The sequence below is a fragment of the Olea europaea genome, chromosome 14 (genome assembly GCF_002742605.1).
Source record: "Olea europaea var. sylvestris chromosome 14, O_europaea_v1, whole genome shotgun sequence".
Lineage (NCBI taxonomy): Eukaryota > Viridiplantae > Streptophyta > Magnoliopsida > Lamiales > Oleaceae > Olea > Olea europaea.
Window position 1 is genome coordinate 5,540,785 of NC_036250.1, and position 64,799 is coordinate 5,605,583.

Genomic DNA, 64,799 nt, shown 5'->3' on the forward strand with positions numbered 1-64,799 from the left:
AGCATTATAAATGGAAGAATTTTATCCATTTTTCCATTAGTCAACCAACAAATCAAAAATTAAAAAGAGCAAAATAATCCTTCCATTATGTATTTATATGTGAACCTGATGAATCAAGAATCAGCTGGTTTTAAGTACAGAGTTAAATATTTTTGTAGATGAGATTTAAAGTTGTTACAATGATCTCATTCTTTCAAAAATAAAAAATAAATACATTTTTAAACAATAATTTGACATCATTTCAACTGCACATTCTTCAATAAAATAATATTACACGTTAATCCAAAATTTTTCCTCATTTTTTAATCACACATTCTCCATCAATCTACTATTTAAAAATATATCATTTCAAATAATGTGGCTCAAACACACTCAAATTTGGAACAAGTCTGCTGGAAAATGTATACTACCAATTAAAACCTGTGCAGCTCAACCAAAAACCCTCCCACATATTGCCAGACACCTTTCGGCCAGTGTATCGCGCTTGAAGGATAAGGTCCTCAAAAGAGCAGCTTGTACATTCTAATCTCACACAGAAAACCGATAAATACTTCTGCTGAAACAAGACTTTCGTTATAAACACTGTCAGAGATGTCTAAGGCCAAACATCATATTGTCTTGACAACAGCTGCAAGCATGTTACCTGAGGATATAATACAGAAAAGATTGAGCAAAAATACTAAAAGAAAGATATCAGCTGGGATCCCAAACCTAATATAACTGTACACTTGGATCCCCAACCAATTTTTCTTAGCACTTGGGTCCTCACTGACAATTTCTAACTTCAACATTTAAAAGGTCACATGACATGGAATGCACATGGAACACTGTTTGAGAGGTAAATGGTTAAAAATAAAAATCTTAATTTCAATGATAAAAAAAATAGATACAAAAAAAGAAAAGAAAAGAGCAAATCCTACACATCCAGCTGGCCCCCCTCTGGTTCCACCCACCCTCTCCTTTCATACCATTAGGGATACTTGATGTCTCTCTACTTGCCACCCCCAAATTGGAAGGCAGTTTGGGGGTGAGAGAATTTTATTTTATTTTATTTTTCTCCTTTCCTCTTCTGTCTGTATCATTTTTTTGTTTTACTTGTAAATCAGGGAATGATTCTCTTTTTAACTAAAATCTTTTGTTGTCATTATGGATAAGCTTACAAAGTCGTTTTTGCTTTAGTTGCAAAAAAGCGTAGGAGAGATATATAAATGGAGGTCTCTTGGTAATTGTCACTTACTTATAATGGACAAAGCTGAAGAGAATAAATTATTTGTACTTCGAGGCGAGAAAAATTGCCAGAGACTAATCTGATTGAATGTGATCACGTAAGAGCACAATGGCCATCAAACTATAATTTCCGAAGGGCAGAATGCGTAAAGCAAATAAAAATAATTTCAAGATTCATTTGTTAGGAGAAAAAAGACATCCAGCCAGACACCTTATGTTAATTTAGTCACTGCCCAAAGCTAAACACGTTGTATCATAAACAAAAGTGAATAGTATGCAGAAATTTACATGGCTTTCAGTATTGTCAACAGAATATATGTATATTAAAACAAACACTTAGTCATCACAAAAGCAATTCTAATTCAGAAATTCAAGTACAAGATATACTTGCACAAGATGAATTGATGATGGACCAGTGAAAGCTGCAACTTTTTGAGCACGCTGGCCCTCAGACTTGTAGAGCCCCTTCATATCTTTTTTCATTTGCCGTGACTCACGTCGTTCTGCTTTCACAGCACTCTGCAAAAGAATAGTCCACATATCGTCATAATTTATGGCTTATACATGACCAGCAGGGATTATCCCTAAAGAGATGAAAAATGGAAATAAGCCCCCACCCTTCCACCCTCCGTCAGGAAAAAGAAGGAAGAAAAGAAAAAGAAGAGACACACAAGCCTTCGACAGCTGAAAGAATAAAACAAACATTTTTTCAAACAAGAGAGAAGGACGTCATTTTAGATTTCTGGTTCATGATCACCATCACAAGAAAAGAGAAGTTACAGAAGGTAAAGTGTGAATAGGATAGTGCAAAAATAATCCAAAATGGTCCAACTGTATCAAACATTCAATATTTATTAGTAGACAGGTAAAATAGTATGACAAAAGAAACATCATTCTCCACCTTTCTTTCTTTCTTTCTTTTCCTCCTTACTCTCTAGACTGCGCGATCTACTCTTCAGCTGTTCTGTTCTTGAATTATTTGGATCTTTCTTATCTTTCACCTTTTCTGCATCATGCTTCTCTCTTTGGGGTAAAAAGTCCACAGGAAGCTTTTCTCTTCCCTGTAGGACTATCATTTGGCTGACTGCACCTTGAGCTCCAGATATGGTTTCGGCTAATTTCTTCTTCCTCCTTCCTCCGGGAGCTTCAATTTTAGCAGGGTGGTTGTGAAGATTTGAATGTGTAGAGACAATAGTTTCACAGTCCCATTTTTCTGATTCCCCGCTACTTCCCTCCACAAGCGCAGCCTCTTGATCCGGGTTCTCATTTTCATACTTTACAGCATACTCCTTGCACTGGCGGATCACGTCTGCAGCAGCCTCTGGAGATTCAATATCTTCTGCTTCCTCAAGAGCCGATTCAATATCTTCTGCTTCCTCAAGAGCCAAACCTTCTATAGGACAGTCTCTAAAGGCATGACCGATCTTTTCTGCAAGGGATTCTTGACATTCATTTTCTTCATCTGTGTAACCACTGTATTCTTCTTCAGGGTCAGTGCCGTATTCCTGAATTTCTAGCTGCAAGAATAACGTTGTGAAAGAGACTCAGAAGTTATTTATCAAATGGCAAAATACCAACAGTAAAATGAGCATGAGCTGCAGGCTCGAATTAATAGTTTGAGGATGTTACAATTAGACCAAGACTGGGGCTTCCTTTAGCTGCCTATGCAGTAGAAAACTCTGAGTTCGATGATGAATAGCCATAGTGAGTTCATCAAAGCAGTACAAGCAGAGGAAGCATGTGCCTTGGGAAGAATTATTTGATTAATTATTGATAATAGTGTAGGAACAAGGATCGTTTTCGAAACAACAAAAAAATCGCAAAGGACTAAGATCAAAAATGTAAATCTGAACTTAAAGCAGTAAGAACACAGAACGATTTTTCGGCCGAAGCCCCGAGGTTCAGCGATTGGTTAGATCGCCTAATCCCCGTTGAGCATCCACAAGGGAATAAGCTCGAATCCACTAAATCAAACGGCCAAATACAGCAAATGTGTCAAGAACACACAGGAACACAAAGTTCCAATCACAGCACCACAAATCTCTCAGTACATAACCGAACTCACACAAGAGTTCAAAAATTAACTCTCACTCAAAGATCTACAAACAGATCACAAGAGAAAATCTACAAATTACAGAGAGAACACGAAGGGTAAAGGAGACGGCTGTGAGAGAGAGAGAAAAATTGAAAAGTGTGTTGCACCATCTCTCAAACCCTAGTAACAATAATAATTGATTCACGCAAATCAGATCCAACGGTCCACATTGCACCACGTGTCACAGATCAGGAGTAAGTTGCTATTTCAATTCACAAAACACGCTTTTATCATTTAACAACTAATTCCAGATCCTTCTCACTGTTGGGCTTGAACCGGGTCAGGTAAGTTGGGCTAAACCATCACACTGATAAAAACAGCAACCCAATAACACTAACAAATAGTAAAAAAATAAATAAATAAATAAAAACTTACCAAGTCAAATCGCTCATCTAAAAGACAATGAGCTCTAGGCTTCTCACTACCCAAGCCTGAAAATTCAGCCTCATTTTCTGGTGCACCAGATGCATGCAAATCACCATTTCCTATATGGCCAACCTTGGACCCTCCTATCAAACTCAACTGCTTATCGAGTAGAAAATCAAGTGGACATTCCACGAAATTTGCTCTCATGATGAAATCCTCTTCCAGGTCCTCCACATCGGATCCAAATTTCGATGAATCACTGTCATCCAGCATTGCAGCCACTTCAGGATCCACCACTTTCTGTAATCTTGCCCCAACAGTCCTCGATGCAACATTATACAGTAACTTCTTATCGGAATCATTATTCACCCTACAAACTTCCACTCTTGAAGCATCATAGGCCTACCAGGAATAATGTATAGATTTACAACGACATCTGAAATTAAATTAAAAGTCTAAGCAATTTCAAATACATAATTATAGCTCAATTAATCATCACTGATATAACGACTTTCCATCCAAGATGGGAAGGAAACGAAGAACTAATTCCAATACTGATTAATAAATTAAGCTAATTCAAAAGGCAAAACTGAAAAATAAATTAAGCTAATTTTACCACATTACTGTTTAATACAATATTCAAACTTCACTAAATATCACGAATTATCAAAACAATGAAACAATCAGACCTTAACATCTCGCGGAAGCTCATTGAGATTCGCTTTCGGATTATGATAATATGAAGAGCCACTGCCGGTATTTTTAATCTCCCGCATGTGTAAAAAGTAATTGTACCCATCATCCGGAAATCCTAGCTCCAGAATCTCCCTCCTCACTTGGTCCGGTAACTCTTGAATATTTGTTCAAAATCAATGGAATGATAATGAACTAATTGTTGGGCTCAATTGTGAAATTGGTAGAATCAAAAGAAATTGAAAAATGCAAAATTTGATTTTTTGCCTATGCGTACACACAGGCTTAATTTTGTGAGTACGCGAGATGTGTTTTGACAAAATCAGAATTAAATTTTATTTCTACTATGCGTACGCATAGTGTTAAAAAATAGCCGTTAGCTGATTTTTCAATTTGAAACTTGAGAGCCGTTTTGGACTAAAAGTTGCCACTTTTCATCTTGTTTTAGCACCATTTCGTGATGCATTGATTGAGACCTATAAATAGGTGATGAATGATCAATATAAACATTATTAGAATCATTGAAAATATCTTGAGATCCATATATCATTCCATATTGAATCAAACTATTGATTTACATTCATATTCAAGATCTTCCTTTGTGTTCTTAAAGTTTTGGAGGATTGCACTTGTGCTTTGATGTTAAATCCTTTACAAGGGTTGATATATTCCTACAAACCGATTCCCAAAACTCTTAAGCATCTCATTCAATCCCGAGAGGGGGCAAATATAGTTTGAGGACAACGATCCCATGTTCAAGCCTCAAATTCGTTCTTGACGTATTTCGTGATTTCTATTCATTTTGTTTCTATAATTTTGTTGTTGTTTCTTCTCCAACCCCTTATTTTTCAACAATCTCAAACTATATCCTGCGATGGAGAATAATACAACTATGGCAGCCATCAAACTTATGAATCAAGATCTGGTTAGATTGGATTGTTTTGACGGGACTAGCTCACGCGGTGGCAAGACAAGTTGAAATTCCTCCGAACGGTGTTGAAGATTTTTTATACTCTTGATCCAAATTTGGCGCCTTTGCCGGAACCAACGAATGGAGAATCTGAAGCAATCAAGACTGAGAGACAAAAACGTCAAGAATAAGAATTGATTTGCCATGGCCACATCTTGAATGCATTGTCAGATCGTTTGTATGATTTATACACCAATACAACTTCGGCGAAAGAAATCTGGGAAGCATTGGAAAGTAAGTACAAGGCGGAAGAAGAAGGTACAAAGAGATTTTTGATTTCTAAGTATTTTGATTTTGAATTCTTAGAAAATATCCCTCTTCTTCCCCAAGTGCATGAGTTGCAAGTAATTGTCAACAAATTAAAGGCGGTGAAAATTGATGTACCGGAGACCTTTCAAGTGGGGGCTATAATTGCCAAACTTCCCGAAAATTGGAAAGGATACTGGAAGAAGATCATGCATAGTTCTGAAGATTATTCTTTGGAATAATTGCAAAAGCATCTTCAAATCGAAGAGGAGTCGAGAATACGTAAAATTGAAAAATCTCATGAGGGCTCTTCTAAAGCAAATACTGTGAAAAAAATAGAACCGTCGGCAAAATTCAACAAAATGAAGCCTTCTAGGAACTTTAATAAGTCCAAAAAGAAGACAAAATGAGGTTTTTTTGTGTGTGAAAAATCTGGTCACTATGCCAAGGATTGTAGGCACCGAAAACAAAACAACTTTGAGGCCAAAGTGAAATCCATCCAAGATGACAAAATTGTGGTCACCATAAGTGAAGTAAACGCAATCAAAGGAAATGTTCTCGGGTGGTGGTATGATACTTGTGTTACGGTACATGTATCATATGATAAATCTTTGTTCAAAATTTATCAAGAAGTGGATGGAGAACAAGAGATTCAAATGGGTAATGAGATGCGGTCTAAGGTGTTTGGAAAAGGAAGTGTAGACATTATCTTCACTTTTGGAAAAATCGTTACTCTAACTAATGTACTACATGCTCCGAATATGAATAGGAACCTAGTTAGTGGCGATCTTTTGGAAAACCAGGTATCAAATGTGTTTATGAGTCTGGCAAATTTGAACTCTCCCTTAATGAAGAATTTGTTGGAAAAGACTATTCGTGTGAATGAATGGTCAAATTATGTACCGTTGACAATGAAATGAATAAAAGTAATTTTGCTTATGTTGTGAATTTATTTTCATTATGACATGTTAGATTAGGTCATGTTGGTAGAAATACAATGAAACGCATGAAAAAATATGACTTGATCTCATATGATGAAAATAACTGTAAAATATGTGTAGAATCTAAAATGATTAAAAAATCATATCAAAGTGTTAAGAGAACCTCTAGTATTTTAGAATTAATTCATACTGATATATGTGAACTTAATGGTATGTTAACTAGATGTGAAAATAAATATTTTATAACTTTTATAGATAACTTTTCTAGATATACTTATGTTTATTTGATAAAATATAAAAGTGAAACTTTTGACATGTTTAAAACATACAAGAATGAGGTTGAAAATTATCTAGGAAAGAAAATTAAAATTTTAAGGAGAGATAGAGGTGGTGAATACTTTTCCAATGATTTTAATTTGTTTTGTGAACAACATGAAATTATTCATCAATGTTCAGCACCTAGGACACCCGAACAAAACGGCTTGGCTGAAAGAAAAAATAGAACATTTGTAGAAATGATAAATGCCAATCTTATTCGTGCTAAGTTGCCATTTAACTTGTGAGGTGAAACTTTATTAAGTGCATGTAAAATACTTAATAGGATTCCTTCAAAATATACTAAGATTTCTCCTTATGAATTGTAGAAAGGAAGAAAATCGAACATTGGATAATTCAAAGTGTGGGGGTGTCTTGCCTATTGCAAGAACACGAATCCTAATAGGACCAAATTGGGTCCAAGAGTTATTAAATGTGCCTTTGTTGGATATGCAAACAATAGCAAATCTTATAGATTACTAAATTTGGAGTCTAATGTGATTATCGAATCCAATAATGTGGAGTTCTTTGAAGATTCGTTATCTTCGGATAATGAATTGAGAGAAAATCTTGAAAATATCCCTAGCTCAAGTGAAACACATGATGAAATATCTTCTAAGGATGTTGATGAATTTAGTGAACCACGAAGAAATAAGAGAATTCGAGTTGAGAAGTCTTTGGGATCGAATGAAATCGATTCTCAACTTATCTCCTTTTACTTAGTAGAGGGAAATGAGTTGAATGTTGTGAGAACAATTCCTTTTGTTCTACAAGTAGAAATCGACCCTAAGACTTATAAAGAAGCTATGGCTTCTCGTGATAGCACATTTTGGAAAGATGCAATTAAGGACGAAATGGATTCGATAATGTCCAATAATACTTGCGAACTTGTTGATTTACCACTGGGATCCAAGCCTATTGGATGCAAATGGGTATTTAGGAGAAAATACAATGTTGATGGATCCTTAAATACCTTCAAGGCTAGATTATTAGCCAAAGAATATCAACAAAAGAAAGGAATCGACTATTTTGATACTTATGCACCAGTAGCTAGAATAACATCGATTAGAATATTATTCGCTTTGGCTTCAGTATATGACTTGCATGTTCATCAAATGGATGTCAAGACGGCATTCCTAAACGGAGATCTCGATGAGGAGGTCTATATGGAACAACCCGAAGGGTTTGCCCTACCTAGAAATGAACATAAAGTATGCAAGTTTGTGAAATCTTTATATGGTCTGAAGCAAGCACCAAAGAAATGGCATGAGAAGTTTGATTTAGAAATAATATCATTCGGGTTTAAATATAATAGCGTTGATAAATATTTATATTCTAAAGTTTGTGATGATTATGTGACATTTATATGCTTGTATGTTGACGACATGTTGATTATGAGTAATCACATGGACGGAATAGAAGAAACAAAGAGGTTTCTTTCTTTCACATTCAAGATGAAGGATCTTGGATAAGTGGATACCATTTTAGGTATCAAAGTCACAAAGACTAGTGGGGGTTACTATCTAAGTCAATCACATTATATTGAGAATGTGATAAATAAGTTCAAACATTTGAACATAAAGGAATGTAGCACCCCGATTGATCCAAGTTCAAAACTAATAAAGAATGATGGAAGGGCGATTGCTCAATTGGAATATACAAGTGCTATAGGGAGTCTTATATATGCTGTTCAATGCACAAGACCGGATATAGCTTATGCAATAAGTAAACTTAGTAGGTTTACTAGCAATTCGAGTAATGATCATTGGAAGGCTATTGCGAGAGTTCTTGGATACTTAAAGAAAACCAAGGGCCTACAATATACTAAATTCCCGACGATATTGAAAGGATTTACCGATACTAGTTGGATATCTAGCACGGGTGAAAGTAAATCCACTTCAGGTTGGGTATTCACTCTTGGAGGAGGTGCTATTTCTTGGAAATCAAAGAAACAAACACGTATAACACACTTGACCATGGAATCTAAATTTGTAGCTTTATCGGATACTGGGAAAGAGGCTGAGTGGCTTAAGGATCTCTTATATGAGATACCTTTGGAATCGAAGAACATCTTTTCAATACCTATCATGTATGATAGTCAAGCCACGTTAACAAAAGCATATAACGAGGTATACAATAGAAAGTCTAGACATATGAGTCTGAGACATGACTACATAAGGAAATTGATCAAAGATGGAATAATTTTCCTAAATTATGTAAGGTTAATTGAGAATTTAGCGGATCTTTTAACTAAAGCATTAAATAGTGATTTAGTGGCGTCTACTTCGAGTAGGATGGGGTTGAAACTCCTTAATTAAAAAGGTCCACCAATGACGGTAACCCTACCTGTCATTACTCAAAAGATAATCCACGAGTTCAAAGGGTAACAACAAGTCATTCGATATGTGGATAGTTACAACATTATTTAAATTCGCAATGACCCTATCCTAATTAAATAATGCTGGTTGTTACTGAAGTGAGGGTTGAGTTTAAAGCTCTTAATGAAGTTCAGTATTAAAACACAAGTATCTCTAAAAGTAACAAAGGTACTAGAAGAACTTCACCTAAACTAACTTCGAGGTGGTGCCACCTCAATAGAGAGTTGGAGTTTCTCTCTTAAAAGTTTGTCGAATAGGATGAGCGCAAGCCATAAAAGCGCTAAGCGAGTTGAGGAACTTGAAAACACGTGATACTTATATGTGTGTTCTTATTGACATTGTCGCAAGGAATAATTGGTTCAAAGCTTTCATGCTACATCTAATTCTGACTTTACTTTGTTTGAATTACACTATGACTAGATTCAAATCGAAAGATATCTAATCCTTATGCATAAGTGTCGTCTTTTTGAATATGTGATCGTATTGATTTTGAACAAGTGAGGGATTGTTGAATATTTTTTCAAAATCAATCGAATGATAATGGACTAATTGTTGGGCTCAATTGTGGAATTGGTAGAATCAAAAGAAATTGAAAAATGCAAAATTTGATTTTTTGCCTATGCGTACGCACATGTTTAATTTTGTGCGTACGTGAGATATGTTTTGGCAAAATCATAATTAAATTTTGTTTCTACTATGCGTACACACAGTTTATACTATGCGTACGCATAGTGTTAAAAAATAGCCGTTAGCTGATTTTTCAATTTAAAACTTGGGAGCCGTTTTGAACTAAAAGTTGTCACTTTTCATCTTGTTTTAGCACCATTTCGTGATGCATTGATTGAGACCTATAAATAGGTGATGAATGATCAATACAAATACTATTAGAATCATTAAAAACATCTTGAGATCCATATATCATTCCATATTGAATCAAACTATTGATTTACATTCATTCATATTCAAGATCTTCCTTTGTGTTCTTAAAGGTTTGGAGGATTGCACTTGTGCTTTGGTGTTAAATCCTTTACAAGGGTTGATATAATCCTACAAACCATTTGTAAAAACCCTTAAACATCTCATTCAATCCCGAGAGGGGGCAAATATAGTTTGAGGACAACGATCCCGTGTTCAAGCCTTAAATTCGTTCTTGACGTATTTTGTGATTTCTATTCATTTTGTTTCTATAATTTTGTTGTTGTTTCTTCTCCAACCCATTATTTTCCAATAGTAACTCCATAGTCCTTTCATTTTTGTAGTCACCTAACCCTCCATTGACGGGGTTTCCAGCCTCATCATCATAATCTTCAGACGCATCGGCAAAAATCGAATTCGGGTCGTCCGTTAAAACATGGCCGTTCTGCTCTTCCTTGTTGAGGGAGGTATTGGGTGTGTAGGGATTGTTGTCGATCCGGATGAAGACCCGAGCCAGAGGGTCCAGATGAGTGGTTCGGGTTAGAAGTGTCCCGTGCCATGAGCTGGAACGTGGCATATTTTTTATTGTCAAAGAATTTCTTCTTCCCCATTATTTTGGTGATTACTTCTTGTTGAGATAGAAAAGGTGAGAATAAAAAATTAATATACAGAGCGAGGATTATGTAGTGATTTGCAAAACGTTGGAGATTCTAAAATTTCGGTTGCTGAGGGGGTGCGGCGGCGTGGGGTTTAAGCACTTTTGGCAACCTTTCAAGACGTTTCTCCCGAGGACTCACAGGGTCTTACTCCTCACATATAGGGGCACATAATCCTCGGGGGTATTACACCCGAGGTCTTCCACTTTGCATATGTCCTTGGGTATCCTTTCGATATACGGGGTTCATGAGTCCTCGAGCTCTTCCCTTCATACCGAACACCCTTTGGTCAGGCCCATAAGAAGTCTTACCTTCTAAGGATTATAATCTGATACAAACATCTCAACAAGACTCCTACATCCACTAGAACTCTATGTTAACAATAGCATCATTGGCCATGCAATTATATTACAAATAAAATACTCCTTTCAAGTAGGACTCTATTGGATAAGAACCTCCATTCCATCCTACTAGGAGTACACTACCTACCACTATAAATACAGGACCCAGGTACATTATTCAGGTACGTCTTTACATGCAACTTCAGCATATATTCTCACATATATTTCCCTTCTGACTTAAGCATCGGAGGGGCGATGAGAACACATCTCGTTGCCTTTGTTGTAGGTACCGGAAGGCCTCGTTCGTGTTCTTTCTCAGTCCTCATGCTTGAGAGATCTACCAGGTACGATTTTTGGTAGCATCAGTGGCGCCGTCTGTGGGAAGGGTATGTTAACCATGTTATTACCACATACGAAAAGTCACCGAAAATTGAATAATCATTCGGTCAGCTTGTTCTACTGAAGAAAAGCAAAGACATCAATTATTCATGCAATTTTTTTAACCAAACAGATGTCGACCACCGGGACAAAACACTAAAAGGATGAACTTCTGTCTTTGTTCTAAGAAAAAAATAAAAAAAAATGAGAATATCAATTGATCATCTTGGATTTTAGATTGGAGGTTAAATCAGGAGAACGCCCCAAAAACCTGACCTTTTATCAGTCTTCTTCTACCTCCAATCAAGCTCTAGGTCCACCCCAAATCAGGCATTCAAAATAACCATCGAAGCAGAAATAGAATAGAAAAAGGGTCAGCCATGTTCATTCGCCGCCATCAAAGCTACTATCCACTTCGGTGAGAACTTTCGGGTCTACCGCAGGCCACCATTACCTCCGATGATAGTTGTCGGGGTAGTTGCTGATACAAATTTAGATAAGATACACCATGTTGGACCTGTAAATAGTCCAAATCTGTCGGAGGAAAGGCTCCCGCAACTTACAATGTTATTATGAAGGCAACTCCGAATCGCGACCTTCGAGGTAGTCGCAAGCTTTAAGCTAAGTATCTTTTGGCATAAGAACGAGAATTCGAGGCAAATATGGTATTCTTGAGCTACAGAGAGAGGCAACGAGGAATTGGTGCTATGATAAGGGGCCGACATTTGATTGGAAAAAGAATTGATGTTTGAGCAAGCCTTGCTGTTATGTTTTGTGGGTTCAAAGAATGGATTCGAGATTACTGATTTGATAGTATCACGGTGGCAACCCAATTGTTTGATGAAAAGCCCAAGCCAAAATTTTGCATCTAAGCCACGACTTACCAAAGCTCTTGTTGCTGTAAAAATAATTAATGTGAGTTGTAAATTAGTGGCCGCCATAGTTGAAGCGCCGCAATTCACCTCACGCAACAACCCAAGCCTTTTTTCCATTGTGATGGGTATCGGCATTAATTTTTGATGGAAATCAAACTCTGGTTCGAATTTTATTCCTCGTCAGGTGCTTTTCTTTTGGGCTCCATAGCTGGAGTAGATCAGCCCATACATTTCCCATCCCATTAACATATGGGCCTCATCTAAGGTATATTTTAGTAGAAATTACAAAAGCTAAGTGTTTTCATGATCACATTTCATAATTAAGAACTAAAAGATTTTCTTTCAAAAATCAGATGTAATTAAATTTTTAAATAATAATAATAATAATAATAATAATAATAATAATAATAATAATAAAAACAAATCCACACTTCCCCATAAACTAAATTCAATTATTTTCCAAACCCTAAAAATATTATTCCATCCTCTTCTCCCTCTCTCTTGCACCACCGCCGATAGCTTTTCTACTCTCTTGCGTCGTCACAAACCTAAAATCATATCACCTTCCTCTCTCTCTCCATCTTCGATTTGGCTGCATTGTGGTGTTGGTACAGTATTGCGGTGCTGGGGGTGGTCTCAAGAAGCCATCGTCGGAGAGCGTCGCCAACGACGCCATTATCGGATCTGTTGATGCTGCTGCACGTCTTTCCTCTTGCTTCATCGTGATCTATATTTTTTTCTGCATTTTGTTGGCTGATGATTTTTTGTGTGATTTTGTTGTGTTGTGATGTGGGTGCAATGGTGCGATGCTATGGGGGTAGTGTGTGTGGTGGTGGTACGTGATGAGGAGAGAGTTTATAACCAATTATTTTGGGGGCCATGGTGGTGCAGGTGATAGTGTTTGGCATTGGTACAGCGATGGTGTAAATGGTGGTGCAGGTGATAGTTTTCGACGGTGGTGGAGAGGGTGGTTGTGGTGGTCACGATGGTGCAGTTTGTTTGTTTGTTTGAGATGGTGAAGTTGGTGGTGTTGATATCGGATGTCGTTAGGTAGTGGTGGTGGTTCTGGTGGTCGTGGTCTGCCAAAGGAATGGTCACAAATCATTTGGTAGATTACAACCAATAAATTGATTAATGTGTGACCAATACATATTATGTGACCAATATCAATAAAAAATGTGCGACCTAAAAATGTGTTAAATTGTGGCGAATAATTTGGTAATTTGTGACTTAAATTAATTTGCGACTCATTAATTTGATAAATTTGTGATCAAGAAATAATTTTGTGACCTATAAATTTGTAATTCGTGACGAAAGTACTTTTGTGACCACTTAATTCGATAGTTTGTGACAAATTTATATAAAATTGTAACCATATCATATATAATTAATAACATATATTTTTAATTAATTATTTTATAAATAAAATTTAATAGATATCTGATTTTTGAAATTTTAAACATTGTTTCTTAATTTTGAAATTAGTTATACTTATTCTCTTTGATATGAAAATTTCCCTATGTTTTATGTTTACATTGGGGATGTGTATGATTGGACTTTCCATTTATTTTATTCTGACCTCATGACCCCAATTTTATCCAATGCATTTGGGCCCATTGATTACTTCATTTTATTAGCATAAACTTTTCTCTTTGGGCAACTGAATTCATGAGTTTGGTTCAACACGTCTAAAGATTGCCCAACTTAATTCTTCATCATTTAAGTGCTAATTACGAGAATATTTCTTTGCAAACTAAGCTTGCACAAGGGCACGCGACTTCAATTAAATCTGATTGAAGGCTAACATAATTGGATTAAACATTTGAGGACATATTTAATGACAAAATTAATCAAAACTGTCCTACTTCTTATAACTAATTTTTATTTGGTGAAAACTGTATTCGACACATCTCCACTGAAATACACCTGAAGACATTAGCCTCAAAATCTAATCATCATTATGAAAAATGGGAACCTTGTAATTCTAAACTAATGAATGCACTTGAGCAATTGATTTGTTTATGTTAAAAAAGTGCTTGAGCTTTTAATGATTTTATTGATTTACATTTTAATGAACAAAGGCTATGCATTGAAAATATTATGAAACCACTATTCGTATATAACTTTTAACCTGCTGCTAATATGGAGCAACTGTCATAATTAGTTGAGATTAAAATAGTAGCTCATACGTACATGCTAGAAGAAATGTTATGGATCTCTAAAGACATCAATCAGACAGCATACATTATATGATTTGCATTTCAATCTTTAGAAGTATATATTTAGCATAAGGTCGTGCCTCGAGCATGTAGCTAAATCAACTCCAACATTTAAAGTAAGGCCGTGCCCCGAGTAGGCACCTCAAAGCCTTGCCCTCCCGCAAGTACCAAAGCCCTGTCACGAGAAGGCACCATCAAAGCCCTGCCTCGGGCAGGCACCACAAAGCCCTGTCACGAGCAGGCACATCAAAGCCTTGCCCCGAGCAGGCACCATCAAAGCCCTGTCACGAGTAGGCACACCAAAGCCCTGCCCCATGCAGGCATCAAAGCCCTGCCTCGAGCAGGCATATCAAAGCCTTGCCCCGCGCAAGCACCAAAACCCTGCCCCGAGCAGGCACCTCAAACCTTGCCTCGCGCAAGCACCAAAGCCCTGTCACGAGCAGGCACATCAAAAGTCTTACCCCGCGCAAGCACCAAAGCCCTGTCCAGCGCAGGCACATCAAAGCCTGCTCTGAGCAGACACCATCAACGCCCTATCATGAGCAGGCACGTCAAAGCCCTGCCCCGAGCAGGCACCTCTAAGCCTTGCCCTGTGCATACATCTAAGTCTTGCCCCCGTGCAAGCACCTCTAAGTCTTGCAACGAATCAAAGTAAAAAACCCGACCATGGGTCTATCTAGAGCTTGTCGAGCTCAACCTATTATCAAATTTATTGAGACATAGCTCAGGGTATTATTTCACGTTGAGCTCGGGGGCCTGTCTTTGAGCTCAACACATTGTCTACTCCCAACCGCAAGAGCTCGGGATAATTCTCTCACATTGGGCTCGGGCTATGTCCTCGAGTTCATTTCATTGACAATCCCAGCCACATGGGCTTGGGAAATTTTTTTCACATTAGGCTCGTGCCTATCCTCGAGCTCAATTCTTTTCACAAATCCTAGCCAGAAGGGCTCGGGATAATTTTTTCACATTGGGCTCGTGCCTATTCTCGAGCTCAATTCTTTTCCCAAATCCCAACCACAAAGCTCCAGATAATTGTGTCACATTGGGCTTGAGTATGTCCTCAAGCTTAATTCTTTTTCCAAATCCCAGCTCATTCCTATCCTCAAGCTTAATTATTTCCCAAATCCCAGCCACAGGCTCGAGATAAATTTTTCACATTGGGCTTTTGCCTATCCTCGAGCTTAATTCTTTTTCCAAATCCCAGCCACAAGAGCTCGGGATGATTGTGTCACGTTGAGCTCGGGGGCCTGTCCTCGAGTTCAATCCATTGTCAAATCCTAACCACAAGAGCTTGGGATAAGTCTCTCACATTGGCTTGAGACTATCCTCGAGCTCAATACACTGTCTAATCCCAGACGCAAAGGCTCGGGATAATTATCGCACAATGAGTTCGGGCTATGTCTCCTATATAAACCATTGTCTATTCATCGAGCTCATTCTTTTCAAAGTTTTTAAACAAAGCTCGAGGTTGAGCCTCCTTCTTTAAATTTTTTTAACAAGGTAGGGATCAAGCCATTTTTTTCAAAATTTATGAGCTCGTGGTCGAGCTCTCCTCTTTCAAAATTTTTAACAAGGTAGGAATCAAGTCATTCCTTTCAAAATTTATTAGTGAGCTCAAGGTTGAGCCTCTTTCTTTCAAAATTTTCAACAAGGTAGCGATTAAGCCATTCCTTTCAAATTTTATGAGCTTGAGGTCGAGCTCTCCTCTTTCACAATTTTTAACGAAGTCAGGATCTAGACCTTTCAAAATTTTAACAATGTTGGGGTTGAGCCCTTTCCCTTCAAATTTTTAATAAGGTAGGGGTCGAGCACATTCAATTTTTTTAAAAGAAGATTGATAACGAGCTCATTCCTTTCAAAATTTTCAAAGTGCTTGAAACTTAATATCCTAGGTTTATGCGCTCAAGTGCTGATCAACTCGTCACGAGCATGCTACCTCTAGGCATGATCATGCCTAACTCTTTAGAATGACCATCCCTAATCCATAGCATCAACATGCCAACTTTTAGGCATGAGCATGACCACTTTTTGGCATGAGCTCGTCAACTTCTAAGCATGAGCATGACAACTTCTTGGCATGAGCTCGCCAACTTCTAAGCATGAGCATACCCATCACCCGATATGCTTGTGCATCTCATCCTAGAAACTTGCATATCACGCAAGCCTTTGACATGGATGCACGGGAGCCAGTGATGTGGTCACTTTTGGCAACCTCCCGAGATGTTTCTCCCGAGGACTCACAGGGTCTTGCTCATCACATATAGGGGCACATAGTCCTCGGGGATATTACACCTGAGGTCTTGTACTTTGCATATGTCCTCAGGTATCCTTTCGATATACGAGGTTCATGAGTCCTTGAGCTCTTCCCTTCATATCGAACACCCTTTGGTCAGGCCTATAAGAAGTCTTACCTTTTAAGGATTATAATCTGATACAAACACCTCAACAAGACTCCTACGTCCACTAGAACTCTGTGTCAACAATAGCATCATTGGTCATGCAATTATATTACAAATAAAATATTTATCTCAAGTAGGACTCTAGTGGATAAGAACCTCCAACTAATTCAATCCTACTAGGAGTACACTACCTACCACTATAAATACAAGACCCAGGTCTATTATTCAAGTACATCTTTACATGTAATTTCAGCATATATCCTCACACATATTTCCCTTCTGACTTAAGCATTGGAGGGGCGATGAGCAGACACCTCGTTGCCTTTGTTGCAGGTACCGGAAGGCCTCATTCGTGTCCTTTCTCAGTCCTCATGCTCGAGAGATCTACCAGGTACGATTTTTGGTAGCATCAGTAGGTATATTTTTTAATGAAAAATATTTTCCTACTTTTGATCACATGATCATATTTTTCTTTGGGATCTTCTATTGAAAATTGACTGTACAATTTGCTATTTGCTCAATAATTTAGTGACACATCACTTTAAATTAGCATATTCAACTTTTCTCTCGCTATCACGTGTGCTTAAAAATAAATATAAAATGATGTGTCAATAAATTATTGTGTGGACAGAAAGTTAGACAGATAATTTTAGATAACAAATCTCTAAAAGAGTTTTACACTGCACAAGTACTAGTGAAAGGCTGCACACATCATATTCACTCAGTTTGCCAATATATACAGTATAGAATATACAAGAATGGATAGCTACAAATCAGCACACAGTTGAAGGCCCCAAATCATGTTATTGGTTGGCATCCTGATTTTGTGCTAATTCCATGATTTTAGTTGCTAATGGTTTGACTATGCTATCATCATTAATATACCCTGCAAGATAGAACTATCATCAGCTAGTCCAATCTTGTTCCACAGCAAGATGGTTCGTGAATGAGAGAGAGGTTTAGTAAGGATGTCAACTAATTGATCTTAGGTATTGTTATGTCGAACCTGTAACTTGCCTTGTTGAACAAGATCGTCGAGGAAGTGAAGATCAATTTGAATGTGTTTAATCCAAGTGTGGTTAATTGGGTTGAGACTTAGATGAGTTCAAATAAGATTGTCACAGAGTAGTGTTGGTGGTCCTTGGAGGGGAAAGCCAAGTTTAGTAGATAGGGAGAGTAGCCACAAAGTTTTCGAAGCTGTAGTTCCTAATGCTCTATATTCTTCTTTCTTGGAGGACTGTGCAATGGTGCATTGCTTCTTGGAGCTCCAGGAAATTGGATTGCAGACAGAAAGATTATGTAACCAAAGGTGTAGCTACTATCATCAAAACTACCTACCCAATCAACATCAAAGAAGTAGTAGAGTATACGTTGGGCCATCTGACTAAGGAAAAGCCCATAAAAGATGGTGTTTTTTAGATACTGAAGCAACCTGTTGACAGCAGCCTAATGAGTCACAGATGGGTTGTGCATGGACTGAGATAACTTATTCATAGCATAGCAAATATCAGGTCGGGATAAATACTGCAAGGATCCAATAACTTTCAGATAAGAGGTGCTATCCACACTAGAGGTGCCATTACATAGTTTAAAGGAATGCGTGTAGATAGTGGAGTAGTAACATCTTTGGCGCCCTCCGTGTTTGTTTTAGACGAGGTCCCGAAAATACTTATGTTGTGAAAGGAATAAGCTAGTGGATGTTGGTAGTACCTCAATACCTAGGAAAAAATGCAAGCTACCCAAATCCTTGAGGGAAAAAATGAGTCCAACATTGTCGCACAATCTTGGACACAAACAATGGGTAATTCCTAATAATTATCAAGTTATCAACATATACAAGGAAATATGATATGAGGGAACCAGAGTGATAAATAAATAGTGAGGTTTGTCTACTTTAGAATTAAAATATCCATGGTCAATCAAGGAAACTTTGAGAGCTGAATACCATGCCCATAGAGCTTGCTTGAGGCTATAGATGTCCTTCAGTAATCGACAGACATAATCAGAATGCTAGGAATCTTTGAACCCTAGTAGTTGAGACATGTAAACTTCCTCCGTAAAGAGCGATGGAGGAATGCATCGTTGACATCAAGTTGGCGCAAGTCCTTTCCTTGCCTCCCAACAATAGATAAAATAGTGCGAATTGTAGCATATTTAACAAATGGACTGAAGGTTTCCTTATAATCAAGACTAGGGCATTGATTATAGACTTTTGCCACAAGTCAAGCTTTAAACCAATCAATGGTCCCGTCAAATTTTCGCTTGACATGGAATATCCTTTTACAACTAGCCAAATTAGATATTGTCAAAGCAGGAATAAGGTCCCAGGTGCCATGGCGCATAAGCGCAATGTGTTCTTCAGCTATAGCACAATGCTAGTGATGTTCCTGAAGTGCTTGGATCATGCAGGTTGGTTCTATGGAAGGTATAATATGATGTTTGGTAACTAAATTTAGATGCTTAGGTTTAAAATATTACTTAGAGACCGAGTTGTCATCAGGTGAGTCCTAAGAGGACTTGGAAGAGGAAGATCTCTAGATGAGAATAGGACATCAGGGGAAGTAACGAAGGGTATTGAAGTTTCTAACCTAGGATTGCTAGTAAGGGAACTAATAGGAAAACTAGTAGGAGAAACAGAGGAATCAAAAGGAAAGGTGGTAGAATAAGACATACTGGTAGGAGATGCAATGATGACGTCAATCCTAAGAGACATATTTACTGGTGGTAGATATGATACACTGGGCATGATCACCATGGAAGGAGAAGGTAGTAGCCCAGCTTAGAGTGATGGGGATTGGACAATAGGATGATATTTTCCTGGTTCAAGAAGAAAATCAAGGGAGCTCTAAGGAAATTCAAGAGATCACGTTGACTAATGTAGACATGCTAGGTAGCGAGGTCTAAACATCGATATGCATTTGGCTTTGAGAATAAGGGCCTTGATTTGAGCTCAAGTTTGTGATGGTTATATGGCCTGGTATAGAGAAAACAAAGGCAGCTAAATTGATGAGGCTTTAGGTAATTGGGAGCATGACTAAACAGTTCTTCAAAAGAAAATCTACTCTTTTAGGAAAGGGATAGGCATCCAATTAATTGGATATGCAGCTGTTTGGAAAGCATATGGCAAATAATTTACAAACATGGAGGCTTCGGTGAGGAGAGTGAGACCAGTTTCAACTATATGGCAATGGCGACATTTTGAAGTACCATTTTGTTGAGGAGTGTAAGGAACGATTGTGTATTGACTAATCCCATGAAAGATGAGGTATGGTTCGAGAGCAACAAACTCACCACCATTCTCAGAGTAGAGACTTCGAATTTTATCCTTGAATCAGGTTTCTACTAGATGTTTGAATTGGAGAAAAATATTGTGAACATTTGTGTTGACACATAAAAATTCAGCCCAAATCGAACGGCCCAAGGAATGAAGCCCAATTGGAGGATCCCCAAATCAGATAGCCCAAAGAACGAAGCTCAATCAGACAATTCAGGATGAAGGCCCAAATAGGGAGGCCCATGAACGCGGTAACACCATCGTCCAAACTTGCAAGTCGCCCAGGATCTGAGCGAATGGAGTGCCATGCAGTCGCCCAGAGCTGCTACTCTATTCTCGCCCAAACCTTCGAGTCGCCCAAGGTCTTAGCAAACATGAAGTGTTATGGTTATCAAGAAGCGCAGTTATCAAAACAGTTATTAAGCAGCCCTATCACGTTCCACGATTCAAGGAATTCAATTGAAGACGGTTGAACGACAAAGAGTAATGACAGCAGTTAGAAAAGGCAGTTCCATGACAAGTTGGCCATTATGAGGAAAGTGGGTAGTTATAGAACGATCAGGCAGTTTTTAGGCGGTTGATCACAAAGAGATCATCCAGGAAGTATAAAAGGAAGAAAAGACATAGAGTAAAGGACCCCGAATCAAACACTCTCAAACAGAGAATATGTAACTTTCAATTTCTTAGTTTAGATTTAAACACTTCTTTTACAGTAACTCGTGTGCTTGTACCCCTTGGAGGCATTCCGTTTTTACTTTCCAATTGTAAAGTCATCGCCAATAAAAAAAGCCCCTTTTTGGGACTTTGTCTTAAGAGGTTTGTCCCTTACATAATCGTCTGATCCCTTTTTAATTATTATCGACTAACCCACACGAAACAATTTGGCACGTCCAGTGGGACAGTGGTTTTTGGTGTTGAAAATACAAAAGGTGAAACAATATGCCTCAGAGATCCAATAAGGAAGCAACAAGTCAGGGAGGAGTCCAGTGTGTGATCGAGCAATATGAGGAGCAGCATGCCTCTCCACAAACAGATGGACAGAATCAGAGCAGTAACAGTCGTTACGAACCAATGACAGAGTTGAGTCCTCGAACTATGCGTGCACTACTTGGAGAACTCACACAAGATGTCGTTGAACAGGTAAATCTTCGAAATATTCATAATATGGAAAGATTTACCTAAAATGGGAATGCACATTATGACAACATGGCCAAACAACTAAACACTTTGAATGAAATAATGAATAAGTTAGTAGGCCGAATATGTCAACCGCTTCTGCCTCTTGCAAACCACTTTCAAACTAGGACAATTGTGGGACATAATCCTTCAGTCCTAAATCCAAATCAAGCGATAGAACCACTTTCTGGTCCCTCTACTTCAAACCAAGGGGATGGTGTAGTGCCAAATCAGAATAATGGTAGTGGTACACCTAACTTGGGGGGTAATCCAAATGTAAGAGATAATGTCCTAAACAATGGACAGAATATCCCACGTGTTAATGAGGGAATAGATGTTCAGGCTAATGGTAATGGCCCAAATCATGGTAACTTTATTGCCAATCAAGGACCAAACATCAGGCCTCATGCAAATCAACCCAACCTGTAGAAATTCCATATGACCCCAACGTCATGTTGAGGAATCAGATTATGAAAATCGTACAGGATCAGATGACTTTTGGGGTGCGTCCTGTCATTAGGCCGATTTACACAAAGCCATATCCTGATTGGGTAGACCAAGCATATCCATGGCCTAGAGGGTATAAAGTGCCAAAATTCTCACTGTTTACCGATTTAGGGGAGGTGTCTACTCTAGAACACATAGGACGATTCACATTACAAAGTGGTAATGTAACTGATTACCATAAAATGAGGCTTTTCCCTAGTTCATTAATAGGAGTAGCTATCTCCTGGTTTATCAACTTGCCAGCGAACTCTGTTCAAACATGGCAACAATCGGAACAATTATTCCATGCTCAGTTTTAAAAACTGAGTCTGAAGTTACTTTGGCTGATTTGGCGAATCTACGTCAAATGCCAAACGAATGGGCAGAAAGTTTTCTCCAAAGGTTTAAGACAGCAAGAAGCAAGTGTTTTGTACCTCTGCCCGAAAAAGAATTTGTCAAAATCGCTCAGGGTTGTTTGAGCTTTGATTTAAAAAAGAAATTCCAAGACAAGGAATTTTCTGACCTTTTCCAGTTGAGTGCGAATGTGATTAGGTATGAATGACTAATAAGAGAAGAAGAGCAGATGAAAAATTCTAGTAAAGGGACTTATTACAAAGACCCAAATTTTGACGTTCATATCATCAGCGACGAGTCATACGATCAAGCCGAAATGTGTTTGGCCGAATTGGTCAAAGGAGACACATATACTTGTCCTATAATGGTTAAGCCTAGATCATCGGGCAAGGATGAGCCCATGAAAGATGGAAACATAAAGGCTAGAACGTTCTCGTTCGATGTAACCAAAGCTGACCTTATATTTGATAAATTATATAGGGATAAGCAGATAAAGCTGAGTGATAAGCATAAATTGCCAAACCCTGAACAAATTAAGGGTAAAAAATATTGTAGGTGGCATAATGCATGGTCACATTTGACTAACAATTGCTTGATTTTTCGCCATGTATTGCAGGATGCCATTGAATCAGGACGAATTACGTTCGACGATAAGAAGAAGATGGCAGTGGATGAAAATCCTTTTCCACAGCCACTTGGAGTGAACATGGTGACGTCTGGTTTCAAAATCAAGTTGCCAAAATTTAAGCCAGTCGTAGATGATGGAGAAAAAGACCCTGGACCACATCTCAGTGTCTTTGAACGAACCAAGGGGAAGGAGCCAAAAAAGGACGAAGACGTCCTGTGTGCAAGATGTAAAAGAGAAGTGAGTGGGAACGCGGAGAAACCAGGGATATGACAGCATCCCCATCGCCCTACTTTTTTCCCAAACACTCAGCCTGGTAGAGGACGAGGTACATCATTCTATAGAGGACCGTCTTTTGAGAGGCAGTTCAGATTAGTAAATAGTGGGAGAACATTCAGGCCGCAACCTCGCCGATCGAATGTATGGCATTCATTCCAATATAGTGCAAGGAAGGTGATACCCTTTAATGAGATGACTAGAACCCAGCAAAGGCGTTTCCAACGAAATTATGGACGAATGATGAGACAACAATAGGGAGTGTCACATCCTAAGGCGCCTAAACTACTCAAAGTAGCCAACCAAAATGTTCTCAAGGACAGTGAAGAAAATGGCACAGACAAATCAATGAAAGAGTTCTAGAAAAACTTTTTCTGGGAGATCAAAGTTTGAGCGAGACAGAAGGGATGGAGAAGATTCAGATTAGCCCCTTACTATCTAGTTCGGTACGTTACCTTCTGTCGTGGCTAATAATTACTTACTGGCTAATGAATTCAAGAATAAAGAAAAAGAAGAAGAAGAAAGGGAGGACAACGAAGGAGAGGCTTGCGTGCTGGAATGTGAAGAAGGCCAGACTTCTAGAGAGGCCTACAATGATGAAGAAGACGACGGGATGACAGACATCTAAAAAAATCGACCTAGAAGTAGAAAGAAGAAGGAGAGGAGTATCGCACAATACTCTGTTGAAGCAACTTCATCGAGAGGGAGTTCGCGAGGTAGACTTGTTGGGAGAACCATCTGGGAGTTCTTTCGATTTTTACATGCTGTACGGGACGCCCAAAAGGAAGAAGAGAGTGCCTCGCTCTAAAAAGTATGGATCACCTCCAAGAATAATGCCCCCTCCTACAGGTTGGGTAACTGATGAAGAAGCATTAGAAAACAGTAAGGAGGAAATTCAGGAGACAGAGGCTCAGCGCGATATGCTGCACGTCGACTTATCACAGAGGGATGATTTGATAGAAAACAAGCAGGAAGTAGGAAGTAGAAATAGAGGCTGTCGAAAAGGTTATTTTTAAATGGCCAGCCATGAAGTTGACTAAACACTTGAGGCCATTGTACGTTAAAGCTCTAGTTAACGGCATCCCTCTAGCAAAAGTGCTTGTCGACAATGGAGCAGCTATAAACACCATTCCATCTAGGATGATGAGGAAATTTGCAAAGACAGAGGGTGGCATGATTCCAACAGAAGTCATCCTTATGAGTTTCAATGGAGGAGCAACTTCAGCTAAGGTAGTTATGCCATTGGACATAACTATAGGGACAACTACTAGGACCACAGTCTTCTTTGTAATAGATGGTCCTACTAGTTACAATGTGTTACTAGGAAGAGATTGGATATACGGAAGTCGCTGCATACCCTCATCACTCCATCAATGCCTGGTCTTTTGGAACAACAAGGGTGAAGCAGAGGTGGTGCAGGCCGATCACAGGCCTTTTGTCGCAGAAGCAAACTCAGTGGAAATGTTCATGTACGAAGGAAACTATGGACCTGTCAGGGTAGTCCAAGATGGGGAAGAAACTCAGATCGTCGCACAGAGTGAAGAGCCATTTTCAGTGGACACACTCACTGAAATGTTTAGCCAAATGAGACCAAATATAGAAGTCTTAGAAGAGCCAGTAATTGGCAAAAGAATAATCAAGGAGTCTTGAATGGATTCTAAGCCACAAAAGCAAATGGCCGATATTCAGGCCTTCAAAGCCAGATTAATGGCTTTCAATAAAGAATGCAAGGACAAAACGAAAGAAGAGGCAGCCCTAAGAGCGCTGAAAGACAAATGGGCAGTATTCGAGTTAGAACAAAGCATTGACCGAGAAGTCAACAAGGTGGACTGTTTAGAAGAAGAAGTACTTACAAGGGAACTGGACAACGAAGTGATGTGAATCATCAAACCTGGATACGCTCAAGCACAAGACCCTCTGATCAAATTAAATATTGGCAATGAAGGAGAAGATCGTCCAACATTCATCAGCCAGATGCTCGATCAAGAGGTTAGTGATAAATTAATCGCTTTGCTAAAAAAGTATAAAGATTGTTTTACTTGGGAATATGAACAAATGCCTGGTTTAGATAGAGACTTGGTGGAACATAGGTTACCAACTAAGCCTAATTTTAAACCTCATAGGCAGCCTCCTAGACGTTTTGCTCCTAATGTACTCCCTGAGATTAAGAAAGAGATAGAGCGATTATTGAAAGCAGGCTTTATTAGAACAGCCAGGTATGTCGAATGGTTGTCCAATATCGTGCCAGTACTAAAAAAGAATGGTAAACTAAGGGTGTGCATAGACTTTAGGAATTTAAACATAGCTACACCCGAAGATGAGTATCCAATGCACACGGTGGATTCTTTAGTAGACTCAACTGCCGGACTCGTCATGTATTCTTTCATGGATGGGTATTTAGGATACAATCAAATTTATATAGCTGAAGAAGACATACACAAAACTGCCTTTAGATGCCCTGGGTCTCTAGGATGTTTTGAATGGGTGGTCATGCCTTTCGGCCAAAAAAATGCAAGAGCAACTTATCAAAGGGCAATGAATTTAATCTTTCACGATATGATAGGCAAGTTTGTTGAAGTGTACGTAGATGATATAGTGGTCAAATCCATTAAAGAAGAAGACCATTTCGAACAGTTAAGATGTTCGTTTGAGCGAATGAAGCAATATAAGCTAAAGTTGAATCCCTTGAAATGTGCATTTGGTGTTAATGCAGGGAACTTTCTTAGTTTCTTGGTACACAAAAGAGGGATTGAACTTGATAAAAATAAAGCGAAGGCCATTTTAGAGGCTAAACCACCTACCAACAAAAAAGAATTGCAAATGTTTCTAGGCTAAGTAAACTTTTTAAGACGCTTTATTTCTAACTGTGCAGGGCGAACTAAAGTCTTTTCGCCGCTCTTAAAGCTAAAAAATCAGGACGAATTCGTCTGGAAAGAAGAACATCAAAAGGTTTTTGAAAGCCTGAAGACATATTTATCAAGTCTACCAGCGTTGGTGTCATCAATCCAAGGATTGCCAATGAAAGTGTACGTATCGGTTGAAAAAGAACCAATAGCTGGAATGGTCGCGCAGGAAGATCAATTTGGTGAAAAAAGGGCAATTTACTACTTAAGTAGGCGGTTAACAAAATGTGAATGTAATTACTCTGCTATCGAAAAATTATGTCTTGTATTGTATTTTACATGTACAAAATCAAGGGCTTATTTACGACCTGTAACCGTTTATTTAATTTTTAAAGTAAATTTAGTTAAGTATATGTTCTCTCGCCCTATTTTACACCAAAGGGTAGGCCTTTGGACATTAGCTTTATCAGAATTCGAGATATAATATATACCTCAAAAAGCAGTCAAAAATCAGGCTTTGGCTAACTTTCTAGCCAATCATCCATGCATTGACATGCCTGAAGAAATTGAATTAGAAATCAATTCGTTCGAGCTAAAACCTTGGGTGTTGTATTTCGATGGGTCAAAAACCTCTAAAGGTGCAGGAGTAGGAGTAGCATTGATTAATCCTTTAGAAATTTGCTACAAGTTCGCGTTCACTTTAGACAGGATGTGCACCAACAATCAGGCCGAATATGAAGCCTTAATCGTAGGCCTAGAACTAATAATAGATATGGGAGTAAAAAATATGATCGTTAGGGGCGATTCTCAATTGGTAATTCACCAATTGATTGGTGATTTTAAATACCAAAGTGATTCCATTATAAGTCAATATGAGATCGCCCAAGAATTGTTAGAAGAATTCGACCAAGTAGAACTTCAATGCGTTAATAGGATTTATAACGACGTGGCAAATGAGTTGGCCCAATTGGCCTCAGGGTACTCAAAGATTTTGAATTGGAAGTCTACTTGTGAGTATGGAACCATATTGCCCATGACCCAAAGAAGGGTGAGAAGGATTGAACTTCACTGCATACAAGATGGAGATGCAATGGATTGGAGAACAGAGATTAAAAGGTTCCTTAAAGAACCTAATAGAGGGATTAGTAGGAAAATGAAGCTGTGTTTGCTGAACTATATACTAATAGATGAAGAGTTGTTTAAGAAACGCTCAGATGGTGTATTGCTAAAGTGTGTAAGTTTGTAAGAAGCCAGGACGATCATGGCTGAGGTGCACGAAGGGATATATAGAGCTCATCAAGCTGGCCAAAGGATGAGATGGTTAATTATTAGGAATGGATATTTTTTGCCAAAGATGGGAGAATTATGCGTTCAGTATGCAAAGAGTTGTTTAGCATGCCAAAAGCATGGTCCAATACAAAGGGCGTCAGCACGAGAGATGGCACCTATTATTAAACCTTGACCGTTCAAGGGTTGGGCGATAGACCTGATTGGGAAGATTTATCCCCCATCGTCCAAGCAACATACTTTTGTTATAGTTGCAACCGACTATTTCACCAAGTGGGTAGAGGTGGTACCTTTGAAAGAGATCACCCAAAAGAATGTCATAGAGTTTATCCGTGATCACATCATTTATAGGTTTGGAATTCCACAAACGTTGATGGTAGATCACGAAACATCTTTGAATGGGGATCAAGTGAACAAATTCTTGAGCGAGTTTGGAGTTAAATTAGTAAACTCCACACCATATTACGCTCAATCCAACGGACAAGCAGAATCTTCTAATAAGATTCTAAAAAATATAATCAGAAAGATGATAGATGAAAATGTCAGAAATTGGCACGAATGTCTGAATAAGGCCTTATGGGCTTATAGAACATCACCTCGGTCAAGTACCAAAATTACTCATTTCCAACTTACTTATGGACAGGAGGTCGTTTTGCCTATGGAAATCAACGTGCAATCGATTAGAGTGTGCTTGCAATATAAGTTAAATGATGATGAGTATACCGAATCACTAGTTCAAAATTTATTGGGGTTGGACGTCCTAGATAGATTGCAAGTTCAAAAACAAAGAATGACTAAGTTTTATAATAAAAAAGGCATAGTCAAGTCGTTCAGCCTGGGCGAATTAGTTTGGAAGACGATACTCCCTTTGGATAGCAAGGATCCAAAGTACGGGAAGTGGTCGCCCAATTGGGAAGGACCATACAGAGTAAACAGTATGTTGCCCAATGGAGCATATCATTTGGAAGATTTAGATGGCACCAAGTACGTGAGATTCATCAACGGCAAATATTTGAAAAAATATGTTCCTTCTTTATGGGAAAGTGAACAGATAAAAGCGTAATCAAAACATGTTGAACGATTAAGGATAAAAAGGTCAGAGCGAAATACGTTCAAATAAATTCCTTTATTATCAAACGTTCATTACAAAGTTGCAAGATACAAATAATAGATGCTCTACAAGCTACAATTAAAAGTAAGCTAATCTCCCGGTCGATCTCCGAGTAAGAGGGTGGATTGGCCTCGCACCGCCTTCCTAAATGCATCGCTGCAATGGCGGGCAAAGAGGTTGAGAAGCACTCTCAGCAAGCAAGGTGGCCCACAAGCATCCCAAAAATTGCCTTCCATCATCGAACCCCTTGTAAAGAACAAAGAGATGATGGAAGGAACTTTGATGGGAAAAATTTCGCTGCTGACCAAAAAATATTTCCTATATCTCCCATACCAAAGGTGACATCAAGACAAGTAGTAAAATGGGCGGACCAAACAATCCATTTTTATAGAAGACGAAGATTTTGGATTGATTGTCAGAATGCCAAACAATGGCAACAAATTGGTTTCGAAGAAGAGAATGAAAATGAAGATGGAAGATGGAAAGTGCGAAGCATACGTGCATTTATATGAAGAGATAGAATATGAACAGCCACATTCTGCCTAATAAATGGAATTAGGTAGCCCAAAGTCTTGGAAAAAGAGGTGGAAATATCAAGAGAAAATGTGCAATATTTTTAGCACAAAGCAGTTAAATGCTTGAAGGATTGGCAATTAAAAGAAAAACGTCAAATAAATGCACAAGAAGTTAACATAGATGTTCATTAATGATGTACAAGGTTACAAAGGGAAAGTCAAATGGGAAATTACAAAAAGAAAAAGTTAAGGCATTATATGTCTTAATTATAACCCGCCCCATACCGAACGAATTCTTTCCCTAAGTTTTCCCCAGTCCTCGTTCTGCTGAGAGGAAGTGATGTTCAATTCGGCCACAACATCATCATCAACTTCCAACTTCTTGTACTGCTCGACCAAAGACTTAGTTCGCTCAATTCCTTGGGAGGCGTTACGCTTTTTAGCAGCCATTTTCGCCTTGCAGTCGTCCATTTTGGCTTGAAGTTCCTTCATCTGAGCAGCCAAACTAGCCATCAAAGAGTCTTCAATCATGACTTCGGAAGAGATTTCTTTCAACTCGTCCTCAACTTTGTTGATCTCCAGAAGCAAAGACTCTTTTTCAGATACGGCGCGAAGATATTGAGTACTTTTGGCCTTCAGTTCAACATTCTTGGCCAGCAAGGAGAGGATCTCGGAATGGATAACTTTCAACGTCGCTTTAAAATCAGCAGAAAGATTGAGCGACGAAAGTGTCAGTGCTTGCTCCAACTTCGCATTCAAATGCTCAAGCTTATCCTTATGTCTGGCAGCACTAGCCTTACCAATGTCCATATCCATGAAGGACACGTACTCAAATATCGACTGCTTGAGGAACTTCATATCTTCCTCTGAAGAAGTAGTAGGACGACCAGCTGGAGCAGGGCGAGATGTCTTGACTTGCCCCCAGGAAGCGAAGAAGTCTTGGATGGAACGCACAATCTTATCAGCATCCTGCAAAGAAAATTGCCAATATTGAAGATTCTCACTATAACGAACAAGATGGAAGTAAAAGTGAAGCAAAGGTTACCTCATCAATAATCTTGGAAGATGGCATATCCCCAGTCAAGTCTGCCACCTATGGCTCCACCATTCGTGAGGACCTCCCCTTGTCTAAGCGAGAAGATATTGCCACAATGGGCAGACTCATAGGAGCATCTGCAGAACTCAAAAGCAACAAATTAGAAACCAATGGCACAAGCAAAGGTAAAGCATCAAAAAATTGAATTACCTTCTGCTTCGATGTTTGGGGGGTCGACGCCCTGGGAAGAAGGTGGCTCATCCATTGGTTGTGATGAGGATTCTGGGACTGAAGATGTCTCTTTAAGCGTAGTCCCTTCATCAGCTGGTTTGGATGAAGCAGCCTCAGCGGAGGATGATGGAGCAGGAGCTGCCGACACGAGGCCTTCAAAGGAGAGGCTGAACTTTTCTGAGAAGTCCAAATAAACCATCAGCACACAGAAAAGTTTCAAGTATGGAAAAGTATGCTTGTGAGTAAACTAATTTAATTACCATCCTCCTGATGATAAGAGGGGTATCATCATCATCATCAACATCATCCTCCAGAATGGGAGATGCTGAGGCTGGCCGTTTGCAGCTCGGGACACTTTTGGCTACAGTAGGCTTGGCAGAGAGAGAAGAAGATGGACGAGCAGACTGTTTAGCGCGACGAGGAGGAGAAGGACTCTGGATGGACAAAGGGGTGACTAAAACAGGGGGAGGAGAAGAAATGCTTGGCTGGTCCAGTGAATGAAATGCACGATTGGCATCAGTCGCAAACAATTTGCGCTTCACTAACGGCTAGAGTTGTTCAAAAAGGGGATGGATGGCACGGCTAGAATTGAAGGGGGCTAATGAAAAATGGCTCGTCAAAAGAAGATTGAGAGCATTTATAGCCTCTGCCTCCACCTTATTAATGATATGGAAGCGGTCTATCAAGTTCCTTGAATAGCAAGGAGGAACATGACAGGTTTGGCAGAAACCAAGTTGGCGAGCAAAAAATTGGGGAGCATTTATTTCTATCCCAGCCTTGGCATTGGTCCCAGTCGAAATATCATGAAATAACTCCCTCCTGGTTAAAAACTGGATCCAAATGAGTAGAGAGGTGCTCGCTGTCTATAGTGGAGGGAGGATGCACATAGTCTGGAGTCAAAAAGGGAGGAAAAGGAAAGAAGGAAGGGATTGAATCCAAAGAATAAAAGAATGAAAAAATGTCCCTTCTAGACATATTTACAGGAGCCAGGGGCTAAATGGCTAGCCCATAGCAGCTAGCAGAAGGACGAGAATATGATGGAGCACCAAGCGATGGAAAATAGGATCTCAACCACATTTGAGTGAACCAAAGAGGTCCACTGCCAGTGGGAGATGCACAATTCTTCAATTGAGATTGAAGAGAAGCCATGCCTCTATAGAGGGCAGCCAAAAAGAAAGAACATAAATTCAGAGGCCTACCACGCGTCAATTCGTGCACTATGGGTAAATAGCTCAGGGAGGGCTTTATGCTTGGCACACACAAAATATATTTACAAAGTCAAACCAGAAGAAAGGTCACTCGCTCGGTATGGGAAGGCTCAGCACTCAAGTGGTTATGAAGGGTTTGCAGGCTTGAGTAAGACTCGGTGAGGTTTTTACCAAACTTTGGGGCGCCACCAGAAACCAAGATACCAGGAAAAATGGTATCGTCCAAAAGTGGCAGATTCACTAGGGCCCCAACATCCCTTAAAGTAATAGACATGGGGCCAAGAGGGAAAACAAAGGTATTATACTCAGAAGACCAAAAACTTAAATCGATCGAAAAAAGTGCTGAATCAAAAGTAGGGGGTTGAAGAGAGATTTCTAACAAATCAGAAATCCTAGCATTATCAAAAAGTGCCTTAGTAGGACCATGGTCCACAAGGCGAGCATGCCACCTACGGAAAACTACATCAGATTTAGGCTAAGTGAGAATACCTCTTTCGCGAAGTGGCCCCAGCGGCAGAGAGTTTAGAAATGGAGGGCCTTGAGTACAAGGAAACAGCTGGCCCACCGCCGCTTGTTCGACTGCCTCTGCATTGTTGAAGAAAGGATCTAGGTAGAACTCATTGAGTTCGACATTGGCAGGTGCGAGAAAGTTCGAAGTTATGTATGGACGATTAAGGAGTTTCTGAAAGTCTTCAAAACTAAAGGAGTCGCCAGATTGAGATTGTGAAGTAGCCATTAGGGACGAAATTGAGTTTTTCAGAGTTATGTAGCTGGGAAGCAAAGAGATGAACAGTAAAATTGTGAGAGAGAAGCGCGAAAAAAGTGAGGCGTGATTTAATGGTGTAGTGAAATGGCGTATTTGGGGGTTATAAGGGTTCGCAAAATGTCGCACCTTTTCAAGCTATGTAAGAAAACAATGATTGAAATTCTTGAAAATTTCGAATGTTGCTGGAAACACAAAGTGAAAATGGCGAAATTTAATAAATGGTATTAATTCTGCCATATTGGGGGGTAATTGTTAACACATAAAAATTCAGCCCAAATCGAACGGTCCAAGGAATGAAGCCCAATTGGAGGATCCCCAAATCAGATAGCCCAAAGAACGAAGCCCAATCAGACAATTCAGGATGAATGCCCAAATAGGGAGGCCCATGAACGCAGTAACACCATCGCCCAAGCTTGCAAGTCGCCCAGAGCTGCTACTCTAGTCTCGCCCAAACCTTCGAGTCACCCAAGGTCTTAGCAAACATGAAGTGTTATGGTTATCAAGAAGCGCAGTTATCAAAGCAGTTATTAAGCAGCCCTATCACGTTCTACGATTCAAGGAATTCAATTGAAGACGGTTGAACGACAAAGAGTAATGGCAGCAGTTAGAAAAGGCAGTTCCATGACAAGTTGGCCAGTATGAGGAAAGTGGGCAGTTATAGAACGATCAAGCAGTTTTTAGGCGGTTGATCACAAAGAGATCATCCAGGGAGTATAAAAGGAAGAAAAGACATAGAGCAAAGGACCCCGAATCAAACACTCTCAAACAGAGAATATGTAACTTTCAATTTCTTTAGTTTAGATTTAAACGCTTCTTTTACAGTAATTCGTGTGCTTGCGCCCCTTGGAGGCATTCTGTTTTTACTTTCCAATTGTAAAGTCATCGCCAATAAAAAACGCCCCTTTTTGGGACTTTGTTTCAAGAGGTTTGTCCCTTACATAATCGTCTGATCCCTTTTTAATTGTTAGCGACTAACCCGCGCGAAACAGTTGGATTTTTGGGCGGCTAAATATATTTAGTGATGTGATCAACAAGAATAAGATAGTATTTGGAGCCATTAGTTCTAACTTCATGAGTTGGACTCCAAACATCAGTATATATTAAGTCGAGAGGAGTAGTACTTGATAAACTATTAGAGTGAAAAGGTTATTTGTGATTTTTATTGATGAAACAAGATGTACATAGAGAAGAATTTTTTGATTTTGTGCTGAGAAATTTAAACTGATGAACAAGATTAGTGAAAATTCTTGCTGAGAGATGCCCAAGCCGTTTGTATCAATTGGCTTCTATGGTGCATTCATAAACATATGCAACCTTCGTTGGAAAGATGTGTGCCACTGAATCAGGTAGAGGATAGACATTGTGTTCACATTCTCCACTTAGTAGTGTTGTCCCAGTGGTTCGATCCTTCACAAAAAAATAAGATGGGTGAAACTCAAGAAAAAATTTATTATGTTTGGTGACGTGATGAACTGAAACTAAGCTTTTCTTAATACGAGCAATGTATAAAGTACCCCGTAGATGAAATATATGGGAAGAGAATTTTAAAGATATAGACCCAACGTGAGACGGGGGCAAACCTGAAGCATAACTAGTGACTACTGCATCATTACCATCATATTCCAAATGAATATTTAAAATTTAACAAATCAAAGGTAATGTTGTGGGATGTTGTGGAATCAATAAGCCATTTTTTTCCTGGCTAGAGGATGAGGCATAATAAGCTGAAATATATAGGCCTTGAAAATTTGGGGCAGAATCTTGCTGCATGACCTAATTCATCCCAGAATTTGCATTTGGGCTTATAGCACCGTGATCCAAACAAATCATTGGCCTTGTTGGTCGAATGATCGTTGTTTGAAAGATCCACGGTCATTCAGCCATTTGTCTTTGGTATTTGAGCCACAAGATCGAGTGTAACTACCACTCCTAGTATTCAAGGCAAAACGTCGCTGAGAGGAGTTTGTCGTCGCAACAAGGGTCTAAGTAGAAGCTTCCAGTTGGTAAAGATAGTTTTCATGGCCGATAAGCAAGTCATAAAGTTTCTCAAAGGATAGGGAAAATTCACGAGTACGAATAAGCGCAGCAATCTCTGGAAACGCAGAGCCCAAACCATTGAGAACATAGATAGTGAGATCATAATTGGAAACGAGATGATCAATTAGAGCTAGTTCATTAGCAAGAATCTTCACCGTGAGAAGAAATTCAGACATTGTTCCATTAACCTGTTGAATGAGGGTGAGTTCCTTCTTCAATTGGATGGCTCGGGTGCGAGATTTGGTGGCATACACTTGGGTGAGTTTAGAACAGGCTTCATGAGAGGTTTTGAATTGAGAAATGGTAAGGGTGATGGTAGGTAGGTGGATGATAGAATTCCATGGAGGATTAGCTTGTCTTGGCGAGCGCAAAAGAGTGTGCAGAGGAGGAGGAGGAATCAGTTTTCTTTAGAAGTCACCAGTGACGTAGTCCATGAGGTTATAACCAATGAGTAATGCCTCAAATTGGGCTTGCCTTTGAGGAAATATAGAAAGGGTAAGCTTTTCATTCACTTGTACGGCAACACCGAGGGCAACCATGCCAACCAAGGTAGTTTCAGATATGTGGGAGACTGGGGACGTAGTGGATTTGACTACAAAAGACATTGTTGTGAATCAATAAGCTCGTTAGAGTGTGTTAGCTCTGATACTATAAAAGAGTTTTATATTGCACAAGTACTGGTGAAAGGCTGCACACATCATATTCATTCAGTTCGACAATAAATATAGTATGGAATATACTAAAAGGCTGCACACGAATCATGCTATTGGTTGGCATCCTGATTTTGTGCGAATTCCATGATTTTGGCTTCGTGAATTTATGCTAATTCCATTACTTTAGTTGCTAATGGTTTAACCATGCTGTCATCCTTAATAATCTCAACTACAAATATCTGCACCCGAAACATCCTGACCCATCCCAACACAGTTCTTCTCATGATGGATGAAGCCACATTGTCCAATGATAACAATAACCCTTCGACTTTGATTCAAATGAGCTCCGACACCAGTAGCTTCTCACTTAGCAATTCATCTTGTGGCAACAGCTTGATAAATGATAAAATCTCATATCGAATAAAAATTAAAATACAAATTAAATTATAAGAATTTATGTTACACTTCTTAATAAGATTGACCTAACTCTAAGGAGTCTAGTAAGCTCCAACTAGCGATTCGATCCAAGTAAGAATTAGAAAATGAGCATGCAAATTTTAAGATTTGTTTGCTCAAAGAAGCAACTATCTTACGGGAGCAAGGGATAAAATCCTACATTGAATAAAGATAAAGGAGTTGTTTGAGTCCCATTTATCTCAAAAAATGCATTTTAAAATAGTGTTATGATAAAAAATATGTGGTTAAAAAATATGAAAAAATTTTGGGTTTGCGAGTAATATCATTTTATTTAAAAATATGTTGTTGAAATTGTATCAAATTACTGTTAAAGATATATTTTGATGGAAAAAATGGGGCTCAAACAAGGGCAAAAATTTAAACCAATTTTCTTACTCTGAAAATCTTTCCAATCGATTTACTAAAAGGTATATGAATCTGTTGCAGTCTGATAAGTATGTTTTTACACTCTTATTTGGCCACAAAACATGACTAATTGTTGATTAAAGCGTTTGAATTATGACTTAATTCTGTATAAATTTATTTTGTAGGACTATATAGATATGATGGAATTCAAGAGAAAATATGCGAAAAAGTGTCTAAATAAAAGAAAATAACAGTTTCTGGGACCAAAGTGCAAATAATTAAAAGATGACCCGAAGGACGAATCGAAAATGCAAACGAGTTAAGTACCAACTTGGTGATAAGATGGGACATTAGAAGGAAGAAAATGCAGAAAATGAACCAAAAAGAATCAAGAATTGAATTTGGGGATCAAAATGCAACATTCGAAAGTTTTTATAACTGTGCGACTGCCTAGTTATTTAGAATGGGCGACTGTCCAATATCAAGGAACAATTATCGAAATGAAAACTTTAGCCTAGGCGACTACCGGAGTTTTGCCTGGGTAGTTCGCGGTGAAAAACTTCTTTTCCTATTCTGATTGAAATTCTTATGGAAACAAATATTGGGAAATATTTTAAAATCCTATGGCCGTCTCTAAGGAGAGGAGTACGCATTGGGAGAAAAATAACACATTTTAGAGGTGATTTTTCACCACAATAATGAAGAGAAACACGAAGATCGACGAGATTACACATCAATTCTTACACCAGTGACGTTGTTTCTTAAAGTTTTTGTGTATTTTGTTAGTTTTTCCATGCTAGGTTGGATTTTTATGTATTAGGAGATCGATGAACCTTATAATGTGAATTTTTGATTTATTGTTTTACAATATTAACATCAAAACACGTTATGGAATTTTTTGAATGGTTTATATACACTTAATTTCTTCCATGATTATATGCACGTAATTATGTGAATGTGGTGACTTATTTTCATGAATTCGAGAGAAGTGGAATAAGTTTGATAGGGTATAAATCATCGTAGGGTCCAATAAGGTATAGAAATATAATTCTAAGCCTTGCATGAATCTTTAAGTGCTCACAAAATCACATGCATTCTTGTATATTTGCACACATCATAGAGATATAGGCTGGTGGTACATAAGAGTAGGTTCAAAATTACTCGGTAGAGATTATTGAATAGATTTAGGAGCATTGATTCTTAAAAAATTCAACGTATTGTCAAATTGTGGAACTAGGTTAAAAGTGAGCATTTCTTGGGAATTCGTGATCCTAGTACGCTTTATATTCATTGATTACATTAAAATTGTGTTCAAACATCCATTTTGTATTTTAGTTCATTCGATTCATACATATTTAGTTTAAGTTAGGGTCAATTTAAGTTACAACAAATCACGTTTGACAAATCGGTTTCGATTAAGGCCAAGTTAGGTAAAATTAAACTGTTCAATCTCTGTGGGACGACAATCGGACTCAATTTTCCACTTCATTACTTGTTACAAACTTTACACTTGCGAATTTAAATCGAAATCATTATTTCTTGAGCACAGATAATATTAGATAACACTAGATAATAAATGAACACATTTTTTTCTCTTTTTTCCTTTGCAAATACTATTGAGTGACCTTTAATCCATGTTACCAAACATATAATATGTGATCGTCAGTTTTAGGGATGTTTGTATTCATAATTATACTAGGCATATTTGTTATACCATAGAGTTTTACAATAACTGTTCACTCGGAATGGTTCGAGTTCTGTCATTGCACCACCTGCCAAAGATGATGATGCAGCACCAACGGGACAGTTAATTCCAAAATTAGAATAGATCTATAGGGAGAGGGAATTAGAGAGAAGAAAGGGATGGGGATTCAATACAAGGGAAGAAAGAAAACAGGAAGAGAGAAAGCGCCATAAGCCACCAAAATATTATTCATTCATTATCAATTGAAAATTACAATGCAAAATAGGTTTAAATAGTAAAGTAACCCTAACAAGATTGGGCCTGAGCTCATACAAGTCCAAATTTTAAATAATAGTCCAAAAGATAAATAAAGCATAAATAAAGCTTAAATAAAATAAGTAAACGTCCGATGTCACGTCTAATGCCCTCATCAACTCTCTCGGGGTGGGAGAAAACTCAACCCCGTCGAGTGGATATATCACTATAGGCTGTCATCAATCTCCCAACCATAAGTTGAGTGGTTGGGCAAGCTTCTTCCGACGTCTGTAAAAATGTGTCAGTGGAGGTCTGAACCTGGTGTCCTCACTAACTCCCCTTAGGTGAACGGGAGGTGATCTAGGCCAAGGAAGATCCTACTAACTCTGATAAAACTCCAATAAATCTAGATCCAATTGTTGTAGTGTCTCTCTGGAGATCCATGTACAATCAGAATTTGGTCGACCAACCCAACAAACGAGGAAGAGCTGAATCTCTCCATCATTAGTAAACACAATTTCTTCATCTAAAATAGCATCAATTTTATCTATTTGTGCTGTGAGAGATGGTAGTGGGTTAGAAGTGGCCAAATAGTCAGGATCAAGGTCCATAAAAGGAGGTAACAAAGGGTCATCTGAGGGAATGAAATGACCTTTATAAGCTACTAGGTCCTCAACATTGAAAGTAGAATGGTAATCAAGATGTGGTGGAATGTCAACAACATAGGCATTTGGACCAATTTACTTTAAAATTTTAAAAGGACAAGCACTACGAGCTTGCAATTTGGAGGCGGGTCCATGTAGACGTCGCTCTGGACTAATGCGGACCATAACGTAATCCCCAACGTCAAACTCAATATGTCGTTTATGCAAATCAGTTTGGAGTTTATATTTTGCATTACTAGCTTCAAGTTGTTTATTGATCTCAATATACAAATCACGAAGATGTTGTGCAAATGCTTCGACTGACACTAACACTATAGCATGTGGGGATATAGGGATGAGATCTAATGGTTTCCTAGGCTTGTATCCATGAACAGCTTCAAATGGATTCATACCTAATGAACGGTTTATGGAGCTATTATACGCAATTTGAGCTACAGGAAGGATCAAATCCCAATTTCGAAAATTTTCCCGGACCAGACAACGTAATAGGTTACCAAGACTTCAATTAAGTACTTCAATTTGACCGTCAGTCTGAGGGTGGTAGGCCGTAGAAAATTTCAATTTGGTACCCATCTTTTGCCACAAAGTCCTCCAAAAATGGCTAGTGAAACGAGCATTCTTATCTGACACAATGGTCTTAGGAAGCCCATACAATTTAACAATCTCATTAAAGAACAACATAGCCACCTTAGACACATCTGAGGTTTTGCTACAGGGGATAAAATGAGCCATTTTCGAAAAACGGTCGACAACCACAAAAATTGAATAATGTTTCTTTAGGGTGCGTGGAAGGTCTAATACAAAATCCATACTAACATCTTGCCAAGGACAATTGGGGACGGGAAGAGGGGTGTATAGGCCTGTGTTCTGCTTCTTCTATTTACTCAATTGACAAGTATTACAAGTACTAACAATCTTAGCCACGTCTTTCTTCAAGCTAGGCCAATAGAATTGACGTTCAACTTCCTCTATGGTCTTATCACGTCCAAAGTGACCGGCTAACCCTCTCGCATGAACTTTCCACACTATGAAATCTCGCACTAAAGTTCAAGGGGTGCACAATTTATTGGTTCTAAAGAAATAACCCTCCTCAAGTCGGAAACCATCTGTGGCGCCTGATTGTCCCCTTTGTAAATCAAGAAAGATATCTTTAAAATCGGGACATGCCCCATAATCTTCTTTAAGCCTTTCAAAATCGATGACTTTGACACTCATGATCGACAAAAGGGAGACATGACGACTTAATGCATCAGCCGCTTGGTTTTCCACGCCCTTCTTGTGTTTTAAAACAAATGAGTAAGCCTGCAAATATTTGATCCAACGACCATGCCTAGAGCTTAATCGTTTCTGAGAGTTGGGATAACGGAGAGCCTCGCGATCTGAATGAAGGACAAATTCCTGGGGCAACAAATAGTGGCGCCAATAGCACAAAACCTAGACCACAGCATACAGCTCCTTATCGTAAGTCGAGTACCGTTGTTTGGCTTCATTTAACTTCTCACTGAAGTAGGCAACAGTGTGACGATCCTGACTCAAGACTCCGCATATACCTACCCCGGAGGCATCACATTCAACTTCAAAGACTTTGGAAAAGTCGGGAAGACGCATGACAGGAGCCTCCATCATCCACTTCTTGACCAATTTAAAGGCCTTAGCCGCTTCTTATGTCCAATGAAACTCCCCTTTCTTCATGCACTCCATAATGGGCGCCATAATAGTGCTAAACCCCTTGATAAAGTGACGGTAAAATGTAGCTAAGCCGTGAAAGCTCCTGACGTTATGAATAGCTTTAGGCTCAGGCTAGTCAATAATCGCCTTAACCTTGGCAGGGTCAGCAGATACCCCTGTCTAAGAGACAATGAACCCCAGAAAAACGACTATATCAGTGAAGAAAGAGTACTTCTAGACGTTAGCATATAGATTAGTTGCACGAAGGGTACAACAAACTTGTGTGAGGTGGTCACGGTGTTGCTCCTTAGTCTAACTATAGATGAGGATATCATCAAAGTAGACAACAAGAAACTTTCCCATGAAAGGTCGAAGAGTTTGTGTCATAACTCGCATAAAGGTACTTGGCGCATTGCTTAGCCCAAAAGACATGACCAGCCATTCATAAAGACCATCTTTCGTTTTAAACGTGGTCTTCCACTCGTCACCTGGGCGAGTTCAAATCTGATGGTATCCACTCTTCAGATCAATCTTCGAAAAGATTGTGGCACCAACCATCATATCTAGCATATCATCAAGTCGAGGAATGGAAAAACGATATTTCATCGTTATCCTATTGATCGCACGACTATCCACACACATCCTCCAAGAACCATCCTTTTTGGGCTTCAATAAGGCGGGGACAACACACGGGCTTAAACTCTCACAAATGAACCCTTTGTGAAGGAGGTCATCCACTTGCCTTTGAAGTTCAGCGTGCTCGATAGGATTCATCCTATAATGAGGCAAATTCGGAAGGGAAGCCCCTGGGACGAAATCTATGGCATGTTGAATATCCCGTAAAGGAGGTAGATGATCAGGTAAGTCCTCCAGAAAGACATCTCGAAACTCTTGGAGGATCGACTGGACTTCAGCAGGGCTCTCTATTGTGGAGTGAGATGAAACCTCCATGATGACCAAAACGAACACAATAGAGTCACCAACAAGTGTACGCTCAAACTCCGTAGGACTAATGATATGCAATCCCTTTTGCTCCACACTCTTCTTCGTTTCCAGTGGGCCAACAGGCTTTGGGGGAAGTGGGTTAAGATGGATCTTCTTTCCATTAAACACGAAGGAACGGGAATTGGATCGACCATAGATGGTTACATCTAGATCAAATAACCAAGGTCGTCCCAAGATGATGTGCCCGACATCCATTGAAATGACGTCACACCACATATGATCCTTATACTCCAAGAACTGGATAGGGACTAAACAACGTTCCTTAACAGCTATAGAAGAGGTATCGACCCAAGAGACGTTGTATGGCTGAGGGTGAGGAACTGGTTTTACCCCTAGACGGGATACAGTAGCCATCGAAATCGCATTAATGCAGCTGCCACTATCGACGATAACTTTACAGCCCTTATTATTAATTTTGATGTAAGTGTGGAAGATGGCATGACGGCGTCAATCATTGGCATCCCTAGGCTAGGTAAGAGTGCAACGGACGACACGGACTCTAAGCGTACGTGGTATAAGGGGACTAGTCTGAATACAATCGAAGAAGGTATCTTCACTATCCTCCAAGTCATCAAACTCTTCTAACTTAGGCTCATAAACCTGGTCCTCTAGTGGCTCGTCAACTATACCTTCACGCTCTTCCAAAACTAGGGCTCGGCTAGGGCACTTAGAAGCAATGTGACCAAAACCCTTACAGTTGAAGAATTGTAAACGAGAGGACGTTCTTGAAACCTCAAAACCTTTACCTTTGCTATCCGATGTAGGGGTAGTATTAGAAGGAGGAGGTCCTAGAATAGACTTAGAGGATGGAGTGGATGCAGAAGAGGTTGCAGTGTGGGAGTCATTACGATTTCGATACGATGTCCTAGTCACTAACTCGTAATCCCGAACGAAAGAGTAGGCGTGGTCAAGAGTGGTGACGCCTCTAAGGACAAGCTCACGTGTAAGATCATCCCGTAGGCCTTGCCTAAACCTACTCAAGGTCATGACCTCATCCTCAACGACTTGACACCTCATTCGAAACTCGTCAAACTGAGCAACGTATTCGGTCACAGGTCGACTGCCTTGCGTAAGTGCGTTCCATTGATCCAGCAAGTTGCCCTTGTAAGATTGAGGTAAATATTTTTCTTGAAGGCGACACTTCATTTCATCCCAGCTCCCAACAGGGGGAGCATGACGTCTCTCCAGGAGGTCCTCAACACTTTCCCAAAAGAGTTGAGTTGTGCCAGTTAATTTCAAACTGGCAAATTGTACCCTTCGATCTTCAAGGACCCCATAGCAAGCAAAGAAGCGATCCATATCTCTAACCCATTGATCGAATACACTAGGATCTAGACAACCATCAAATGTAGGGGCATCTAACTTAATATTTCAAAAGAGGCGCTCCTCGTGGCGAGGGGGAGATAGTGTACCCTGACAGTGATATTCCCGCTCTCGTCCACGAGCTTGATTTCCCTCCCTACGATCATGTCTGGCGTGGTGTCGCCCACCTTGTGGACGACGACGAGGTCTATTAATGGAAGCTTCAGAATTTTCAGCTTCGGTCGAATATGGGGTTGGGTCAAGAGTGTTCAACCTAGCGGTTAGGGCTCTATTCTCCTCATGAGTAGCGGCTACCTTAGTTTGGGCAGCCGTTAATTGATTTTGGAATTGTGCCAACTGTCGGGTAAGAGCTTCAATTTGAGAAGGGTCCATGGCAAGGGTATTAGCACTAGAAGTAGTAACACGACCACTACACAATTGCATGCACTAGCTAAGTGAAATGCATTACTGAGATCAATAAACAATGGGTTCCAACAGTAAAATAGCAACAAAAAAATAAATTTCTCTTTTTTTTTTTAATTTATTTTTAAGTTACTCAAAAGATGGGATTACGTAGGCCCGAACGTGCAAGCTAATAATACTGGTGCAAATAAAATTGAAAGCAAGGATAGAAATGACTATTCGAAAGATCTAAACACGTGGGGTAATGGGGAACAAAGGGAGTAAATTCATGCATTTCAATCGAGTAGGTTTAAGGTCACAATTATCAAGTAACAGCAACACAAATATTGTAGATGATCCGACTTTAAGATGAAGAACCAATATAAACCAATAATAAAGAGATCAAGAACTCCATGTCGTTTAGTCACTCGAACTGCTGACAAGTGGGTTCCGAATATGCTTGCGGTCCTTCCTTCGTTTCAGTTGTCTTCCACTTCAGAACTCACTTCTGTTGAATTGCGAAATATACTGTCTTGACTTTGGCTTTGTTGTGGTAGGAGGTTCAAATATCAACCAATTAACTGCCTCTGATTTCTCGAAATCCTTTGAACAACTGCTTCTTGAAGTTGCTGTATTTTGCAAACTGGAGGCGTCAAACCCTATGATGGCAGCGGTTGGTGGCAGTATGAGCAGTGGTGGCGCCGATGATTGGGATTGTTTGACGGCGTCTAAGAGGGGAACCGGTTTATGATAAGGCAGCAAAGTTTGATGAATTTAAATCTCACGTTCGGTGGCTCTCTTGGGTTCTAGGATAATGAGAAGTGGTTGGCTGATTGATGACTGGCCGATTAAGTGATGATGTCCGACTGGAGTGTAAAAGTCGGCGACTGTGACTGGCAATCGGGTGCGATGCTGGGGATTAATAATTGGGCGATGGTGAGTGGGGAAGTAGGTGGATGAGTGGTGGCTGTGTTGAAGGAAATGGAGGTGGTTGGGTCGGAATAATTGGTAATGGTGGTGATGGTGTTGCGCGATTTGATATAGAATGGGTTGAAGAAGATGATAGACTTGGGCTGGATTGTGACCTGTGTGGGTGATAGGCCTTGATGGAGGTCTTGTCTGCCGATAATAGATGCCGGCGATTGTTGACCAGTCGATCGAAGGTCGAGGATCGGCTTGGAAGCTGCGACGCTGGGGAGAGTGAAGGAACGGGTTGCAGTGGTGGTTGGGTATTATGAGTTAGAAATATGGGCTGGGTTGATATGGGTTTGACCGGGTGTAGATGAGGGTTATGTTATGGGCTGGGTAATGGCTATGTGAAAGTGGGTTGAGTGATAATGTGCTTGGGCCTTGATTATATGGGTTTTGGAGTTATTGGGTTACGTGGGTTTGGGTTGAGTTGAGTGTTGTGTATAATGGGCTGAAATTTAGACTGAAAATTATGTTGGGCTGGAATATATGGAAATGTGGGCTGGTTGCTATTGGGCTTGGAAGGAATTGAAAAGAAATGGGCTAGGGGTTGAAACAGCAACTTTAATTCAAAAGGAAGCAGCAAATCAATCAAATTGAAACGGCAGAATTTTTTTTTTTTAATACTACAAAAAGAAAATCAAAAATTTGGAATCCTGGGTGTGAACAGTAACACGGTTTTTTTATTTTTTTCAACAAGGGCGGAGAACAAAATGAAAAAAAAAATTGCTGCTTCTTATGCTAAACATCTTTCAATTGTACTGTTCCAATAAATTTTGGGAGAAAAGAAGAGATTTTGGATTGTAAAAAGAAAGTACCTAAGATTCGGCTCTGATACCAAATTTGATGCAGCACCAACGGGACAGTTAATTGCAAAATTAGAATAGATATATGGGGAGGGGAAATTAGAGAGAAGAAAGGGATGGGGATTCAACAGAAGGGAAGAAAGAAAACAGGAAGAGAGAAAAGCGCCATAAGCCACCAAAATATTATTCATTCATTATCAACTGAAAATTACAATGCAAAAATAGGTTTAAATAGTAAAACAACCTTAACGAGATTGGGCCCGAGCCCATACAAGTCCAAATTTTAAATAATAGTCCAAAAGATAAATAAAGCTTAAATAAAATAAGTAAACGTCCGATGTCCTCATCAGATGAGCAACCTGGCCCTGCAATCCCAACTGCGGCATAATGAGATTGTGAAAACAAAATAATAAAGATTAAGCCCTAATCCCTACTGTGAAGAGCAATAAAAGAGGCAAACGCAATAAATAAAAAAAAACAAAAACAAAAAGCTTAGCGTACACGGATTTATAGTGGTTTTATGCCCCTGCAAATTTTCGAAGAAGAAAACAAGTTTGTCTCATGCCTCTCTTGCACACGGAAATGGCCTCATAATAAATATTGATCTTCTTGGGAGAGGTACTTGGTCTTTCATCACAAGTTATTTTTGTTACACATGCGTGATTTATCGAAACAATTCTTAACTTGATGACGCTTTCGTTGTGGATCCATATCAAGCCAATTCTAACATAGAGTTGACATTATCAGTTAATGAATACGTAATTGTCTGAAAGGTGTCATGCTCTTTTATCTTCATTTTTCTTTCCCACTCTATATGTCCTTGACAACTCTCTTCTTAAGCATGCTATTTTTTCCCCATCATAGAAGGTTGAATTCTAACTCAAAATTCCACTAGATAAAAGATGAAGTTGGATTCAATTATAAAAATAAAAATAAAAATAAAAGGAAAAAAAGGAACAAGACACCGTCTACTTTTTTGAATTATGGTGCTTGTACCAAACTAGTTTGAAAATGGACCGACCATCCGTTTTCCTGAAAAGCACCAAAGGAAATGTCGTAAACTAGGCTGTGTGTACTGTAATAACGGGACACCCCCTTAGTCTTCGTTTACCAGAAAAAATTCAGTATTGATATGTCAATGAAATTAATGATGGATACCTTTTAAACAAAATGACAAAACCCAACTTTTTCCCAACAAGCCTGAACAAATTTGAGGTAAGAAAAGATGGCACCATTTTCTGCTATTCTCAATTGCGGCAACTCTTATTTGTTGAACGGTTGACTGCCGACGTTTTCAATGTTGATACTTGTACATTGTTGACGAATTTCTTTGAAATTTATCATGGATGGATAACCTAGCATTGGACATGAACTATGTCCATGTGATAAAAATTGAAAAATAAAAATAACACTGGAAACACTTCAAGTTGAGATCTGCTATCTAATTTTGTTGTTCGTCCAATTAATTCTTGACATATAATCAATTAAATGGATTAGTTGTGAAGTTAATAATGATAAATTTGAGATAATTTATTAATTATTGATGATTAGACAACATATCTCAATTCAACCATTTCTACGTTTAAGAATATGAGAAATGACTCTTATTTTAATGTTAATTAATATATAAAACTGTTGATTACTCAACAACTGTATCATTTCTTTCTTTATCAAAGTGATTGAAGTTGATTTAGGTTAAACAATCAATTGTACAAAAGTTAGTCAAATTGTACAATTTCCAATAAGATTTATGGATGATAAAGAATAGAGAACCCGGCCCAATTATAAATTAATCATGTTCTGTGTACTGAAATTCCATGTTTTGCCAAATTCAGGTCTCATCTTCTTGTTTTGCCCAGAATGCCTCTGCCTATCCATGATAGTGATCAGTGTCTTGCAATTCTCGCAGTATTTTGACGCCTTATGTTCATGTTCGATACACATAGTAAGCTATAGGATAGACGAGATTGTAATTTCTTTTCTTTACGTAAATTGTTTAGCATTATGCGCACTGGCGGATCCAGCACCTGCGGCCCGCCGGAAACCTTTTTTTTTTTTTTTTTGACAGGAGCGAAAAGAGTTAGGTTATATAGCTGATATTTCAGTTTATTTTCAAACTACCCTTGTTGTTCAGTTGGTATGAGCGTATACTTACAAACTGGACGTCCAAATTTCGAATCTCTACCTTATAACTTTTGCTACGCAATTTTTCTTGTTTTTCAATTTTTACCAAAACTAATACGATTGGGAGGAGGGATTCGAACTTGCAACTTCTCACCAAGGTTATTCAGAGCTCAACCATCATGACACTTGATGAATTTTGATGCGAAATGTAGCAAAATAATATATATTTTGTTTTAGTTTTTTTAATGCAATTTATAAGAATCGAACACATGCTCCTTCCTTTGGATTATGGAAACCTTGCCACCATGCCATATGGTGAATGTTGTTGCGATATCTAACGAATTTATGTTCAATTTTTAGCAAAATAATTATTATATTTAATTTTTAATATTTTATTACAACCAACGGTCAACGTCCACCCGTGCTCGCTCAAAATTCTAAATTCACCACTGATTATGTAGTCTAGCTTGCCATACACGAGAGGCTCCAACCAGAATTCTAATGACTGGTCTACACTAATCACCAAATGCGATCAAGAAATCCAAAATTTAGATTTAAAAAAAAAAATCGACATTTTGAGCTGGAATTAAACAGATCTATCCAATTTGTGCCAGTGTGAACTTGTTCAAGGGTAAAGATCTCCCACATTTCTTCAATGTGATATTCTAATTTTAAAGTCTGAGGTCCTATTCCTGTAAAACCAAAATTAAATTATTGTACCTTTCCAGCTGTCACTTCCTCGGATTCAAATCAAACACTAATGATTTATTGATTTATTTATTTTTCTTCTGTAACCATAGGATTTTCTTGAATCTACTATGAAATTATAAATACACTGCATACCAAACATGACCAACTTTATTTGATGGCTTCGTCCATGGGATTCAAAAGTACTACATATTTACAAACAAAAATATGCATGCATCAAGTACATGGACGGTAAAAGTCTGACTGACACAAGATTTTGTAGTTAACTACGAGCACACCAAGGGGTGAAAAAGGATCAAATTACAGCAATGAAATAAAAAGGAAAAAGAAACCCCATAAAACCATGAAAAAAATAGGAAACCAGATCAGTAAATTGTGGATCCTGAAAAAAGATAGCATTTTTATTGGGACTACCAAAAAGTTCTTGATCTCTTTGAGGCAGTGGTAGGTGGATTGATCTGTGGAACAGCAAATGAATTGTCTTCACTACTCCATTTTCTGCTGGATTTGACGTTTGATATTTCTTTGTACTCCGTTGATCCATCTGGTGCTCCAAATGACATGTTTAAAGTTGGATATGATTGAATTTGTGTTGGATAGTATAAAGAAGGAGGGGCTTGAGGGACCCAAAATCCCATGTTTTCTGGGGAAAAAGAGCTCAGATTGCTCTCAAGATCAGCATTCAAGAAAGACAAGACATCATTTTCTGTAGTCTACAATTTGATCAAGCAGAATAAAACTCAGATTAATTGAAAAAAAAAAAAAATAGATTTCAGCATATGGAATTGATGGATGTAAAAGATTTTTGTAATTATGCTAACCTTAAAGAAACCAGAAGAAGAAGAATCAAGTAAGTCTTCAACATGCCACCCTGGAAGTGTATCTATTAAATATTCTGATATGCTACTTGTAGAACCATTTCCTCCATTTATCAGTTGAATATTTCCACCACTTTTATCATTGGTCGGCGGCGGCGCCATCACTGAAGTAGTGTTTGCGGTGAAAGGAGGTGGATCGGTGGGGGTTTCAGAAACAGAAACAGGCTTATGTAATGAAGTCTGGGACTGAATATTGGGAACAGAATCTGAAACATTTGAAGGGGATTCCGTTGATGTTGAAGATGAAGATGAAGATGAAGAATAAAGGGCAGAAGTTGCAGAAAGCTTTACACCAGTGAGAAGAAATCTATTATGCTTTTGAGTGTGTTCATTTGCTTTGTGTATTGGAATATCACACTCTCTGCATAGAATTACTCTATCTTGTTGACAGAACAAGAAGGCCCTCTTCTCCTATAAATCAAAAACAAAATCAAGAAAGTGGAAAACTCAAAATAAATTCAAGAAACTCAAAATATGTTTAGATACCTGACATATATCACAGACTGGAAATTGCTTAGGTGAAGGTTGGAGGAGGGAGAAGCGGTGGTGTTTTCCGGCTAGTTTGTTGGCATGGTGGACACGGTGGTCACAGACGGCGCAGAGGGCGGCTTCATCCGCCACACAGAATACTGATGCTTCATCTTTGTCACATACATCACACTGGATCTTCATTTAATTTGATCAGATTCTTTTGAAATTTTTCAAGTTTGGTGCGGGAGAAACTGATCGACAACGGAGAATTTTCCGGAAATGGTAAAAGAAATGTGGAGGATACGCGTTGAAATTAGAAGAGCAGGGTGGTGGAGGGTAGGGGTAGATAATTTATTCCATTATTACCTGCCATTTACAATGATGAAATAATAAAATATACGAAACCATTCTTCGTATTCGTAAATTTGACACACTTATTTGATAAATAATCATTACCTTTAATTTAATTCAATTCAACATTCGATATGTTATGAATATCAAGAGATTATATTAAACTCTCCCATGATTTTATTAAAATAATATTGAATGTTAGATTGATTTAAATTAAAGGTCACGATTATTTATCAACTAAGTGCGTCAAATTTATGAATAAGAGGAACGGTCCCGTAAAATATGTAGAATGTGAACATTAGTGTAAGAATGTAAAGTGGAAACAATTGACTGAGGCTCAGATGTCGATGAATCATGATACAATGATATTGACATAATGTTATACGGCACTTCTTTATTGAACTTTTTAAAACAGAATCAGCTTTTTTATCAAATCACGTCTCACCAAATCACATTGTATCACTCTATCTGTCAACTACTTTCTGCCAAATGGCACAACCAAAGGTGAATCTCCATATATTATGAAGTATGATAATAAAGATAATGATAATGAAAACTTGCGGTAAAGGTTTCAAACTTTTTAAATATGTAAAGTATGAAATATCGAACTTTTCAATAAATGTACAGTATAAGAATCTCTATAAGGTTTCTGTCGAAAAAAATTCGGTTATCCAAATTTAAGCATGGACAAAATGATAACTCTACATTTTCATAACCTAAAATAAGTAAAATATTTAAATAAAAAGAAACTAGAGGTAAGAAATAAAAGAAGAAGAACAAGATATTTCTTCATCCTCTCATCCCACCCCAACCCTCTTCATCTTAATTTTTCCCACCTCTATCAATGGCGTCTTTCATAGAGAAGGGTGGACGACCGATGCCATCATCAACGGTGTCAACAATAATATCTAAGAAATCCACAATGCGTGCATGCAAATTATTGGCATTGCATGGATCTGAGACTCAAGGTGAACCAAGGCGACATCGGCAACAATGTTAATAGTTCATCCATGATCAATGCCTTTAATTAGTGTCTTCTTCTCATCAAAGTGGTACAACCACTCCAGCTCCAACGTGAGAAATTATGATTGGGATTTTGTTAGGTAGGTGAGGTAGATGAAAAAATATATCTTTTTCGATTTTTATTTTTTTTATAATTATTTTAGGTTAAAATTTTAGAGTTATCGTTTTGCCCTTTTTACAAATGATCGAATGCCTGACTTTTGATCATCAAATGCTCATTTGGGCATAATCCATCTAGGAATCCTTATACCGCACATTTATTGAAAGGTTTGAGATGTAGCTAAGAGGATTTTAAAGTTTAGGACCATGCTGCACATTTTTGAAAGGTTTAAAACTTCTACTACAAATTTCCCTAATAATAATGTTCATAAATTTTCACAAGACGTGATAGAGGATGGTTCTCACTTCTATAACTCAGTACGACTTTTTCAACCAATTTACGACCATCAAAAAAGTTTCACATCAATTATCTTCTTTTATCAAAATTATAACCACTTATAAAGCGTAAACATTAATAAACTTACAAGGTTGCATATAAATAGAATAACAAGAATTTGACTTGAAGATTTGCTTACAAATTTGACACAAAATATATTTCAACAATGTTGTGTGTACAGACAGCATCGTTCACAGAAATGCCACAGAATATTCACAATGAGGGGGTGAGTGATTTTTTTGGGATTTTTTTATTACACCATGAGACCCTCCCATGTGAGTGTCTGGAGCAATTTTGTGAGAAAAATTTCTGCGCAAACATTTTTGAATATATTTACCCTATCAATAACGATTGGTGACCTGTAGCAATTTTCTATGTTGGATGCAATCCACTAAAATCGTTACAAGTTTTACCTGAAAATTTTGTTGAAACCATTGGCAAATAAATTTTGTTTGTGTTTGTGCATGTAGAATAAGATCAAGAAATCGCAAATTGAATCTTATTGTTAATAAATTTAAAGTCTGCTTCATGAATTCTTTTCTCATTCCCTGCAATTCGTCCATATTTTACTAAAACATATTCCAATACAACAAATCTTTTGCTACACAAACATACCATATTAACTTTTTTCTTCGTTTCTATCTACTAATTTTTTTACCAAACTCTATGAAAATTGCATCACATTCACTCTTGTAAAAGAACAGATACCTAGATCAATGTAAAACATGTCTAATCTTTTTTATCATTGTCCACTCACTAATCTTCAATCAATATTCGTCCACTTATTAGTACATATGATTATTGATACTATAAAAAATCATACCTGTGATCTTGACAATCGAGAATAAGCACGAATAAGATCTTTCGGTACCTGAAACAAAGGCGTTGAGTTGTGTCCTCCTCATCCCTTCGATGCTTAAATTATAGAGAGAATTTGTGTGTGAGGCTATAAATTGAAAACTATGTAAAAAGCATACCTGAATAATGAACTTTGGTCCTATTTTATATATGTCGATAATTGAATTCTAAAAGGATCCAACCACCTGTAATCATTATCCTTACCACACGAGATATCTGTATTATATTGAAAGTGTTCTATTTTAGTTTGAATCAAACTATGATGGGTAAGTAATTTGGATGAAGATAAATGTTATGGAGTGTTATAGTCAAAGCGAGATTGACGTTTCTAGAAAGTGAGAGATAAGGTAAGGGTTTCGATCTCATGACGTCCAATCCGACCTCTCAAGGCAAACCTATACGTCTAGCCCGACCTCGAAGCTTGGATAATGGGGAAAAGACAAGATCGAGCTTTTTGAGTTCGAGCTTGAGTGTTACAATATTTTGGGAACATCACAAGCCCCCTTGCATCCAGATCACAGCTGGCGGTTACTTGCATGGCCTTTCCACCACTTTTTAGCCTCCTTTTTTATATGCTAGGCCAATTAGCCCATAATAGGTAAAAGCTCTTGATATATTTCTTCATCTTATGTAAAAGTCTCGGAATCAACCTCTTGATGATGGTTTTCGATATGAAATTCTTGTCAAGGTACAACTATTTCGTGTACTCATGTACAAAGGAGAGATTCAGGACACTCTATTAAGGATTGGAAAGAACACTTCCAATCCTTAATATGATCCTGAACTTGAGATCGAGCTAATGCTTTGCTTTTCTTTTTACATAAATAGAAACGTCTTTCTACTTATCTTAGCTCTTTGTAAACTTACACAACAAGGCCAACAGCCCGAAGCCCAAAGCATCTGTCCCATTGAGAAGAAAGAAGAGGGTGAGAGAGGTCAATCCTAAGAATGTCATAAGTGGGGTCGGACAGACCTCGAGGGCAGAAAGCCCAATCTCTCTACCACGACCCACTCCTAGATCAAATGTCTGAGTTTCTACTCCTCGGGGCATGTCGGAGATTGTTGACTTGCATTACGACGTTATTCCTTAGAGCTCGATGGAAGAATACGTCGAATGCTCATTGATCTTGAGCATTGTGAATAAATATGCTGAATAAGTCGATCATAATGAAAAGGTGAAGACCCTTAAGCTGCTGACTCTAAAGGTTTGATCTCAGTCTATATTAGTATTTGTTCATCTTTCATGATTGATCTAACATTGATCTTGGTTTTCCCTTTTCAGACTTTTAGCGTGGCTGGAGGCTTTACCCTGAAAGGGAGAAATACCTCGAGTAAGTTGGATGAGGTCGATGAGGAGAACAAGTAGAACAAGAACTGAATCCACAAGCTTATGGTAAGCATGACCTGGTAAGGATAGAAACTCGAAAAGCTCAGGACCAAGGGGTGCTGCAAAGGATGAGGTCAAAAAGACCAAGCTCGAGCCCATGCAAGCTAAGAAGGGCATTGAGGACAAACTAGCTAGGGCTTGAGCTTAGGTAAAGGAAGACTTCAAGAAGTCAGAAGAGTTTGGGACGCTACTAGGGCAATATGGCGCAGGCTCCTATCATTATGGCCTAAGGCTTGATGGTTCAGTTTTGCGAACCAAGCTCTATGAAGACTTGAAGCCTGTCGTCGAAGAGCTTAAGTCGGTCAACGAGCTCGAGCTTTTGGTATCAGAGGTCTAGGATGAAGACGATGAGGAGGAGGCCAAAACTCATGACCAGGGTGACCCTGCGAATGCCACCGACCTAGATTAGGCCCTTACCTCGAACGCTCTTATTTTTTGAAAATGTAACAAGTACATTGCTCGATCTGGGTTTATTTTTTGAAAAATGTCTATTTTTCAATTTTTGTCGTCTAATGCAATTGTTACTTGTTACATGTGCCTTTAATTTGTTCACAAAAATCGAGCTCGATACAAATAAATGTCAATCTCTTAATCTAAGCAAAGTTGAGCGTTTGGCAACTATGGTGAGCACGCAATAACTCAAGCTTTTGATGTCGAGGCAATAGATAGGCTACCTGTTAACTATTTTTGGCAAGTTTGGGCTTTTGTAAAAGTGACTTTTTTAGTTTTGATAGGTGAAGCTCGAATGTTCTACTTGCCTTTGACAAGTAGCTTGAGCTTTTATGAGCTGTTATATCTTTAATAGGTAGAGCTCGAGTACACAACTTGTCCATTGTCTTTGACAAGTAGCTCGAGCTTTTGTAGAAGCTTGAATGTATTTTAAGCTTTAATAAGTAGAACTTGATCATACGACTTGTCATTGTATTTGGACAAATAGCTCGAGCTTATGCAAATGCCGCAATATTCTTAAAAGCATACAACATCCATTATTATAGACAAGTAGCTCGAGCGTTTATGTAAAAACCTGTAATATTTTTTAGCTACAATTGGTAGAGTTCGAGCATATGAATTGTCCATTATTTTTGGACGAATATCTCAAGCTTATGTAAAAAGCTGTAATATTTTTAACATTTCGATAAGTAGAGTTTGAGGCTATTTGTTGGTGAAGGTCGAGTCGAAAAGGTCAGGAATAGCTACATGTTTATTCGCAACCTTATGCTAAATTGATGTATTAGTTGCATGTATATGGCATGGTCTTACGCTAAATTGATGTTTTTGGGCAATTTTTTTTATTGTAAAAGCAAACTCTTATATCATAATAAAGTAAATGTTCAGGGGCACCTAGGCCCTAACTAATGAAACCGAATGCTGTTTGAGGACATGTAAGCCCGAACTAGAAAAAGAAACTGCCTAAGGCTTTGCAAGACCGATCTATAAAAATTAACTGCCCAAGGGTATGCAAGCCCAACAGTACGAAAACTAAGTAATAAAAAAAAATTTGGGCTATGGCCAACTACTTGTAATAAATTTTTAGGTTGTCGACATTCCAAGGTCTTAGGAGCGGCTTTCTAGAAATATCCCTTAAGTTGTATGCTTTGCTTTCCAATCTTCGTATGACTTTAAAGGATCCTTTATATATCAATCTGAGTTTCACTGGAGGATGATCGGCAGCTTCCACTTTTATAAGGACTAAATCCTCAATTCTGAATCTTCTATACTGACTTTACCATTAAGTACCTTATTGTTTTATTTTGATAACTTGTAGCTCTTAGTGAAGCCTATTTTCTTACTTTTTCAAGTAAGTTAAGATGTTCAATCGTTTATCCTTAGAATTGGGCTCGAGTCTCTTCAATGTAGGAAAGCTGACTTCAATTGGAATTGTATCCTCTATGCTAAAGGCTAACATGAAATGGGTCTCTTCAGTTGTTGTCTTATGGGAAGTCCTGTATGCCCAAAGTATGGAGAACAACTCTTTGGGCTAACTACCTCTAGTATCTCCAATCCTTGTTCGAAGTTTTGTAGTATAATCTAATAGTTACTTCGGCGAGGCCCTTGCTCTAAGGGTGTGAGACTGAGGCCGGGCAATGGTCAATCACGAGGTTGGCACGAATATCTCTGAATTGTTAATTATCAAATTGCCTTCCATTATCTGTTATGAGCACCTTGGATATCCCGAATCTACACACAATGGCCTTCCATGTAAATTACCCGAGCTTGGGCTCCAAGATTGTTGCTAGGGATTTGGCCTCTACCCAACTCATAAGGTATTCTACTGTCACCATAATAAATTTTAGTTGACCTCTTGCCGAGGAAAAATATCCGAGAATGTCGATTATCCATTGCTCGAAAGGAGCTGAACAATGGATGGAAGCTAGCTCTTTCGACGGGAATGTGTATGATATTGCAAAATTTCTGGCACTTGTCGTACCTCATTACTAGTCTGATGTATCTTCCTTCATGCTATGCCAATAATATCCATATCTTACAAGCTTGTAGGCAAGAGCTTGAGCTCCTCATTGGTTCCCACATACACGATTGAAATGATTTTAGGGATGTCAACGAATCGAGTCAAGCCGGATCGTGAGCCAAAAATAAGGCTTCGGCTCGGCTCAAGCTTTTTGAAGATGGGCTTTTTTGCCCTAGTCGAGCAAAAGCTCGGCCAAAAATTCAAGACTCGACTTGAAATGGGCCGAGCCGAGCCGACTTGATTTTTTTTTTCAGAAGGCAGCTGGCTACCTTTGTTTAAAGGGAGCAGCCAGCTGCCTTTCACGCTACTTTACTTGTTCTTTTTTTTTGCTCGAGCTGGCCCGCGAGCCACATGGGCTGGCTCGAGCTCTGCCCGGCACCCCAAGATGGGGCTCGGTTTGATCGAGCCGAGTCGGCTTAAGCTTTTCACGGGCCGAGCCCTCGAGCCTTTTTGCCATCCTTAAGTGATTCGGAAGGTCTAGGAAATCTTAGGCAAGGAAGTGTAATATTTCTACAAAATAAAACTCCTTCAATAATACAGTACCTTGGTGCTCGAAACCTAATGCTCCTTGTTGTCCGAAGGTCACATGGTAGGTTCCCATTATTTATGAATTCGATTATTAGGTCCATCCAAGATGACTCATGATCAATGTCCATAACGCTTATCTTCTGATTTATACTAGATTCTATCACCATCTTGATGCGTACCGTTATGTTCCCATGAAAACGAGCCTAGATAATGCATTGGCTTTGCAATTGTCTCGGGGCAATTTTCAAAATTTGACGACTCTTGAAATGCAACTTTAAACAATATAAGCTCTTTTTTTCATCTTTTCTTTCAAAAGTACCCTTAATCTATCCAACTACTAGCTATAAGTCGCTAAAAACTTTGAAGTATTTAAGCTCAATATTGTATGCAAGTTCTATAGCTATGATAATAGCTTCATACTCTGCTTCATTATTAGTGGGTTCGAATTCGAACTTGAGTGCACATTAGATTTTTATAGTTTTGTCCGAGATAGAGATGTTGACCTCGGTTCCAGAATTCAAACCTAAGTATACGTTGGATTTCTATAATTTTGTCCGAGTTAGTGATGATGACCCAGCTCCCGATCCCGAACTGTTTGATGCTCCGCCTACAAAAATTTCCCAAATTCCAAGGTCTTGTTCGAGGCATTATCCTTTGGCCCTTAAGGCCTTGGGTTGAGTTCTATTATGAAGTTAACCAAAGCCTATACCTTAATTGCGGGTCGTGGCTTGAACTCTATATCAAATTCACCAAGTTCAATTGGCTTCTGAAATATGTTTATGAGGGGTTGATCAGTGAGTACAACAATGGATGAGATTGAAAGTAATGTCGTAGCTTTTTGGTAGCTTTGACCAAGGCGAAAGCAAGCTATTCAGCTAATGTATACTGAGTTTCTAAATCAAGAAGTACTTTACTCACAAATAAATGGGTTGCTAAACATTTCCTTTTTCTTTTACCAATACCCCCACTCACAGTGTTTTGAGAAATGGCCAACTGTAATAACACAGAGTTACTAGGTTCTGGCTTGGCGAGAACTGGAGGTGTTGCCTATGATTGTTTAAGTTCTTGGAAGGTTGAATTACATTCCTCATTCCAATCAAAGCTTTGGTTGTCCCTAAAGACTCTGAAGAAGGTGAAGCACCTATCTGTCGCTCAAGATACGAATCTGTTCAAAGCTGCCACTCGACCTATTAATTTTTGAATGTCCCTTTTGTTCTTGGGAGTTCCATAGATATCAAGTCCTGGATATTGTCAGGATTTGCGTCCATCCTTCAGTGTGTGATCATCAAACCTAATAACTTGCCTGATGCCACTGTAAATGTACATTTTGTTTAATTAAGTTTCATCTTATATTTTCATAGTGTAGTGAAGACCTCCTCGAGGTCAGAAATATGATCATTTACTTGTTTGCTGTTAACCACCATATTGTCTATATAAGCCTCAAAATTCTTCCCAATCAAGTCAGTAAAGACCTTAATGATAAGTCTCTGATATGTTGCTCGTGTTTTTTAATCCAAAAGGCGAGACCTCATAACTATATATGGCTGAATCATCCATGAACGAAGTCTTTTCCTGATCCTTTTCAGTTGTGAAGATTTGGTGATATCCAAAGAAAGCATAAAAAAATTCATAATTTATTACCTGATGTGTTATCCACAAGATTATCAATTTGAGGTAAGGGATAACTATATTTAGGGCATACTTTATTTAAGTCAGCGAAGTCAATGCAAACTCGCCATTTTTCGTTGGCTTACTTGACAAGAATGACATTGGCGAGCCAATCGGGGTACTGTACTTCCCAAATGAATTATGCATTAGCGAGCTTAGCAATTTCTTCTCGTATTACCTCCAACCATTCTAGTGCAGACTGTCTCTTCCTTTATTTGACAGGTCTTGCATATGGGTTTATATTAAGTTAGTGCACTGCAACTTTAGGGTCAATTCCAGGCTTGTCTTCAACTTTCCAAGCAAATATGTCAATATTATGAGAGAGAAAGCTAATAAGTTCAACCATGGTTGTAGCATCAAGAACTCGACCGACGATAATTTTTCTACCAGGTTCGAGCGACCTCCACCAGTTCTTCCACTAAGGCAGGTCTTTCACGATGCTCAAGATCAACCTCAAGCTACGAAAGTTACATGATGTCAGCTTTGAATTCCTGAATGCTAGTAACATAGCATTGTCTAGCCTCTGTTTGGCTACCCCGAACTACCCCAGCTCCGTTACTTGTAGGAAATTTCATTACTAGGTGAAAAGTTGAAATAATAGCCCTTATTCTATTAAGTAATGGCCTCCCAAGTATGGCGTTGTAGGCCATTAGAGCACAGACTACCTGGAAGGTTGTGATGTATGTTACCTATTTTTCTTCTGATCCCAAGGTAAAGGGTAATCCAACAATGCCTTCTAGAGTAATAACTCCACCACCGAACCCTTGAAGGGAGGGTTTTAACCTGCTTGAGTTGTTTGGCTGAAATACCTATCTGAATGAAAGTCTCATGGGATAACACATTAACTGAGCTTCTATTATCCAACAGAATTTTTTACCTCAGAATTAGCGATGATCGCTGATATAACCAAGTCATCATCAAAAATAATGTCTTGCCTTGGCCTACCTCGAGAAGGATCCTAATGTAGGTTAGACTCATGTGGCCTTTTATGCTTGGGCTTACTTGATGACAGGGCATCTCTCCTTAGAAACATAGTTTCCTTCATATTAATATACTTCTCAACTTGAGTAAAGAGGTTTGTTACTGACTTGGAGAGAGTATTTAACAAAGACATCTTAAATGCTTCACACCTTATGGCATATATCAAAGCAAAGATAGCGGTTGTGATATGTAGATCGAAAATCTGAAGTCTCTTGTTATTAAATCTCATCATAAAGTTGTGAAATGTTTCATTGGGTCCTTGATGCATCTGCATGAATGATGCGACTGTCTTCGTGATACGCTTGCTGCATGCAAAGAAAGCGGAGAATTTATTGACCAATTCTAACAAAGAAGCTATGGAGTTCGTTCCAAACCAATCCCTAGCTGCATTAGTGGGTGTCTGAGGAAAGGCCTTGCACATTACCGCATCATGTGCAATCTGCAAGTTTATGATATCTGTATATATGTTAAGATAATTGATGGGATCAGTTGTTTTATCATACTCCTTTACCCCAGATACTTAAACTTGTCTGGTAGGGGGTATTATAAGACTTCCGAGATGAAAGGGATATTAGGGGTGAACCTTGTTGTTGCCTGAGTATTCTGAAGCATACCAACCGCGATATCATCTTAAATGATCCTAGTGAGTTCAGTAGGGTCCATCATAATTGATCTCAAGACCAAGGCCACATGAGGTGTGCCAAATGTTCCGACAGTACTATTGCCGGGATGTGGAGTTCGAGCTCAAGCATCTACTACAAGCCACTACGTGGCGGTGGTGCGGATTTCTTTGATTCAACAACTGGGTTAATGTTGAAACTTATTGGCGGAGCTCCTCAAACACTCCAGAAACAATGATTCCTGGTGTAGGTGTTAGTTCTTCTGATGATTCCTCCTGTGGAATCGGATTAGCAATGGACTGATTAGGGGTGGATTAGTTTGTTGGAAGATGTCCTGAACATTATTAACCATAACTTTTGATAGCGATTCCCATAGACGACGTCAATGATGCTACCAAAAATCGTACCTATGGATTTTTTAGCTTGACGATCGAGAATAAGAACAAACAAGATCTTCTTGTACCTAAAACAAAGGTGCTGAGGTGTGTCCTCGTCACTCTTCCAATGCTTAAGTTAGAGAGAGAATTTGTGCATGACGTTAATTGAAAACTATGTAAAAGTGTACTTGAATAATGAACTTTAGTCATGTATTTATAGACGTCGATGATTGAGCTCTAAAGAAATCCAACCACCTATAATCCTTATCTTTATCACGCGAGATGTTTGTATTATATTAAAAGTGTTTTGTTTGAATTTGAATCAAACTATAATAGGTAAGTAATTTGGATGATGATAAAGGTTATAGTCAAACTGGGATTGATGTTTCTAAAAGGTGTGAGATAAGATAAGGGTTTCGTTCTCATGACGTCCAGCCCAACCTCCAAGCTTGGATAATTGGGAAAAGACAAGATCGGGCTTTTTGAGTTCAAGATCAAGAGTTACAATATTTGGAAACATCAATTACCATTTTAGCAGGAATTTGAAAAATCAAATTCTACTTTTGAGATTAAATAGTTGCTTTTAAACATATTTGAATAATTTTCTAAAAATATTTTGTTTAATTAGAAGAGATGGTAAATGACATTGACTGAAGATAGCTTACTTGAAAAATTGTTACAAAGAAGCAAAAATAAAAGTTGGATCATATGAGCCCTTAAACATTCTCATGAATTTTCTTAATTGAACTCATAGAATCATTACATATGACATATTTAGACAAAGGAACACTTCACATTTTCTTCATTTCATTCCATCTTTTTATTATATATACTCATGACCCGGTTAATTATGAATTCTTTAATTTATTATCCTATTAATGGGAGAGAAACACCGCCAACTGTTTTCTTTACTGGCACCACTTTAATTAAATTCCATTATTCAAACTGTCCAAATAGGTCCGGACCCGATTTCTCCTAATCATAACGTAATCGGGTTTGATTCTGTTACTGATTATTAAGGTGGATATATAAAATTATTACTTTATGATGGATTTGATTTATTTATTTATAGATAAAAAAAATTATATACCGATGAAATTCACATTAAAGGCGCTCCGATTGTCGATAGTGATTATGAGAATTGATTTTTTGACTGTTATAGAAAAAGGTGGATTCCACATATGAGTGAAGAAGTAAAGAATGACGGCTGGAATATAATAAAATAACGGTCAAAAAATTGATTTTTTGACGTGAAAAATCACTACCAAATGGGGGCTAAATCTACCAGTGAAGAGGTGAGCGGGTGAGTTTATAATTACCATGATCAAGAAGTTAAATAATTTTACTTAAATTCTTTTTCACTACTCAATTCGAACGTCATTAAATCTACTAATGAGTCCAAATTTAGCCCCCTCCCCCCAACCCCCACCAACCAAAATAAATAAATAAATAAAATTTGAATACATGCTGTTGTGAGGATAAAAATATCTTGAAAAAGGGTCAAAATAATACAATATTTTATCACATTTGGATTGGAATATGTCTTTCACAGCAACTGGGAAGCATGTGATGCTTTAAAATATAGAATTATGATATGGAAACAATATTTTATTAATTTAAAAAAGGGTGGGAATGGGAAATGCCGACAGATACTGTTCCCTGTCCCAAAATGGCATTGTTGATTTATTATTTGAATAATAAATTAGTGTTCAATATTTAAAATAAACAACTGGTTCTCTCAATCAACAATAACATGATGTTATGATTTATTATGTTATCCTCGTCAAAGTATGTCTCACTTCAGATTCCTAAACAATAATTTTGTTTGACTTTACTTCCCGGCCATGTGACGAATATTAAAAGATCTGGACGTTTTTCAATCCAAAAAGATGAAAATCAATAGCTCAATTTTCCCCAATGATGGAGACTAGCAGTTCACGTCAACGCAATATCTTGTTTTCAAATTTCATAGTGAAGCTGAATGGAAAGTCTCTCAAAAAAAAAAATTTTATCGTTGTTAAAGTCGAGGGAGAAGTTTTAAAGTTGTTATGCTCTGGGCTCTTACTCACATCGTCCGTTTTAGAGATTCCATTATGTTGCTCATCCAATTAATTGACAGTAAGCTGGGTAAAATTTTGAAAAATGATGATTTGTCAAAGTTTAAGTTGACAAAGAATTGTCCACACCTTTTTATCGAGTTACTTAGTGCTCCCATCATTAACCTATGGGTTAACCTCCTTGTATGTGTTGTACAAGACTGAGGGGGCCACACACTGATCGTAGGGCTGTTGTGCATGCCGTACACATGATTCTTAACCTAATGGTTCATTCATTAGAAAATAATTGTTGATTACATCATGCATGACCTTATGGCTTATTGGCATAGAATTTGTTGTACTGAAATTGGGTTTATCAAAATTTTCAACTAAGTGAATAAAGATAATAGTATTGTGTTGCTCAATTCTCAATATGTGGGCAACCTATATATTGTTTGATGTCTCAAGATTTGACACTTGAAACGCTCTTCTACAATTTTTCTACGTGTGAATAATTTTTAATAATTTTGTTAGTACTATAAAGTGATAATTTGTTAGAATTTGACTTTAAAAAATTGTGTACACGTCTTAGACCCGTCACCTATCTTTAACAGTGGACAACTATATAAATAAATAGATAATAGCAAGAGTAAACAAACTCTGTTCAAGTACCTCGATTGATTATGCATATCCTAAATGAACAAGATTGATTGAGCTTGTAGACTAACTCATCGTCAAAGGAATTTATTAATTAAGTTTGTTAGGAAACTTCAACTTACATTGTACACATCGAAAAAGAACTAAGAGTGTTTATTATTGAAATACCCACTCTTCCAAATAAATCATGAGATTTGCTTGCTAACATGATCGTTGAAGTGTCACAAGTTCGACATCTTCGATGTACATGTGCTATTCAAATTTCTGAGAATCTCTATTCATAGCATCAATTTTTTGGCTTCCAAAATATATTAATTTCTCATGATCTATCACCAAAACATAAATAAATTTAACTAGAAGAAAACCAACCACCTTTCAGTTTATATTAACTTAACAATTAATCTAAAAAAATATTGTATCATTTTACAAAACCCATGTCACTTAATTTTAATCATTTGCAAAATCGTAGTTTTAATTGGAGAAAAAAATGGCAAATTTGATTTGAAAGGCTTGGGAACATCGATAAATATTTGGCCTAATTGTTTATTAATTAAGAGTGCACACACAGCACGATTTACAATCCTCTCACATCAATGACGTGGACTCTACAGCCCAGCGAAGGGGTTGCTCATGTACAGCACCTACAAACAGCTTCTTCCATTAATTAAGGATTACGACTAGAAAAACTGGTCTGAATCCAGAAAATAAGAGCAACTAACACAAGAAGACAAAAAATACTTTTTTTTGGGTACCAGCATTATTTCAATATATTATTGTTGAAGATGAGGCAAAATCCACATGAGATGTCGGCACCATGGTGTGAATAGATGAAAAGATTGGAATATATCACATTAATTTCATTTAATCTGTTTTATTTCGTATTTACATGGAAAGGCTACAGCCTGCATATTAGAATACATGTAATCGATAGTCGTTTTGGTGTCATTACTTTTTTTTTTTTTTTTGATATCCAGGTATCCCAACTTACACTAAACTAAATATTGGACCTCCAAGACCCTTGCCCCTAGAACCTTGGAGGGGATAAATCGCGAGTTATGCCTCAACTGGATCACAGGTTCCCCCATTTCCTGTACACTTCTGCACACAAGAGACCTTCCTCTACAGTGATTGCTCCCTACCAAATATTTGGCCGCAAGTTCCCATCAGGAATCGAACTCTCCAGCCTACCGCTGGAAGCAAGACAATGTTGATTGATCCAGGTGTCATTACTTTTTGTTTTCTTTAATGTATCATTACACTCGAGAACTTTGCACTTTTTTCCCTAATCTTTATTTCTTAGCACCTATATTCTCAGCCTCTCATTTATGAACAGTCGTCGTTCTTAGAGATAGGCCTGTACAAAAAAATCGCGAAATTGCAAATCTAACTGAAACCGCTAATTTGAAACCGTTGGTTCGGATTCATGTGAGGCCGCAATTTTTTTCCCTTAAACTGAACCAAACCCTTTCAAAATGGTTTGATTTAGGTTTTGATTTTCAAAAACAACACAAAATCGAACTTAACTATTTTTAAATTTTTTAATTAAAACATTAATTTTATTAACTTAAAAATTTTACAATTTTCACTTTCCAAAAAAAAAAAATCATTTAGCAATACAAATTACAATCAGTCCATTGAAATAATCATAGAAAGTAAATTAGGTTCATTATATGATTTAACAAGTTCACAATACAAATCCTCATCTGATATTTAAACTAAGCTAAAATTATTCCAAAATCATATGAAATTGAAAAAAAAAAATAACATATGTTTTCTACAATCCAAATCTTAAACAAAACTATGTCAGTAAATCACGTCTAAAGTTTCAAAAGCCATAAAACAAACTCTAATTTCCCTAATATTTGATGCTTGTCTGCTACTGTTGAACGAATCACCAATCGCATTTGCCTATTAGTTTGTTAATTTCTATCTGAATTGTCTCATTCTCTCTTCTCTTTCGATAAGTCTCAGATTCTCATTCAAGCAATTTTTTCGTTGCTGTTTCATTTATTTGTTGTTTTTGAACTTATTATGTACTTGTGATTTGTGATTTAGATAGAAAAATGTCTGTTTGTGCATCTAGATGATTAATGAACTTATTTGTGGTTTGGAAAGAAACGAAGGATTGAGCATATTGATTGTGTGAAGATGTTAAAGTTCCCTAACACTAGTTAGAGAATAAAATTCATCAATACCCCATAAGGGGAAATTTTATCAGTTTTTGTACATCTAAACATATATCCCGTTCAATTCCCAATAAATTGGAATGAAATTCGTCAATTTCCAATAAGTTGAAACTCTATTTCAATCTTTATTTACACTAGTAAGACGAAAAGAGTTTTAACCAAACTATAATAGCAAAATGTGACTCTACATTTACCAACCGCTATATGACAATATGAAAGTCAAATAAGAAAATGTAAATAAAAATGAATAAATATGTATTTATTCTATTAACATTTTTAAGAACCAATTTTGAAAATAATTTATTCATGAATTTCATAGTAAATATGAATGTAATTTAACATTTGACATTATTAGTTCTTGTTTACATTTATATGTATCCTTATGTTAAATATATTACAATAATGTTGATTGGTAAACTGCGGATTAAAATCGAACAAAATCGCAAATTGTGATTTGGTGAAAAATTTCAAACCCTATGAAATGGTTTGAGTTGAAAATATAGTATAAATCATTCAAATCGAACCGCGTTCACCTCTATGTAGAAATTGAAATTGTACAAAACATCCCTT

At 38.0% G+C, this 64,799-nt stretch overlaps 2 protein-coding genes and 1 pseudogene across 2 annotated transcripts; all 3 read right to left on the reverse strand.

Moving 5' to 3' along the window:
- LOC111408910 overlaps nt 1-2,166 on the reverse strand; it is an 8,592-nt pseudogene extending 6,426 nt beyond the window's left edge.
- A 1,450-nt stretch (nt 2,167-3,616) lies between these two features.
- LOC111409430 lies at nt 3,617-5,812 on the reverse strand. The gene is made up of 5 exons (XM_023039482.1): nt 5,736-5,812; nt 5,341-5,441; nt 4,378-4,538; nt 3,698-4,090; nt 3,617-3,655 (listed from the first exon to the last, which is right to left on the reverse strand). Exons 1-5 carry the CDS (start codon nt 5,810-5,812, stop codon nt 3,617-3,619), a joined length of 771 nt encoding a protein of 256 aa, XP_022895250.1.
- A 41,625-nt stretch (nt 5,813-47,437) lies between these two features.
- On the reverse strand, nt 47,438-49,019 carry LOC111408911 (B-box zinc finger protein 21-like). Its single transcript, XM_023038758.1, has 3 exons — nt 48,670-49,019; nt 48,127-48,594; nt 47,438-48,018 (listed from the first exon to the last, which is right to left on the reverse strand). The coding sequence occupies exons 1-3, from the start codon at nt 48,853-48,855 to the stop codon at nt 47,716-47,718; spliced, it is 957 nt and encodes a 318-aa protein (XP_022894526.1). The 5' UTR covers nt 48,856-49,019; the 3' UTR covers nt 47,438-47,715.
- Between the last annotated feature and the right edge of the window lie 15,780 nt (nt 49,020-64,799).

Bases quoted from the DNA above. Each gene is read 5' to 3' on its own strand.
- LOC111409430 (XM_023039482.1), bottom strand. From the start codon at position 5,812: ATGCATGATCTTCTTCCAGTATCCTTTCCAATTTTCGGGAAGTTTGGC. The intron at 5,442-5,735 runs GTACATCAATTT...TGATTGCTTCAG, and splicing joins CCCCACTTGAAAGGTCTCCG to ATTCTCCATTCGTTGGTTCC. The intron at 4,539-5,340 runs GTGAGCTAGTCC...CAAATATTCAAG, and splicing joins TCAACTTGTCTTGCCACCGC to AGTTACCGGACCAAGTGAGG.
- LOC111408911 (XM_023038758.1), bottom strand. From the start codon at position 48,855: ATGAAGATCCAGTGTGATGTATGTGACAAAGATGAAGCATCAGTATTC. The intron at 48,595-48,669 runs GTATCTAAACAT...TTTGATTTATAG, and splicing joins CAGTCTGTGATATATGTCAG to GAGAAGAGGGCCTTCTTGTT. The intron at 48,019-48,126 runs GTTAGCATAATT...ATCAAATTGTAG, and splicing joins CTTCTTCTGGTTTCTTTAAG to ACTACAGAAAATGATGTCTT.